This window comes from Camelina sativa, chromosome 11, assembly GCF_000633955.1.
Source record: "Camelina sativa cultivar DH55 chromosome 11, Cs, whole genome shotgun sequence".
NCBI classification, from domain to species: domain Eukaryota; kingdom Viridiplantae; phylum Streptophyta; class Magnoliopsida; order Brassicales; family Brassicaceae; genus Camelina; species Camelina sativa.
This window is the reverse complement of record NC_025695.1, coordinates 25,879,819-25,951,907: the sequence shown is the minus strand read 5'-3', so window position 1 is coordinate 25,951,907 and position 72,089 is coordinate 25,879,819. Positions and strand designations below refer to the sequence as shown.

The window sequence follows — 72,089 nt, the reverse complement described above, 5'->3', positions numbered from 1 at the left end:
ATGTGCGTGTTGGATTGGGGTGGCCATTGGGCAAATCACCTAAACCTGGTAGAGTTTGCTTACAACAACAGTTATCAGGCGAGTATTGGGATGGCTCCTTATGAGGCTTTGTATGGGAGGCCATGTCGTACACCGTTATGCTGAACTCAGGTGGGGGAAAGGAGCATGTATGGTGCTAGTTTCGTTCAGGAGACCTTAGAGAAGATTCAGGTTCTCAAGCTGAATATGAAGGAAGCTCAGGATCGATAGAGGAGTTATGTCGATAGGAGGAGGAGAGATCTTGAGTTTTAGGTGGGAGACAGAGTGTACCTCAAGATGGCCATGTTGCGGGGTCCAAACAGGTCATTGTCGGAGACTAAGTTGAGTCCGAGATATATGGATCTGTTCAGAGTGTTGGAGCGGGTGGGACCGGTAGCATATAGGCTGGAGTTGCCTGAGGTTATGCGTGTGTTCCACAAGGTTTCCATGTGTCTATGTTGAGGAAATGTCTCCGTGAGGATGATCAGTTGTTGGCTAAGATTATTAAGGATCTTCAGCCTAACATGACTTTGGAGGCGAGACCAGTGAGGGTTCTCGAGAGGAGGATCAAGGAACTTCGGAAGAAGAAGATTCTGTTGATGAGAGTCCTATGGGATTGTGATGATGTTAAGGAGCAGACTTGGGAGCCAGAGGCGAGGATGAAGGCAAGGTTCAAGAAGTGGCTCGAAAAGCAGGTCGTGACTTGAACTTGCCTAGCCTAGTCCTAGTCGTAGTCCGTGGCTGGAGCGGGAATGGAGTATTCCAACCCATCTCTCTTGTTTACCTTGTCGCTTAGGGGTGGTTGGTTGTGCGACTAAGTAACAAGATGAGGTGGTGTTCAGAGTACGAAATTTCCGTGAGGCGGTGGTTTGAGGGAAAGTTTCCTAGAATAGAAGTTTCTAAAAGAGGAAAGTTTCCAAAAGTGGAAATTTCTAAAAATGGAAAGTTTTATGTGAGTTTTTATGAGACTTGTGTGGCCTTTGTGGCGGAATTTTGAGTCATTGTGCCCATGTGTAGCGGTCTTTTGAGTCATTATGTGACCTTTGTGATAGGCTGTTTAGCCATTGTGTGGCCTTTGTGGCAGGATGTTTAGCCATTGTGTGGCCTTTGTGGCAGGCTGTTTAGCCATTGTGTGGTCTTTGTGGTGGGCTGTTTAGCCAATTGTGTGGCCTTTGTGGCAGGCTGTTTAGCCAATGTGCCTGTTTAGGCGGTCCATCGAGATGTGTGGTCTTCGTGACGGTCCTTCGGAGCGTGTGGCCTGTTGAGGCAATCCTTCGGGATGAGTGGTCTTTGTGACGGTCCTTCGGGACAAGTGGTCTTTGTGGCGGTCCTTCGGGACGAGTGGTCTTCGTGACGGTCCTGTTTAGGACATTTGTTTGGCCTTGGTGGCGGTCTGTTTAGGACATTTGTCTGGCCTTGGTGGCGGTCCTATTTTGGACATTTGCTTAGCCTTGGTGGCGGTCCTGTTTAGGACATTTGTTTGGCCTTTGTGGCGGCCCATGTGGCATGTATATGATCCTTGTGTGGTCATGAGGTATTCCAGTGAGGGGATATGTGGTTGGTAGGACATGGTCATGTTTTACGCGAGCCACAGAAAGGAAACCTGGTTAGGGATATGACTCAGATGTGTTCAGAATTGTTTGCTCGTGACTCTTGGGGGACTTTAGTTCTCCTAGTACTGCCATATTCTGAGACTTTGTGTCTTGAGAGTATGGTTAGTATATCGACTTCGGATGACGATCCGGGACGCGCTGTAGGGTGGCAACCCGAGAGACGAATATTGGATTTTTCCTTATATATTATGGCATGCGGGCTTAGGCCCGATGATGAGCCAACATTATGGCATGCATGTTTAGGCCTGATGAGAAGCAAAAAAAAAAACTCAAGGTCAAGACCTATGAGTAAAGGAAAGTCCAAAAGTCGAGAGCAAATGATGCCTGGAGCGTGAGTTTATCGCCTAGAGAGGACCTTTCATAAATTGGTCGGAGGAGTGTGGGCCGTGGAGATTGTTGCACGGGAGTCCTTGACTGATGGTTGTTCGAGATTCGAGGACGAATCTATGTTGGTGGGGGAGAATTGTAACATCCGCAAACTGGAATCTCGGTTTAGGGGGTACATCGGTCGATGCACCATGTGCATCGATCGATGCAAGGCCGGTTTTGTGTGGACGAGTTTAAGTTAAACGCTGCGTTTTGGGTGAAGGAAAAACCCTTAACTCGAGTTTCTGTCTCATTAATCGTGTTTAGCCGCTTTTGAGAGAAATAAAAGAGAGAAAAGGTGTTCTTAAGTGTTCTTGAGTGTTCTTGAGGATTTTGGGAGATTAGAAGCTGTTCCTATAGAGATTTGTATCTGGGATCGTTGTAGGAGCTTCCTGGAAGTGTTTTCTTGCTTGTTTGAGGTTCAGAATCGTCTTGGCAAAGGTAAGTGAATGACCATGGCTTATCTAAGCTGGAGATTTCTTTGATCTGCCTATTTATGTGTTGTTTGGTTTGTTAGAATGTTATTTGGGACGTAGGGAAGCTTTCTTGTGGCTTGGGATCGAGTTTTGTGGTTGTAGGAACGAAGATCCGGCGAGAAGCTTTGGGGAAAAACGATGCTCGGCATGTGCATTGCAAATGTGAGGAAGGCGCGTTAACCCTAGGATTTTTGTGCTATGTCGAGCATGCGTCGGTCGATGCAGTGTGTGTGTCGGTCGATGCAAGTGTAACATGCATCAGTCGATGCAAGCTTGTGTCGGTCGATGCAACCCCAGTTGGTGTCGGTTGATGCATGGTTGGTGTCGGTCGATGCAGAGTCCTGGTTTGTTATTGTTGGTTGATGGTTAGGGATGTTTCCATTGCTTTTGTGTATAGCCAAGTAGATGGAAGGATTGCCGTACTGAGTGTTTATAAAATACTCATGCATTGCAATTTGTGTTTGTGGTGCAGGTAAAGGCAAAGTGTGATCGTGGAATCAAGACAATGAAGAGGAGGATGTTCTAGTGGGTCGCTTGGTTTTTTGGTTTCTGTTAGGTTGCTAGAGTTGAGTCCTAGAATGTTGTTAAGGATTGCTGGTTCTCTGGTTTATGTTGATTGGATCATTAATTTATGATTAGAATTAATACTAGATAGTTATTATTGGTTATTTATTGGTATTGTTATTTCCGTTGTTTGGTGTGGTTGTGGTTATGTGGCTAGTGGGTATTGGAGCAGCTAGCGGGAGGCTAGTGGGATCCGCGGGACGGGTTGTCATATAAAAATTTGGGACCACTAGTTGTAGAGTATTTATTACTATTATTATTATTATGATTAATATTTATTATTTATTAATAAAAAAGGGTCGGGTCGTTTCAACTTAGACATAATCAGTGAAAAGAATATCATCTTCTCAATAATTTGTATACGAAAGAGAATAAAGAAATAAGGAGTTTGGAATCTCTATCAACAAAGGTGAGTTATGACTTGTCTCTCCCAAAGCTCTCTGGATCCCTCTCTCAAAAATTTGCAGCAAAATAAAGCATCCAAGGTCTCTAAAATCCAAAAATTCTATATATATGTCTAAAACATGCAACAGACGATGTTGCAATTAAGGAAAAATTTGGGGCAACTTTGTAAATCTTCAGAACTTGAGAAACTTGGAGTTCGTCTTGTGTTGCAACGGGTGTCGACCGATGTCAATGTAGCGTCAGTCGATGCTCTCTTCTAAAATCGTCTCCAAGGTTCATAGCTTCAGCCTTAATGCTTGAAAGTGCTACAAATCATCATATTTCGCTACATTACGTTCTCATCCGTGCCAATTGGTACCTAATCCTACAAAGACTCAAAATGACCCTAAAAATAAATCAAAAGACTTTAAAAACACACTTATATCATGGTTAGAAACTGTAAAAACTATAATATATCATAAGACAAAAAAACAAGTGGTTATGGAACAAGTGGTTCTGAGCAGCTATATCATTGTTACGGAAAACATATGTCACCAACGTTCTCCCGTTTAATTTGATCATGCGATCACCCATTGAAAGTGTCTTTAGTGGAGTAACTTGGTATGAACACATATTTTTCCCCTTTCCATGATACGATGTCTTCCCCCTCATTTCGGTTTTGCCTTTTCAAATCTAGAGTCTCTTCCATAAAGTTTAGCATATCAGCTTTCCTGCCTTCCCTGATAACGGCCACAAGCCGTCGCACAAAATCTAAGGCCAAAAGCCCAACAAATTTAAGTCCTATTTAGTAGGAGAACCCAAAACAAACGGCCATGAACGGTCACACAGAATATAAGAGCCAAAAGCCAAACAAATTTTGGGCCAAATTAGTATGTGATCCCAAAAAAAGAAAAAACTACCACTGATACTGATTGAACTCCTAACCTCAAAATCACTTTTAAAAGTATTTTACCACAAGAGAAAAGAGAATTTTTGAAATTTGAGGGTCGAGAAAATATATATTATTTGAGTGCCACAAGCACATGCATGGGCATGTAGCATGTGCATGTGCATAGGGATTGCCCCTCTTTCTCCTAAAGTTTCTGTCAGTTGGTCCATAGTATAACACACATCATACCAGAACGATGTATGATTGCCATTATTCACTTTAATCTTACAAAACGGTCTAGCCATATCCTTGAATTTGATAAGTTTTTCCACATCCAAGATCTAAGGCTTGTGGTTGTTTTGATTGACCAAAATGTTTCTTGCTTTAGCAAGTACGTATATATCCATTTAACCCATAATGAATTTCCATGGGGGACTATTTTCCAGATTAGCTTCAAGACAACACATACCTGATCATTTGCCTTCTTCAAAGATCACAAATCAAACCCCACCTTCCCTTTTTAGGTTTGCAAACTTCCCAAGAGACCTTTTCTTTATTCTCACTCAGTTTCGGTCCGGACCAGAGGAAAGCCGAGCACAATTTATCAGTATCCTGCAGTATACATTCTCGGAGGAGCCTAAAAGCTCCATAGAGCCGAACTTATCAAATGTAGTCCAAGAACCAATTGTCTTATTATGCAACTCGAGTAGTGGAAGAAAACGTGTAGTCTGTGGATGTTAGGCATTTAGTTACTACGGGCGGCCTCAATTACCTCACAATGAGATGATAAATTGTGGATGTTAGGTTTCAAACCGATTTACTATTCTAAACCGATCGGCAGAATTTAAAGTTGATTTCGGTTTCCGGATTTTTTGGTTTGGTACAGCAAAACCGATCGGATATTTTTGTTTAGGGAGACGCCTTATAAAAACCCAAAAGTCCTAGATCTATTCTTTTAGTTTTTTTTTGTTTTTCTAATCTCTTCTCCTAACACACCTTTGTTTTCTCCTCTTCTCCAACCCTTTTCTCTTCTTTGACCTTCTTATTCTTGTTCATTCTTCTCCAACTTTTTGTTCGTCGGTATTTTATTTTTGGTCAAGCCGCCACGATATTATTTCTCTTCTCGAGATCAACTTCAGCGGCTATGGTGTTTATGTTTCTCTATACATCTCTTCTCCTTACCGCGCCGCACAGATCCATCTTCTCTGTTTTGTCGTTCTCACTAAAAGATTTTTTTTTCACTTCGTTCATTATTGCTGTCACTTATGTACAATGTATTTATACTATGTACAAGTTCTAACCACCTAAGAGCATGTCCAATGGGGTTGCTAATGGGGTTGTTTTTTATGGCCCAAAAATAAATAAATAAAACTCAAATTTAAGTCCAATAATCAGTGAATCTATGTTGAAAGAAGCGGAAGGAACCAATAAGACACAGTACATGTCAATATGTAGTTGGCTCCTGAGTAAATATAAAACATAAACTGTTTTTTCCCATTTTTCTTCTTTCTTTTTTGAACCTCTCTCTCTTCTCTTTCGATGGCACCGGTTAACTTCAAATCCGTGAATTGATTGTTTTTACTGGCTTAAGATTAGAGGATAGAGAGTTTCAAATAAATAGAAATCAATCGCTTGCCGATTGTACCAACATCGTCTCCAGATCTTCTTGACAACACCTATCTTCTTCACTCAAATTCGTGAATCCTAGTCTAACTACTTCTCTCAAGAGGTTATTATTACTTTAGAGACTAATTTGGTTCTATTATATCGAAATATTTACATAATACTAATTTGGTTTTAGTTTCTGGGTTTTGGAGGTTTCACGAATCGCTACATTTATGCTTGAATTCATCATGTTTTATTGGATTATAGCCATGTTAAGTGAATTGCAAATTTAGTATTAAGCTAGGCTTCATTGTCTGTTGATTTTCAATTGATTATTCTGCTAAATTGGTTTTGGATACTCAATTTAGTATTAAGCTCTACCTATATACTTTTCAGAAGTGTGATAGCTCTGTGTTGCTCAAAGTAGCCTTACTTTTGATCTACGATTTTTGGGCTATGAGCAAACTGTATATTTGTGCATTATATGATTCAACATTGATCGATTACAATTTTCTTCTATCATCATTATATATTAGTGCTACACATAGTTCGAAGATGGATGCCTAGTCTTTCAGTTTCAGTCATAAACAATCCTAAACAATATTCTAACGACTCAACTCTAGCAACCCAACAGAAGCCACACAACAACCAATCGAGCCACTAAAACATCATACTCTTCATTGCCTTGATTCCACGATCACACTTTGCCTTTACCTGCACCACAAACACAAATTGAGATGCATGAGTGTTGAGAATTGAAGAATCCTATTCACCTTTGTAGTGAATCGCCTACGGCGACTCTGCCCCTACTCCTCGTGTACTTCACATATCTGTTTGCATAACATTACCATAATACAGAGATTTAACGAGTTCCCCTCATGTAGAGGGTACATATCGTGTGGGAACCTTCTCCCACAAACATCCACTATCAATCCCTCAAGGTTTACACAGTTTTACATATACAAAGCTAAGAGAACAACTACAAAGAAACCTGAAGAACAAAACATAGAGTATCTAGCTTTTCTTCTTCCTGTCTCTCTATCTCTGGTTCACCCCTCCCCTCCATGTATAACTCTGAAACACCTCCAGAACCCCAAAGAAGCAGCACCACCTTTGTCTCTCATAAGAATGTCCTGAAGACACCTTAAACCTAGACAAGATTATGTCTGGCTCTCAGCCTTTTGAACCCAGCCGAGCTTCTGCTCCTCTATCATGGTTATGCGCACAAATTCAAGCTCCATGTACGACGCCCTGCGCAAGCTTTTTGCACTGTGTCCTACATGTGACACCCTGGTTTCAGAGACTTGTGGAGAGGTTTAAAAAGAATTGATCTAGCCACCTATATCACCAAAGTTCACTTATCTTTTCAGTCAAAGGTCCTGAGAGAACTTCAGAATTAAGCGTGCTTGAGCTGGAGTAGTCTCAGGATTGGTGACCTTCCGGGAAGTGACTGTCGGAACTGTGGGAGTGAGGAAAAAACACAGGGAAAGATCATGTGGTGATTTGTAGGGATGGTAACAAGTCTTCAAATCTCCCGGACGTAGTAAACCAGCCTTCGGATAAGGATGGGCTCACGGGCCTAGTGAGAGGACGTGAGGCCCATTAAGGAAGGTGGGCCCATGGACTGGGATTAGACATAGGGCCCACTGAGAGGTGGCGTTCGGGGCGTTACAAGTGGTATCAGAGCCAAACCCAGACGAGTGTGAAATTGAGTGGGCTCACACCGTCGGGGGTGACGGTCTTGGTGCGAAACAAGGACGTTGCGATCTATTAGTGGGGGTGAATTGTGACACCCTGGTTTCAGAGACTTGCGGAGAGGTTTAAAAAGAATTGATTTGGCCACCTATATCACCAAAGTTCACTTATCTTTTAGGTCAAGGGTCCTGAGAAAACTCCAGAGTTAAGCTTGCTTGAGCTGGAGCAGTCTCAGGATGGGTGACCTCCGGGAAGTGACTGTCGGAACTGTGGGAGTGAGGACAAAACACATGAAAAGATTATGTGGTGATTTGTAGGGATGATAACAAGTCTTTAAAATCTCCCGGACGTAGCAAACCGGCTGTCGGATATTGATGGGCTCACGGGCCTAGTGAGAGGACGTGAGGCCCATTAAGAAAGGTGAGCCAATGGACTGGGATTGGACATGGGGTCCACTGAGAGGTGGCGGTCGGGCCGTTACACTGCATCTCTGTATCTCCCTTGCGCAAGCTCTCTGCACTACGCCCTACATCTCTGTATCTGCCCTGCACATCGCCCTGCAGCTGCTGCCAGAGTACAACCATCTTCTTTAGTGCGTACTCTTCGGCTTTCTATAATATGTCTCTTTCTTCAACCCTAGCTCCCCTTATATAGTGAATCCCTAGAGATTATGTCGGTTAACTACTGCAGATCACACAACTCGGATCTTGTATGGCTACACATTAATATAGGGCCCAGTTCATGGTTCAGACGAAATAAGCCCATCTGAAGCAAACATTTACAACAATGAGTATTTAAAAACACTCAGTGAGGCAATCCTCTCATCTACTGGGCTATACACACAAGCAACTGATATTCCAATGTCAAACAATCAACAAACAAACACACAAACCAGGAAAAACAACTATCATCTGCTCGCTGGAAAGGAGGTGTCGACCAACATAGGCTATTGGTGTCGACCAACACTACCCCACAGTGTCGATCGATACTGCTCCATGGTGTCGACCGACACCACCAGGTGTCGACCGACACCACCAGGTGTCGACCGACACCACCAGGTGTCGATCGACACTAACTCCACAGACGCGATCTACTCAAAGCCGAGAGTTGAATCTCAATTCTCATCACCTCCAATCCGTCCAAAACTTGATCAAAAGCCATATGAAACCGTAGGAACCCTTTAACAACCATAATAAGCAAGAAAAACACCACAACAATACAAAACAAGCAAGACAAAAGGAAATCTCAGGCTTAGATCAGCCATGGTCATGCACTCACTTCTTTTGCAGGAACTTCTTACCCAAAACCACCAATCCAATCCTTTAGAAGGCTCCTCCTTTGTTCCTAGCACAAGATCTCATCTCCACAGAAACAAATCTCCCAAAACAAGCCAAGAATCTCTCCAAAAGCCTCTAACCTCTCAAGAATACTCTTCTCCTTCTGTTTCTCTCTAAAATTGCGAATAAATCCTTCTCCCACAACCTAGGTCGATTTTTCCTTTAAATAACCCGGTCATTAGGTTTCACTTAAACCAAACCGACACAAATCGACAATTTAAAACAACCTGGTCTAACCAGAAATTGCTGGTGTCGACCACAGCCCCTTGGTGTCGATCCACACCCATCCTCAAAACCCATAATTTGGTTTGCGGATGTTACACTATTAAACCATTTACTTAAGTAGAAGATGTGGGTTTCAGAGTTTTGATCTTTATGAAGTGGTTCCTAATGGCTCTTATATTGTTCCTTCTGATACTACACAAAATATGAGTGTTGGATATTACAACGGTCCTCCAGATAATACAGCTTATGATGCGGTGAATTACATGCCTATTCATTGTCCATATTGCATTCATTGCCATCATTATGGACACACAATGCACAAGTCTTATAAGCTTAATGAGTATCCATCAGGTCATAAGTTTGGACCAAGGGCTCATGCTCAACAGTATTCTCGTCCACATTGCCAGACCACTTTAGGATAACATCCACAGTTTCCTCAAGAGTCTCAATTTCAACAATCTCAGTATGCAAGACCTGGTTTAATGGCTAATGTAGTGACAAGTCTTCTTCCTTTATACAATGCAATAACATCTGATCCTCTCTATATGCCATCGCCATCAATGAATGCTACTAATCTTGATTTCTCCCAGCTAAGTGATGATCAGATTCATTCCTTAATCCATCAACTAAACACTCATGTCAAGCTTCTTGAGCAGTCATCTCCTCATCTAACAGCAACGATTACTGAGAATGGAGCCATGGCACCTAATTCGACCTCTCGTATTATTTCTTTTGAATTTCTTCTTCTAGTCTCAGATATGAAAACCATTCTTTCACCTTTTAACATCATTCTCTTACTTCTTTATATTATGTTCTTCCTAATGGTGCTTGGATAATAGATGCTAGAGCCACTAGTCATGTTTGTTATGACTTAGCTTTATTTAGTGAAGTTTTTCCTGTTTCATGGGTCACAGTCTCACTCTCTAATGGTCCTAGAGTGCCTATAACTCATACATGAACCATTCATATTACAAAAATAATCTAGTTTTGCACGATGTATTGCATGTTTCAACTTTTATATTCAATTTTTTGAGCGTTAGTTCTTTTACTTAAAAACAATCAATGTTCTGCACATTTTCACTTTTTCTTCAGAACTTTTCTCAAGACTTGACAATTAGTAGAGGCTTCTTAATTCACAGTCTTTATATCTTTGAAACTGAAGTCCTATCTGCAAAGTTATGTGGATCATTGCTTGTAGATGAATACCTTTGGCATTAATGTTGGGGGCATCCATCTCTTGCCAAGTTACAACATATTTTGGATACGTTACCTATGTTTAAGTCAAGTTCTTTACATTGTCAATTTTGTCCATTAGCAAAACAAAGAAAATTACATTTTGTGTCTAATAATCATCTATCTTCATCACCATTTGATCTAGTTCAATTAGATATCTGGGGTCCTTTTTCAATTGATTCTGTAGAGGGACATAGATATTTCCTTACTACAGTTGATGATTGTACAAGGGTTACATGGCTTTATATGCTAAGAAATAAAAGTGATGTTTCTATTGTTTTCCATGATTTCATTAATCATGTTCAAATACAACATAAAACTGATATATATTAAAGCAATTTGAGTGACAATGCTTCAGAGTTAGCTTTTACACAGCTTTTTAAGACTCATGGAATGATTCACCAGTTCTCATGTGCATATAATCCCAAACAAAATTCTATAGTTGAATGCAAACACCATTATTTGCTTCATGTTGCACATGCATTATTGTTTTAATCAAATGTTTCTTTGATGCATTGGTCAGATTATGTGCTTACAATAGTCTTTCTTATAAACCGTACTCCTACTCTTTTATTAGATAATATTTCTCCATATGAAAAAATTATACAAGAAACAACCAGATTATACTTTATTGCGTGCTTTTGGTTGTCTTTGTTACGTGTCTACTCTTGTCAAAGATGTAAATAAATTCACACCTAGAGATGTACCATGTGTTTTTCTAGGCTATAATTCAGGCTACAAGAGTTACAAAGTTCTGAATCTTGATAATAATGTAGTTTCTGTTTCTAGAAATATAGTTTTCCATGAAAAGGTATTTCCCTTCAAAACTAAAAAATGAAATCTTTCTTGACATGATTTGTTTAGCAAAAATATATTTCCTATGCCTACACCTGCTATTCTTTATTAATTGCATCTTGCATCTTATCATGTATATGATGGTAATCCTTTGGAACAATCTACTGCTGCATATGCATCATCTTCACCATCTACATCACTCGAGTTCCACTCCTTCCGTGTTACCATCAAAGACTGTGACGACTAATGCAGGACAAGCTCCACTGATCATTACCAAGTCAAAGCGATAGGTGAAGGCTCCAAGTTACTTCTCTGATTACCATTGCAATCTCATTCAGACTTCTTCTTCTTATCACAAATTTCTGATTCTTCTTTGACTTCTCTTTCTTCTGATTCATCTCCTCTTTTCCACATTCCTTATGTTCTTAAATATACAAAAATTAAGCCTTTCTATCAGGCATTTTTTTCTTTCTTGTTCGATTGAAACAGAACCACACAATTTCCATCAGGCCATGGCACTCATTTGCTGAAAGTTATGGACGTGAAGATCAGAGCTCTGGAACAGCTTCGAACATGGACTGTTGAATCTTTACCTCTAGTAAGACTGTGATTGGGTGTAAATTGGTTTACACTATCAAATATAACATGGATGGTTCGATTGATAGATATAAAGCCAAATTGGTGGCTAAAGGTTACACACAACAGGGAGGTATCAACTATATTGAGATTTTTTCTCTTGTAGCCAAGCTTGCTTGTGTCAAGCTTATTCTTGGTCTTGCCTCGAAGTTGGGCTGGACACTTACACTGATGGATGTCACCAATGCTTTCTTACATGGTACTCTGGATGAAGAGATCTACATGAGCCTGCCTCAAGTTTACACTCCTGCTAATGGTGCTCTATTACCTCCAAATGCAGTGTGAAGGCTACATAATCCCTATATGGTCTCAAATAGGCGTTCATACAGTGGTTCTCAATGAAGGTTTTGAGCAATCACCTGGTGACAATACTTAAGAAAATTGGGGATTCATTCATTGCATTATTTGCCTATGTCGATGACATTATAATTGCATCCACTAATGACTATGACCTACATGTCTTCATAAAGCTTTTAAAATCAAGAAATGGGAGCAAGTACTCCTTGGACTGGAGATAGCAAGAAATGCTTCAGGAATTTCACTCTGCCAACGCAAATATACTTAGTATATTCTAGTCGCAACATGTATGCTTGCTTGCAAACCTGAAACTGTACCTATGGATCCGACCGTGCATTTAAGTAGGGAATCATGCACACTATTAGAAGATGGAACTTATTGTAGGGAATTGATTGGGAGATTGTTATATCTTACCATCACAAGGCCCGATATTATTTTTGCTGTTAGCAATCTTAGTCAGTTCTTGTCATGCCCTATTGATGTCCACTATGTAGCTGCTATCCGTGTTCTTTGCTAGATTAAGAACAATCATGTCCTGTTACTAGAAGATCTGTCATTGGTTTCTGCATTTATCTTGGCAGTTCTTTGATTAATTGGAATTCGAAGAAACAAGCCACAATGAGTTAAAACAACATTGAAGCAGTATAGGAGTATGGCTTTGGCAACTTGTGAACTTCTTTGGTTAACACAGTTGCTGAAAGACTTAAAAGTGAAGATACATACTCTTGCAAAACTCTTTTGTGACAATAAATCTGCAGATCACATTGCATCTAACCCAAAAGCAAAAAGATATGCTATCGTAAATCCCTAAATCGCGAAATCTAACTCTTAAAGAAGCAGAAGAAAAAGTGAATTCAACGTGCGCAGCGTGCACAGTGTGCTCCCATTCTCTTTGTTATCTAGTTCTCTTCAACTCGCTCTGTCTTCTCCCGACGACTTCAAATCTTCTCCCGGCCGACTGGACTCTTTTGCCAATTTTATTCATATTCTTGGTAAGAACATTAGCGTCCCTTCATCTTTTTTTTTTTAATTTGTTTGTGGATATTTTAATTCCATTCGCGTCCCTTCATCTCTATTGGGGATCCCATTAGTTAGATTTTATTTAACAAATTCTTATTTAATCGTTTGGTTGGTCTTGTTCGGTCTCAGCAATGCTATTGTCCAAGATTGTGGTAGAATTTATGACTCAACAAAAGATCCAACAAATGCACCTATCACAGATGTTACCGAATCCATTGTTGATCATGTGATAGACCCCACAGAAGCAATTCTGATAGAATACTAGAAACAACAGAAGGTCCTCCCATAGATGTGGAAGCTCCCACAGAACGATCATAAGCAACAGAATCTCAAGATGGAGAAGTAGCACCTCCCACTGATGGTCCATAAGCAACATCTCCTGCAGAAGATAAAAACTTAAATGAATGTGAAGCAGAGGAAGTGGAGAAATCAGAATCCAATGCTCAGGTAAAAACATTAGTTTGAGCAATGGTAGTTCTGAACAATTAGTATAACTTTAGAAGAAATGATGGTTATAGTTCCAAATAGTAGAAGTAAGTACAAAGTACTGGAATAGCTAAGAATATTTAAGTAAGTCCGTCCTAAAATTGAATTTGCAGGATAGAAGTGATGATGATGATGCTGCTGAAAATGATGATGATGATAGTGCCGAGTATAATGATAAAGATGCTGAGGATAATGATGATGATGATGATGTTGAGGATAATGATAATGATGATGATGCGGTTGATGATGATATTGACTCAGATGCTGAGGAAGGTGAATCCCAAGCACCGCCGCCACAATAAATGTTCTTTAAGGAAACTGAATACAATAAGGGTTGTAAGATAGGAAGTAGGTATCTTTTGACCTTGACAGTGGAATACATAGAGATACTTGAAGAAGACGTCGGTTGGTTCAGGAAGCATTCTTAATTTAAGCTTATTTTCCACATGCCTAAGGAGCCAAACCACATGGTGCAAGACATGTGGGAACTTATGCTTCATACAACATGTACGGACATGGATAAAGAGTGTTGGTTTGTAGTGAATGGAGTGCCTATTAGGTATTCTTTGAAAGTTAACCGGGTTTGACTGCCATGAGTAAGCAGCGAACTATAAAAAAAACATAGGGGGCTGGGAGTTTGCAAAAATGATGTTTAAAAGGACTGAAAAAAATAAAATTAAAGATGTTGAAGCGAAACTGAAGAAAATGAAGAAGATCTCAATAGATAGAGTGAAGATGACTATCTTGTACTTCCTATGCAAGGTAGTAAAAGCTAATTCTAAGGGTAATGGAAACATAGAGTATTTCCTTCTACGTGTTGTTGATGACTTAGAAGCTGTAGTGAAATTTTCTTAGGGACATTATCCATTTGATGAGTGCATGAAAGGGATCTAGAGGGTGAGGAAGAACATGAAAGGGTCGGTGAAAGAAAAAACACAAACTAGCTTTTGTAGATTCATTCTTCCTCTAGAGGTAAGTTTCTGTGATTGTTTGTATGTATTTTGTATTTTTTTAACACTCACCCATTGTAAATTTAACATTATGGGTAGATTCTGGCATTTGTGTGTATTCCACATTTGAGAAACAAATTTAGAGAAGTTGTATCCGTAGAGAAGGATTGTCCAAGGATGTGCAAACACAAGTTCACCAAAAGTTGCATGAAAGGTTTTACATTGGAAGAAATTAATGCAGCGGTTGGAAAGGAAAAGGTTAGCGTTTGTGAACATAATTAGCATCTGTTATGAGTTGATAGTTTGTGAACTTAAAATATTTGTATTTGCAGGGTATTATTAGCATCTTGGAACCAAAATTTGATGAGAAACCTCTTTTGACGCGCATAATAGACGATGGTTTTGATGATGAGATAGGGGTAATTGATCCATTTGTTGATAGTTGGAGAGACCGTCTAACTGTACAAAAGAAGAAGATATGGTGGAAAGGGCAGTACAAATTGGACTTGGCTGGTAGAAGTCTTATTGAAGCCCTTGAGACTGCAAATGAAATCCCTGAAATTGCATCTATTAGCTCAGTAAAGGAAGCGATGGAGAAAGGGTTTGCGGAAATGACGAAGAAGCTTTCTGACTTGAATGATAGAAAGGAGGCTGTAGAAATCTATGTATCATCGCTAATACAGAAAGAAGCTCAGAAAACGAATTTTGATCAAGGGACGCCAAAGAAATTTTGGTTTTGTTCAGGGAACGTCAACTAACCTGGATATTCATCAGGGGAAGCCAATGAATTTTGGTTTTGCTCAGGGAACGTAACCTGACCTGGATATTCAACAAGGGACATGAACAATGAATTTTGGCCATGGGACGCCAAATGACTCCGTATCTGCAAATGTTGAGGGTATAAGTGAGTAACTTGGTTAATTTTTGTGGAGTTATGAATTTTGGATTTATTTGTTGTTTTTAATGGTAGTTTGTTAAAAATTATGCAGTTGATCAGGAGAAGGATAAAAAGAAGGAGAAGGTGAAAGATAAGAAAAAGGATAAAGAGAAGAATGACAATGTGTGTTTAATAGAGACTGGAAAAAGGAGAAGAAGGGAACCATCCAATATGCTAAAGACACCATACACACGAGGGCAGAAGCAACATCGAAAGTAGGGTGTTACTCTTTTGTCAATCTTGTGTGTGTTTTGGTATTTTGGTATTATTTAGGTACAACTGAATTTTAAGTACAGCTATGTTTTAGTTAGTTGAGATACTGGCATAATTTGGTCCAACTATGCACACATTTGTTATTTGTTATTTTGGTACAACTGAATTTTAAAGTACAACTATGTTTTAGTTAGGTGAGACAACTGTCATAATTTGGTACAACTATGTTTTGGACATAAAAAGTCTTTGAAAGTTTTACAACAACGAAGATAGAAATCCTCCATGGATAACATTCATAGTTCTTACATAGATGTTATTCTTAATCAAGCCACACAAACTACCACTTAGCAAGTAACTCCTTCAGCTTACCAATATCACATTCTTTCTGGGCTAAGCGGTCCTTCAGATCACCAACCTCAATACGCATAACACCGACTGACTCACGAAATGACTCCACAACTGCACCACCTCCAAAACGGTACAATTTTGCAATAAGATCATTCTCCTCCTTAACACTAGCAATGTCAATATGCATGAGACATATTGACTCAGAAAGTGCCTCCATAGTAGGATATTGCTGATTCTACTCCTAAATGGAATCAAGTTCAAGACGAATACGACGCATTGACTCACAAATTAAATCCATTGCAGGATTAGCACCACACTGCTTCCTAATTTTGTACCACAACCTAAGAAACTTTTCATAAAGCATCATCCCACAACTTTGATAGGTGTTAGCCACCATCCTATACTCATGTTTTTCAAAAACGAAACACAACATTACTATCCTACTAACAAGATTTGCAATATACCCATATTTTTTTCAAAATTGAAACAAAACATCACTATACTAACATAAAATTGGAATACAAAATAACGTTACCTCACTCTTTGGGTACTTGTAGAATTTTCTGCCTTGATTCTGCCCCAGAAGCACACACTTTCCATTTCATATGTTCACCACAAAACATTTGGTTGAAACAACATAATTACCGTCCACTCTTGCACAGCCACTGTTGTAGCTTGGTTCAGTTTCGGAACTCTCAATGTAGCTGATTGGCATTGTGAATTATCGAACCCTGAAATTGTTGCAACTTTCTACTTCTCTTCTCTTCTTTGAAACCCTAGATCTACTTTTAAAATTGGGAAAGAAGGACAAAAAAGTGAGAAATAGGGGAGCGGGTTATATAATAAATATATTTTAGACAACACTTTTCTATCTTCAGAAATGGCGACGGAATAATATTAAAATATAGATATTTTTACTCACAGTTATACTAAGTGTTCAGTTGTTCCTATACTAACATAGTTGTACTATTCAGGTTTTCATGTTTTTGTAGTTGGACTTTAATTAAACTTTAGGGATTAAAGTTGGCCACATTTCGTTTTATGATAATTCATCACTTAAGAGGTTCTTGTAGTAAAATTTTAACGATATCATAATTTTCCCGTCTTTTGTGTAAAATGAGGTGAGAAAAACAAAGAGTTTCATATACTTTGAAGAGTGATTCATATGAAACAATAGCTTGTACTAAGAGAAACTGAAAACAAATTCACTATACTTTTTTGATGTTATGGACTCCTTCTCACCTCTAATTTATCTTCATTTCATCAAAACACACATTTGCGATAAAAGACATTGATACACAACAAATAAAATGGTCTTAGTTGTTCCAGTTGAACCGATTAGTTGTTCCAGTTGAACCTCTAAGTTGTTCTAGTTGAACCTTGTTTTGCGATAAACTCTTTAGCATATGGTATATTGTCCGTGATCATGCTAGTCCGAACAAGTATGAGCCGTCCGTACGACTAGGTTGAGGTCGTTCGTACAACTATGCAATAAGGTCGAGTCATCTATGAGTGTATGGAATAGTGAGGAGGCCTGGCCGCATCAAGCCCATGAGAAGGTTCGAGATTCTCCTTGTAGCCATTAGAGAAGTAGAAAGAGAGGAGTCACGGGTTTTGCTTCTCTTAAGGAAACAAGGAAGGGTCGCTTTCACTCTTGGGAATAGCCTTTCCTCTCTCCTAGTCCCTATCACTTAGGCGATCGGTTGTAAAAGGGTGTAGCCCTAGTTGTCTTTAGTATAAATAGTCTTATGTAACATTTGTAAACATATACTTATAGAATCTTATATTTTGTTATTCTCATTGCCGACTTCTCTCTACTTTTCATCAACCTCTTCCGCTTAAAACCCAACATGGTATCAGAGCATGTTTTCGAACTTTGATTCTCTAAACCTACTCTTATCCTTACTTATACTCTCGTTTCTTTAATCTTCTCTCGATTCTCATTATACTCTCGTTTTATTCTCCCTACTCGATATTCTCAGTTCTTTTATATCTCTCTCACAAATCCTACTCATGGACACTACCAAACCCATTGTTACTCCAGTGGTCTTAAAAGGGGCCAACTATTTGTTGTGGAAAAGAACCACAAAGACCGCGTTAAGTGATCCACGTTGAGACACACCAACTCCCCAAGAAAGCCGCCAAGAACAACGGTAAAGAAGAAGAAGAAAACAAGAAGGCTGAACTCGAGAAGGAAGTAAAATGGTTCCAAGAAGATCAGACCGTGCTTGCCATTCTTCAGAATTCGCTTGATGCACCAATCCTTGAGGCATACTTGTACTGTGAGACGGCCAAGGAGCTGTGGGAGACACTTGCGAACGTGTACGGAAATGTGACCAACTTGACCCGAGTGTTTGAAGTTAAGAAGGCCATCAACTGTCTCCACCAAGAAGACTTGGAGTTCACAAAGCACTTCGGCAAGTTTAGGTATCTTGGGCAACCGGCAATTCTAAATGAAAGAAAGGAACAAGACAAGGTCTTTGGCCTTCTGCTCACTCTGAATCCGGCTTTCAACGACCTTATCAAGCACATCCTCCGTGGTGACAAGCTTCCTACCCTTGAGGATGTATGTTCTCAAGTTCAAAAAGAACAAGGGTCGCTAGGCTTGTTTAGCGGTAGGGAGGACTTGGCTACGGCTAACAAGGGAGTGTACAAGCATGAGGACCGAAAAACGATGGTATGCGACCATTGCAAGAAGAGGGGCCACCTGAAAGACAAATGCTGGATCCTTCACCCACACCTCAAGCCGACAAAGTTCAAGGCTAATCTATCGCAAGGAGGATCAAGCGGTCAAGGCACCGGAGCAGCAAACCAAGGAGATACAACAGCCACAGCCATGGCAGCCTCTCTTGGAGACTTGGTGAGAAAGTCGGACCTAGAGGCCCTCATCAAGTCCATTGCCGCACTAAAGGAATCCGGTACCACTTTCTTTGCTTCAAAACCTAGTTCATCTCTTGTTGTTAACTCGGGTGCTTCTCACCATATGATTAGTAATCCTAGTATTATACCCAACATAAAACCGGCTCTAGGTAATGTTATTATTGCTAATGGGGACCGAGTACAGGTTAAAGGAATAGGAGAACTAAAACTGTTTGATAAAAGTTCTGAAGCCTTCTTTATGCCCTCATTTACCTCTAACCTCTTATCGGTGAAGAAAGCTACTACATATTTGAATTGTTATGCTATTTTTGGACCTAACAGTGTACATTTTCAGGATATTGAAAGTGGAAAGGTTCTGGGAGAAGGAGATGCTAGAGGAGATCTCTATGTCCTAGAGAAAGCTTCAAGTCCTCCTAAATCGTTTTCTTTTATTTCAAATCTTAATAGTAGTTTAAGTGATGTTTGGCATGCTAGATTAGGCCACCCTCACTCTCGTGCATTTGAACTAATGTTGCCTAATGTCTCTTTTGATAACTCAACTTGTGAGTCTTGTATTCTTGGTAAACATTGCAAGTCTATTTTTCCTAAATCAAGTACTATTTATGAACATTGCTTTGATTTAGTACATTCTGATGTGTGGACATCTCCTTGCCTATCTAGGGATAATAACAAGTATTTTGTGACATTTATTGATGAAAAGATAGAGTTTATGATGCCTTTGTAAATTTTCATAATTATGTTACTAATCAATTCAATGCTAAAATAAAGGTACTAAGATCGGATAATGGAGGTGAATATACAAGCCACAAACTTAAAGAGCACATAGCTAAGCATGGAATCCTTCAACAGACCAGTTGCCCATACACGCCTCAACAAAATGGAGTGGCCGAGAGGAAAAATTGACATTTAATGGAGGTGGCTCGATCGATGATGTTTCATTCGAATGTCACCAAGAGGTTTTGGGGAGATGCGGTCATGACGGCGTGTTACTTGATCAATCGGACACCAACAAAAGTCTTAAATGACATATCACCTTATGAGGTACTAAACAAAATTAAACCCTCTCTTGATCACTTATGTGTATTTGGGTGTGTTTGTTTTGTTCTAGTACCTGGAAAACAAAGGAATAAACTTGAGGCTAAGAGCACTAGAAGCATGTTCATCGGCTACTCAACAAGTCAAAAAGGGTACAAGTGTTACGATCCAATCACCGGCCGCACTCTCGTCTCAAGAGATGTAAAGTTTCTCGAACAACAAGGTTATTACGACAAGAAGGAATGGGAAGGCTTAAAAGACTTATCTCAGACCAATTCTGACCGGGCAGCCAACGTGCGGTTCCTCTTTGACCATCTGGGCATCACCAAACCAAGACTACTTGGCGAGCAGGATACCACAAGTGTTGATCCATTACCCTCTTCACCAAGTCAACCGGATGACGAACATGCTGAAAGTTCACCGTCTGATCAAGTACCTTAGCCCATAGTACCGCCAACAACGGCGGCACCTACCGGACCAACAACCTTGACACAAGACGACTTAACAAGTAGCAAGGATAGGACAGATTCTCCTGATCAATCAGACCAGCCTACTACCCAGCCACTACCTAGACAAAGTAACCGTATTAAGTCTCATCCGTCTACATGGAAAGATAAGAGGGTATACTATAACAATCAGGTTGTCGCCCACCCTATTCAGGCCGTGTGTTCGCTTGACCTTATTTCCTCGGATCACACTGCCTTCCTCGGTAAGCTTGATGAGCACTTTGTTCCTCAAACCTACGAGGAAGCTAAGCAATATAAAGAATGGCTTGATGCGGTGGACGATGAAACGGAGGCTATGATCAGGAACCGGACTTGGGACGAGGCCGATCTCCCTAAAGGTAAAAAGGCTGTCAGCTCCAAGTGGGTTTTCACTATTAAATATCTTAGCAATGGAGAAGTAGAGCGCTACAAAGCCCGCTTGGTGGCACGTGGCTTTACTCAAACCTATGGGCTTGACTATACGGATACCTTTGCTCCGGTTGCCAAACTCCACACAGTCCGGGTAGTCTTGTCCTTGGCCACTAATCTCTCTTAGGATCTCTGTCAAATGGACGTCAAGAACGCATTTCTTCAGGGGGAGCTGACCGAGGAAGTTTACATGCATCGTCCACCGGGTTTAGAGCACATTGTTACTCCGGGTAAAGTTCTCCGGCTCCATAAGGCGATCTATGGCCTCAAACAATCTCCGAGGGCGTGGTACCTCAAGCTCAGTTCTACACTGTGCACGAATGGCTTCAACCGCTCTGAGGCTGACCACACACTGTTCACCCTCTGCACCAACGGTGGTCGGGTTGTAGTTCTCATATATGTCGACGACATCATTATTACCGGTGATGATAAGGATGGTATCCGTGCCACTATGCCACTAATACTTTTGATATTAAAGATTTGGGAGATAGAAATCTCTCGCTCTCCGGAGGGATTATTTCTCTCTCAAAGGAAGTATACACTTGCCCTTTTACATGAGACAGGTAAGATGGGAGCCAAACCGGTGTCGACGCCACTTGAGGAAGGTTACCATGTCAAGCGAAAGGGGGAGAAGCCAACACCCGGTGCTCCAGTTCACAAGCCGCTTGAACCATATGAAGATGTGGGACGCTATCGTAGGTTGGTGGGCAAGCTTATCTATCTCACGATCACGAGGCCGGACATATGCTATGCGGTGAACCAAGTCAGCCAACATATGAAGGCTCCAACGAACTTTGACTGGCAAACGCTCGAGCGGATCCTATGTTATCTTAAGGGTAGTCCGGGGCGAGGCATCTGGATGGGCAAGAACAATAACACCAAACCTGTCGGATACTGTGACGCGGACTACGCCGGTGATACATTTGTTGGAGGGAACTTAGTAACCTGGAAGTCAAAGAAACAGAAAGTAGTATCGTGTTCAAGTGCCAAGTCGGAGTATCGGGCTATGAAGAAGCTAACCAATGATCTTACATGGCTTAAATCGCTTCTTAAGGACCTTGGAGTGGAATCTGACCAACCAATCACCATGCATTGTGACAATGAGGCGGCAATTCACATAGCAACAAACTCAGTCTTCCATGAAAGGACGAAGCACATTGAGATGGACTGTCATAAAGTGCAAGAGAAGATTGAAGAAGGTGTAGTCCTGCCATGCCACACTCAGAATAAAGATCAGTTGGCGGACATCTTCACCAAGGCTACTAGTTCTCAAGTTTGCGAATACATCTACAGCAAGCTTGGACTAGTAGATCCCACTCATCCGTGAGAAACTCCTCTTATCCGTGGAGATCACACTCTTTTCCTTAACATAGTTTTGTCCCATGCGGTTTTCTATGTTAAGGTTTTTAATGAGGTGATCCTTCACGGGTTCCAAGCTTAGCTGTTTCACTTGGCTAAGCTTGAGGGGGAGTATTGTCCGTGATCATGCTAGTTCGAACAAGTATGGGCCGTCCGTACGACTAGGTTGAGGCCGTTCGTAAAACTATGCAATAAGGCCGAGTCATCTATGAGTGTATGGAATAGTGAGGAAGCCTGGCCGCATCAAGCCCATGAGAAGGTTCGAGATTCTCCTTGTAGCCGTTAGAGAAGTAGAAAGAGAGGAGTCACGGGTTTTGCTTCTCTTAAGGAAACAAGGAAGGGTCGCTTTCACTCTTGGGAATAGCCTTTCCTCTCTCCTAGTCCCTATCACTTAGGCGATCGGTTGTAAAAGGGTGTAGCCCTAGTTGTCTTTAGTATAAATAGTCTTATGTAACATTTGTAAACATATACTTATGGAATCTTATCTTTTGTTATTCTCATTGTCGACTTCTCTCTACTTTTCATCAATCTCTTCCGCTTAAAACCCAACATGGTATTCTTAGTTGTCCCTAGATAAACCTGGTTGTGCGAATTACCAACACAAAACACATACATAAAACACAGATACATAATACAGGTACACAAAATGAAGACCTTATTGTCAAAAGTTACACTTGGTTCGACGATAAACAACACAAAACAAAGATACATAAAATGAAATTAGGTGTCCCCAGTTTGTTCAGCATGATTTGGAGTCTGCAACCACTTATCCAAATTTATGCCAGGCTTAAACTTCATTTGTCTCCTCCTCTTATGACGACGTTCTCCAGTAGATGGGAACCTATTTTCTTGAGTTCTTCCACTACTAGTTCTAGTGTATTCTGCAGTTTAGCGATTAATTGTCGAATTGCAGCAGGAACATTTCAGTCAGACTCATGCGACACAACATAAATTCTTCTGTGATATGTTAATACCCACGTCTCAATCAAGTAATATATTGAGCAGAGATCACGCATTTTGATATGCACTGTTCATCCTTATCTCCTCATGAGGTTTCTGACTTTGGCCATGGCATGGACACATGGGTACTTGTCAATGTCAAAACATTTGCAAGAACAACTTTTCATTTTCAAGTCCACCGAATAAGTTTTCCCATCCAGACCTATAACGTTGTAGTTGTTTAACTCAGTCACTGTTAAACGACTTGCCTCTACACAATGCTCATGCAATTCATTCTCCACATAAGGCACCAGCTTCCTTTTATCTGATGCACCATCAGAATCTTTCCTATGTTTGTTCGTATTTTTAGAGTCTTTTGAGTCTTTATAGGATTTAGCATGGATGGGAGCTTAATGGAGCTAAATAGGAAGATTTGGAGCTTAATCAAGCATTGAGGCTAAGCTGTGAAGTTGGAGACAAGTTCAGAGACTTGCATCGGTCGATGCAAGTGATGGTGTCGATCGATGCATCATCCAACAGAAGAATCGGAAGTTTTCTCACAAGTTTTGAAGATTTGCAAAGTTGGCACAAAATCTTCCATATTTGCATCATTAGTCCCTGGACGTTTTTAGGAATATATATAAGATTTTTATGGTCATTGTTTAGACCTAAGCTTTATTTTTCCTGCAATATTTTGAGAGAGAAATCCCTGAGAGATTTAGAGAGATTTTGGAGATAAGAATCAAGACTCTTTCCAGAGAAGATTCAGAACTCCTTTTCTACTTCTTTTAATCTCTTAATGCTATCTATTTTATTCATGATTTGTGTTCTTGCAATTATGTTTGTGTTATTAGGTTGTTCTTCATATTAATTCTTGATTGATCAGCTAGAATTAATACCTAGGAAAATAAATTGATATGAGAATATAATTGATTTTCCTGATAAAACCTTTTGATTAGCAAAATTACTTTCTGCAAAAGGATTTGATTTAGTGATTTTGTGAACAATCTAAACTTGTTTTTAAAGATGATTTATTATCTAGAATTTTGCAAAGAAATTTGGATTTTCTGGTTTTAAATTTAGATAATATTTGCAGTGGGAACTGATTTATTTTACAAAAGAGTTTAGATTTCTAAATCTGATCTTAATTGCTTGAATCCTAATTTATTGATTGATTTAATATTTCATAAATTCTTTAGAAATTCCCTAGGCCTAGCGTTTTTAATTCCTTAATTTACAACACTTTTCAATTCTGTTTTTGTATTGCTTTTAAATTAATATTTTGATTTAGCATAATTAAAAGATTAATAAGTCTATTGTGTGATCTAGAGTCTCTGTGGATTCGACCCCTAGAGTAGTATAACTGCAAGGTTGTTAGTACCATTAGGGTATTACAATTTGAGCATATCAAATTTTGGCGTCGTTGTCGGGGACATAGTCAAGCTAATGACTGAAAACAAGCGCTTAGTGGGAGGCAACCCACTTTTAGGTTTTTCTTTTCCACTTTGAGTCATTTTTATTTTTGCTTTAAGTCAGTTTGAATTTGTATTGAATTATGAACTTCTATCTATCATGTTGCGTTTAATCTTGTGTTTGAGTGATTCTTAGCAGTGCTATTATCCAAGGAATGAGAAAAACACAAATTAGTCGCAGCTAACTCAGGACTAATGTTCGAATTCTCTACATCTGCAGAGTGCATCGACCGACACATCATCAGCATCGGTCGAACAGAACATCCAGTTTGGTAACACAATTTTGTTCACAATTTCAATACTTATTCGTTTTTGTTTATTTTTCTTCGCCAATCTCTTACTTGATAACACTGGGGACAGTTTTGTTTAAGTCTGGGGGAGACAGTTACTAACTACGTTTTTTTTTTTTGAGAGTCAGTCGAAAAAAAAATGTTTTATTGAGTCAATATTTTTGTTGGGAACAATGATTTTTATTTTTAGTGTACTGCCTTGGTTGATTAATGCTGCAGATTGAATCCACATCCAACCAATGAAAAATCCAATGGCTGACCAGTAAACCAGAGACATCCGAATTTCCAACAGAATCCATAAAAACCTGAGGTAATTTATTTACTTTTCTTTTTACCTCATCAAGGAGATTGATGTTCATAGAGCTTGACTCCTTGTTCATACCTGACAAGTAAGATTTCAGAAGAAAATGGTACTCCTCTCCCTTATTAAAGTTTGATATATTTTTCCTGAGAGCTTTGTTTAGAAAAAAAAAAGAGAATAAAAGATGAGATGATTTTGATCAGTTTAGAGAGGTAGGTAAATTACCTGTGACCTCATTATTCTACTCTTGAGTCAAATGATCACATAAAGCTTGGAAGCGAGGGGTAGGTAAATTACCGATGACCCCATTATTCGCCTACAACTTTGAAAAAAAAAAAGAATAGTAAAAAAAAACAAAGCAAAGCTCTAAAGAAGATTAAAAAGAATAAGTCTGGGGGAGAGAAAGAGTACCACATGTGTTAAAGTTATATCGTGCTTGTTATGGTATTGTAAGGGAATGAGTCTAGAAGGTTCTTGACATTGATCAAATCGATGAGACCCACCGATGAAGGCTTAATGGAGGAAGTAGTGGAATTTGGTTTGAATTTGGGATGCTATGAAAGTCAACGGAGAAGTACATGGTGGTTCGATTTGGATTTATCTGCTAAGCATATGGATTATGGTTTGGATGATCATGGCATTACTTTAAAAAGAAAATGAGTTCCTGCGTTTTCAAACCTCTTTCACAGGTCTAATTTTATGTTTTGCTTGAGGGCAAGCAAAGTCTAAGTCTGGGGGAGTTGATATATCATGGTTTTTAGGTGTTTTTAGTCATGATATAAGTCTTATCTATAGAGTCTTTTTCGTATTTTTAGAGTCTTTTGAGTCTTTATAANTTTTTAGTGTACTGCCTTGGTTGATTAATGCTGCAGATTGAATCCACATCCAACCAATGAAAAATCCAATGGCTGACCAGTAAACCAGAGACATCCGAATTTCCAACAGAATCCATAAAAACCTGAGGTAATTTATTTACTTTTCTTTTTACCTCATCAAGGAGATTGATGTTCATAGAGCTTGACTCCTTGTTCATACCTGACAAGTAAGATTTCAGAAGAAAATGGTACTCCTCTCCCTTATTAAAGTTTGATATATTTTTCCTGAGAGCTTTGTTTAGAAAAAAAAAAGAGAATAAAAGATGAGATGATTTTGATCAGTTTAGAGAGGTAGGTAAATTACCGATGACCCCATTATTCGCCTACAACTTTGAAAAAAAAAAAGAATAGTAAAAAAAAACAAAGCAAAGCTCTAAAGAAGATTAAAAAGAATAAGTCTGGGGGAGAGAAAGAGTACCACATGTGTTAAAGTTATATCGTGCTTGTTATGGTATTGTAAGGGAATGAGTCTAGAAGGTTCTTGACATTGATCAAATCGATGAGACCCACCGATGAAGGCTTAATGGAGGAAGTAGTGGAATTTGGTTTGAATTTGGGATGCTATGAAAGTCAACGGAGAAGTACATGGTGGTTCGATTTGGATTTATCTGCTAAGCATATGGATTATGGTTTGGATGATCATGGCATTACTTTAAAAAGAAAATGAGTTCCTGCGTTTTCAAACCTCTTTCACAGGTCTAATTTTATGTTTTGCTTGAGGGCAAGCAAAGTCTAAGTCTGGGGGAGTTGATATATCATGGTTTTTAGGTGTTTTTAGTCATGATATAAGTCTTATCTATAGAGTCTTTTTCGTATTTTTAGAGTCTTTTGAGTCTTTATAAGATTTAGCATGGATGGGAGCTTAATGGAGCTAAATAGGAAGATTTGGAGCTTAATCAAGCATTGAGGCTAAGCTGTGAAGTTGGGAGACAAGTTCAGAGACTTGCATCGGTCGATGCAAGTGATGGTGTCGATCGATGCATCATCCAACAGAAGAATCGGAAGTTTTCTCACAAGTTTTGAAGATTTACAAAGTTGGCACAAAATCTTCCATATTTGCATCATTAGTCCCTGGACGTTTTTAGGAATATATATAAGATTTTTATGGTCATTGTTTAGACCTAAGCTTTGTTTTTCCTGCAACCTTTTGAGAGAGAAATCCCTGAGAGATTTAGAGAGATTTTGGAGAGAAGAATCAAGACTCCTTCCAGAGAAGATTCAGAACTTCTTTTCTATNAAGATTAAAAAGAATAAGTCTGGGGGAGAGAAAGAGTACCACATGTGTTAAAGTTATATCGTGCTTGTTATGGTATTGTAAGGGAATGAGTCTAGAAGGTTCTTGACATTGATCAAATCGATGAGACCCACCGATGAAGGCTTAATGGAGGAAGTAGTGGAATTTGGTTTGAATTTGGGATGCTATGAAAGTCAACGGAGAAGTACATGGTGGTTCGATTTGGATTTATCTGCTAAGCATATGGATTATGGTTTGGATGATCATGGCATTACTTTAAAAAGAAAATGAGTTCCTGCGTTTTCAAACCTCTTTCACAGGTCTAATTTTATGTTTTGCTTGAGGGCAAGCAAAGTCTAAGTCTGGGGGAGTTGATATATCATGGTTTTTAGGTGTTTTTAGTCATGATATAAGTCTTATCTATAGAGTCTTTTTCGTATTTTTAGAGTCTTTTGAGTCTTTATAAGATTTAGCATGGATGGGAGCTTAATGGAGCTAAATAGGAAGATTTGGAGCTTAATCAAGCATTGAGGCTAAGCTGTGAAGTTGGGAGACAAGTTCAGAGACTTGCATCGGTCGATGCAAGTGATGGTGTCGATCGATGCATCATCCAACAGAAGAATCGGAAGTTTTCTCACAAGTTTTGAAGATTTACAAAGTTGGCACAAAATCTTCCATATTTGCATCATTAGTCCCTGGACGTTTTTAGGAATATATATAAGATTTTTATGGTCATTGTTTAGACCTAAGCTTTGTTTTTCCTGCAACCTTTTGAGAGAGAAATCCCTGAGAGATTTAGAGAGATTTTGGAGAGAAGAATCAAGACTCCTTCCAGAGAAGATTCAGAACTTCTTTTCTATTTCTTTTAATCTCTTAATGCTATCTATTTTATTCATGATTTGTGTTCTTGCAATTATATTTGAGTAGATCTCTTGTTAGGTTCAGGATTTTTCATAGGATTTTTATGATTTATTAGATCTGTTATTTTTAGGATTTTTTATCTTTCTAGATCTTCATCTTAGGTTGTTCTTCATATTAATTCTTTATTGATCACCTAGAATTAATACATAGGAAAATAAATTGATATGAGAATATAATTGATTTTCCTGATAAAACTTTTTGATGAGCAAAATTACTTTCTGCAAAGAGATTTGATTTAGTGTTTTGTGAACAATCTAAACTTGTTTTTAAAGCTGATTTTGTACCTAGAATTTTGCAAACAGATTTATATTTTCTGGTTTTAAGTGCAGTGAGAACTGATTTATTTTACAAAAGAGTTTAGAGTTCTAGTCTGATCTTAATTGCTTGAATCCTAATTTATTGATTGATTTAATATTTCATAAATTCCTGAGAAATTCCCTAGGCCTATCGTTTTTAATTCCTGAATTTACAACACTTTTGAATTCTGTTTTTGCATTGTTTTTAAATTAATATTTTGATTTAGCATAATTAAAAGATTAATAAGTCTATTGTGTGATCTAGAGTCTCTGTAGATTCGACCCCTAGAATATTATAATTGCAAGGCTGTTAGTACCATTAGGGTATTACAATTTGAGCATATCAGTACTTATCTCCTTCAAAATGGCATCTTGCCCATTTATCCAACCCAATCTTATCTAGATAATTTGTGGCCTTAGGAAACCTTCTTCTGAAATCCATATTATACTCTATGTCGAAATCATTCTTAGAATAAATATGAGCGCATTCCTTGAATTTATCCAGAGCTATATCCTTGTCAATCTTTACATGATCTTTGAGGTTTTGAGACAAATGATATATACATTACGCATGCTTTACAATTGGGTACACCTCCGAGACGGCATATATCATGCTTTTATTTCTGTCACTTACAAAAACCAATTCAGGATCATCCGGACGATGATTGTCAGCTTGTTGAAAAACTATGGCGAACTAACATGATTCTCACTATCAATCACACCAAATTCAATGGTGTAATGGTGATGATTAGGATCCTGAGCTATCGTGAAAACCAGCATACCACCATACACAGTCTTAAGAAATGTTGCATCAGCAACTATTACCTTTCTCATTGCCCTAAATCCTTCAACGCTAGCCCCTAAAGCAATGAATAGGAACCTTAACCTTTTTCTTCGTCCAATTTGACACTTGTTATTGTTCCAGGATTGACCTTTCGTAACATGTGTAGATAATATTCCAAATTCTTGTAGGTTGTTTCAGTACTCCCCCAAACATCTTTAACATGTTGTTTTTCCCTCTCAAGGCAGTAGAGTAGGAACAATGCAAACCAAGTCTACCTCGAACTATACTCATGATGTTTTTAGGAGTCGGGGTATCAAATACCTGGATAGTCTTCATGCATAAGAGATGCTACTAGTTGTGGTGTGCCTTTTTGTTTTATATAGGTTGTATTGTCTTCTGAGCGAGAGCATGTATGCATGTTTCTATGTATTCTGACACTTCAAAAATTTGAATCCTTAATTTTTCCAAATCGTAAATACTATTCACAACCTTTCGAAGCTTGACTATATTCTACCATAAGTCGCTTTGTGTCAGACTTAAATTTCTTCACACCATAACAGTTCTTATTTGCATCTCTGTTAAGCAAATCCCATACTGCCTCTATAGAAGAAAATTCTTGAAATATATCAAGACCTGTACCATCATTCCATTCTTTAAATGAATGGCTTACTTCTACATGACCTAGAGTCTCAACCTATTAATGCCTAGCATCCTCAGCGTCATCCACATGGTTATCTATCGGGTTATCCAACCAGGCTACATTCTCACAATTTCCATTGACAACATATTCAATAATCTCCATTGTCTCACCATTCTCCATTGTCTCTTCTATAATCGTTTGATCAATAATCAGTTCTTCTTTAATAGGTTCTTCAATAATCGGCTCTTGTTGTAAGTTTCCCTCTCTTTAAAAATAGTAACGATTCTTGCATTGTCCACATCATGAACAGCCTCATAATTCACACCAATAGAACTTCCCCGCTCCGCACTTGACAGTTGCTCGACACCATTTAACAAATCCACATGCAAAACTGGTTTAAGTCCATCAGTATCCATCCACTGACGTTGAATATACATATATGTCATCATCATCTTCAATATTTGACTCTTTTCGGCCTTTAGATTGACGGTAACTCAATTTCAGCTTTCCTGCGGCTTCATTTATTGTGCTCTTCTTTCGAATCTTATCTACTAGCACTGAATACGTTATCTTCTCCAAAGATGACGTCTTAAACAATATAGTATATAATGGATTTTTGGAAATCCACTCATGCTCTGAATAGTGCCCTCCAATGTCATAATGTAAGCTTGTGTGGTTATTCCTCTTCATCGCCTCCTGGAAATATAACCATATAAAAGACGGTTACAAAGCCGAAGTTGTACTAGTTCTACCACTTGTTCTTCTATATCTCATTTGTACCATGTTTACCAGTTACCCCATAATCGTTATTTTATATTTGTCTGCAGATTTTGTCAAAACTCAGGGATGGGGATTCTCTTGATTCAACATGATTCAGGAACAATATACTATAACTACCAATGCAAAATACCTAATCGTCTCTTTAAATACGATTACTGATCCAATGTACATACTTAAACAACAAATTCTCCAGATCAAATCCCTAAGTTTTTAGAATGTACAATACCTAATTAATAACTCAATCACTTACATGAATTAAGCACCACAGATGAGAAGTGCAAGAAGGACGCGGTGTTGTTGCATCAAAGCCAGGAGTGCCGTTGAAATGAACGTTGAACAGCAGCCACAGAGCAGGGGACATGATCAAATGGAGAATATGGATCAGGGTTTTTTTTCCAGCTGCTGTTTTTTTTTTGTTAAAATTAAATAAATTCAACAATTTCATTAAGGGTAGTATAAGAATATCCCATATAGGTGATATGCAGACTCTAAAGTGGCACGCAAGATCAAAAAAAAATTTAGTGGCCTTCCAGCAATTGATTTTTAAAATGGCCTTTTACAGACATTCTCACCAAGCCACTCCATCTTGGTCCTTTACATTCTTTACTCTCTCGTATGTCTGTTTCAAGTCTTTTTCTCCCTGATTTGATTTCGGTTTCAGAGACTTGAAGAGAATATATTAAATGATATTTGTATATAAATACTTGTATAGATACAACATACTACACTTGTATAAATACAGTATATTGTATAGAGGTTGTTAGAGCATCTCCATTGGTAGACTACTATTTTGAGACTCTTATATTTTTTTAGTATTAGAAAATGTACTTCTACAAAATAAGAAGTTTTGGTTTGTTAATTAAAATTATACTCCTCCAATGGTGATCTCATAGGTTCTTATTTTTTTAAAAAAAATATTTTGAAAGTATAAATATGTTAACTAGAACAATTAGTTTAAATGTTTAAGCAATTAAAATTTTATTAAAATGAAAAATTATTGCATTTCATAAACTTTTAAAAATACAAAACAAAAAAAGAATATTAAGGAACCAAGAGCCTGTTACAAATATCTAAAAAAAAACAAAGTCCAAACTAAAACATAAGGATAGGCTTTACATTTTCTACATGGTCTAAAAAGGTGATGACTGTGTGACCCTGAAGCGCTTCCATTCCTCGTATTGCAGCTCTTCTCATCGTTTGTTTCTCGATATTGAAGTAGAAGACGTAGAAAGGCATACTTTGATAGCACGGCGACAACATAATTCCGTTTGAACGAGTCACTCCAACAAAAGTATAATCAGCAGTTCCAATAATATCCCGCCACCAAGTGGGCAATACGTATGTATGCTTAATACATTCCTGCTTTTCCACATCTCGTAGAACCCACAACTCAATGCTTTTAATTCTTCCAGTTACAAAGCAACTTTTTTTCAAAAATTATATATATCTATATATATATATATATATATATAAAAAAACTTTTTTTCAAAAAACAAGTGAAGCTAATTTACCATTGTAGGTGATCAGAGTTCCAGCAAGTGCTGCTTTACTGAAATCTTCTATGGTTGTAATAAATCTAAACTTCTCGGAGCTAACATCAAAGAAAACAATTATGTGACCCTCTGGATACAAACTGATACCTGGATAATACAGAACACCGTTGATGCATATCTCAGACAATCCAATAATATAAGGAGGCTTGGAACATTCAATCTTTCTCCATGACAATTCTCCAGTTCTGTTTGAGTTAGAACTAGATGCTCATCAATTCCATAAGACAACAATACCTTGAACTATTTCTCAATCGGTTCATACACGAAAAAGCTGCTTATATATCCACTCCGCGTCGTTGGTTTGGGCAATAAGAACAAGGAGGATGTACCTATTCATAATATCCACCAATAATAAACAAAGCATAACACAAGTATTTAGAGGGCAGGAGTCGTGATTTAAGAGGAGTCGTGATTTCAGGAGACTCTCCGCCCTTGATTGAACTGGGGCCCGACCTGAGATGATGACCAGATGCATAAGTGTTGTTCTTAAATCATAGGGTGTTGATGAGGCTCACCAATGTTCAAGTAGCTAACCTCAAAGCCTTGATGCTGTATTTCATCAATGTATTCCACCGTAAGAACCACAACATCATATCCACCTGTAATAAACAAAACATACGCATAAACAAAAGTCATGATTTAAGAGACAATGCAAAAGCAAACATGGGACACATACTTCAAGACACAATTAAAGGTGTTACCTTTGTAATGGGAGAACCTAGATGGCAATGAGCTCTATGGGATGTGCCTTCACCTAATCCTCATACAATCGAGTGGGATGAATATTAACAAACCAAAGAGTGAGTGATATGCATAAATTTTTGAGATATCAAGTAAAATAATCCAAGAGAATTCGCTTCAGGACATACAAGGGCGTGATGCAAATTATAACCAAGGGCGTGATGCAAATTATAACCAAGGGCGTGAGATTAAAAAACAAGTATAAGATCAATCATAACCAAGGGCGTGATGCAAATTATGAGATAAGATCAAATCATATACACAATCATAATAACATTGAGAAATACGAAGTGAGAGAGAGAGATAAAATTGAGAAAGAGAGAGAAGGATGATAACATTACATGATCGGAGGATCATCATCTACCATCAAGAACCCTAATTATCGAAAATCAAAAACCCTAATTTATAAACCGTTACTAAACAAGAATTCATACAAATAGAAACATGAAATTACCATGATATGGAGATTGGTTCACAATTGTTCTTAGTCTAAAAAAATTACAAGAATAAAACATATACACACACATTTGTTATTTAAAGTTTGTTTTCTACATTGTTTATAATCTGTATTGAAAATTTATTATTATAAAGGATACTAGATAGTTACCCATGCTGTACAGCAAGGAAAAATGTTTGTATACACTTTACTGTAATTTGTTACTTATAAAATAATAGTATAAATTTTATTTGATTTACTCTATATATTTTATAATCTTTTACATTTAATTTATTTACTTTCATACTCTAATTTCAATCTGGTACATGATACAACGTTCAAATCTATAAATTATATAAATTTGGTAAAATCCATAAAAAAAACAAAACACGTATTGCAGTGGTCGTGTTTATAAATCTCGATTTAATTTTTTGATTTTTTTAGTTGTATATATATAATAAAATCTAACATTATATTGATAAAAACTAACATTTGTGAATTTTTAGATTTTAATAAGATGTCATTGAGTCGATATATAGTACAAAAAATATTTAAATAATTAGATAAAACATTTTATTTTTGTAAAATATAAGCAATGTTGTATCTTAGCTTTAAAATATATTTGTCATTATTAAACGATTTAGGGATGCAAATATTAAATCTTAGTTTTATAAATAAATTTAAGTTATATAATTGTTCGAAATAGTTTGTTATTATTTCATAAAATTTCTGAAAGAATAAATGGAATCTGTTAAATAATTTTATTAAATAGTTTTGAAAATATTGTTTTATTATTTTATAAACTAATCTAAGTTTTTCTTTTATTGATTATTAAATTAATTAAAATACAATGATATTTTTGTAATATGCCACATGATAGTAAGGTTAAACTTTAACAACATTGCTTAAATAGTATATAGAAATTTTACAAGATATCATTTTCATTTCGTTTATATACTAAAGAAACCACAACCTAGAAAATATTAAAAAGACCACAAATGTTTTTTACACGGTTTATTATTTCTCATGGGAAAATACATTATTATAAATAGTATTCTTAGAGATCCATATATAGTTTTTTTTTCTTATATACCAAACTTGAAACAAATTGTAAAAGACCTCATAATCAAAACTCCAAAATAGATTTTATTATGCTTCGAAATAACTCTTAAGGTCACTATCATGTTTATTTTCATGCTAGGAAATAATAAAAGTAACAAATATGTAATGTTTTCCCAAATACTGTCAGAACTCATAGAATAAGAAAAAGGGAAAATAACTAGAATAACCTATATATTGGAATTAATTAATAACTAGAGTAACATATATTTTTTGAAAATAACTAGAGTGTTTTTTGTCCTTCTTAATCTATATAATACCATTTATAAGCTTTATCCCAAGAAAATTATTACTAAAATGCCATTAAAATATTAATGCCAGCGTGGCAAAAGTTGCTATTATTTAAAAAAAACCTGAATTTCCACAAATTTCAAATAAATCTGTAAGACAAATATGTGACATATTTTATTTCATAGTTATCGCAGATATGTTTTTTTTTTTGTCAACCATTGGGTCACAACTGGTCGGCCCATTAGCCAAATCCATACATTCGTAGGGAACAGGATCTCTGGTGTGATGGTGTCTTCTACAATTGGACTTACCTCCTGCCACTACACTAATGTCACTTCACCGTAGATATGTTTTTATGTAGATTTGTTTTTGATTTACAGATTTGTTCTATATATTTATTTATGCCGCAGATTTGTGACAGATTTGTTTTTGCCACAGATTTGTTATTACGTTGTCGCAGGTTTATAGGCTGTCGCAGACTTTTTATCTACCATTGACATATCTTACAGAATTTTATGACAATACCACATATTTTCTTTGTCTGACAGATTTGTTTTTGTAGACTTGTTTTGTGCTACAGATTTATTTTCTAACCACAAACTTAATGTACAGACTTTTTATGTTATGTAGCTATTCAGTTATTTATAGTAACTACAGACTTCTAATAAGTCTGCAAATGGCTGCAGAGTTGTATTGAGAAAAGATAATTGCTAGATTGAATCGTAATGATCACAGTTTTATCCAAGGTTACACCAAACTTATTTTTGTCACAGACTTATTTTTAGTGACCCCTGATTTGTTTGATATAATGGTCGCATATTTAATCCTACTAAGCTAACTTTTTAGTGGTGGCAGACTTACTCCTACAGACTTGTTCAGATGCAGATTTTTTGTTACAGACTTATTCCTAGTAACTGCAGATTTATATTCTGAAAATAGTGATGGCAGATTTGTTTATACAGATTTATTATTTGTTATGTTGCAGATTTGTTGTCCAATATCTATGATTGTGGAATCTGAGCATTCCAATTTAGGTTTGACCCCTTAATCGTAATCATCGAACTTACGTTGTATTGTTGTATTTGAAAAATGATGTTGTAATAAGTTTATGTTGTATTGTTGTATTTGGAAACTTATGTTGACTAAAGAGTCTAAACTTATGTTGTATTGTTGTATCTCGAAACTTATGTTGTACTATACTTATGTTGTATTGTTGTATTTGGAAACTTTATGCGGAATTGTTGTATTTTGTAAACTTATGTTGTATTAACAGTCAGTCTATAAACAAGCCTGCAGTAACATAAATGTAAGTCTGCAGTAACATCTTTATTAACATAACATAAATACAAGTCTGCAGTAACAAAAAAAAAATAAAAATATACATGAAGTAAACATAATAGAAAAACAAGTCTGCAGTAATATAAATATTTCTGTAGTAACATAAAAATAAGTCTGTGAGACATAATCCAAAAAGTAAGTCTGCAATAACATAATTGGAAAATAAGTATGTGATCATTAGCCGGCAACGTTAATAAGTCTGAGCTCTTCAATCTTCTTCACACAGTCTTGTGCTTTGTTGACTTGAATTACATTTCCATAAGTATTTGTTACGCTCTCATATGTGTGTTTCCATAACCTGTAAATTGTTTACAAAATTGAGCTAATTATCTAACAAACCATGTAACTTAGAACAAAAAATCTGCAATTTATCAAACCTAAACCTTCAAATTCATTAACTAAACAAATCTCCGATGAGCAACAAATAAATCTGCTGAGACTAACAAATAAATCTGTAGTAACATTATACTCAGAAAAAACAAGTCTGCAGTAACATAATACTCTGAATATTAAGTCTGCAGTAACATATACTCCAAAAAATAAGTCTGCAGTAACATAATACTCTGAAAAATAAGTTTGTGGTTAGCAAATCTTCCACTTACAAAGATTGGGGTTTACACCATTGTCACTGCCGCCACCTTCTTTTCCAACCTCTAAGCATCAAAACCATAGCAAAGATGATTATATATAGTAGCCACTCTCTTTCACAAAAGCAACTTATCAAACCTAAATCTGCAAATTCATTAACCAAACAAATCTGCGATGAATAACAATAAATCTACAAACAGTAGTAAACAAATCTGCCACAAACAGAAATTAGAGTTTTAAAAAGTTTTACATCATTGTCACAGCCGCCACCTTCTTCTCCATCCTCTGAACATCAAAACCAGAGCAACGATGATTAAGTAAATGGTCACTCTGTTTCACAAATAAAAAGATGGTTATAAAGAGTGGGAAAGAGCGACGAAAGGTGGCCGGAAGCATTGTATCACCGTCACTTGGAAGAAGAATCATCTCGTCGTCGTCTTCGTCGTCGCCTGAAAAGGTCGAGAAAGTGTCTCGCTGTTGCTTGAAAGAAGCAGCATCTCGTTATCGCTAAAGAGGATAGAGAATTGCCGGTCGTTGCGAATCGTCGTCGAGAGAGAATTGATGAAAGTGAGAAAATGTGAAATTTTTATCTTTAGGGTTGTGTTTTAGTTTTTGTCCACAAAAAACAAATTTAGCGATTTTGTTTTTCATTTTTTAATTAATAATTAAATTATAATGGCAATTTTGTAAATAAAAATAAAAACAGGTCAAAAGGTCATTTAGCAAAAGATATAGGTCATTCTAGCTATGCTATCCAAAAGAGAGTTATTCTAGTTATTTCAATAAAGATATGGGTTATTCTGGGTAATTTTCGCTAAGAAAAATATACACAGAATTGGTGTGATTCTTTCTTTATTATTTTTCCTATGGTAAGTCCATTATCAGTCTTCTCTCTATCTCTCTGAACATGCTGCATACTTGACTTAGCTTTCTATATAAACACACCCTCCTAGTCTCAACCACATTCCATAACCATCTCTCTCTTTCTCACTCTATCTCTCTGTGGTCTGTTTCAAAACAGAGTAAAGAACATAGAAAGAAACAAGAAAAGAGAGTGAGATGGGAACTGTGATGGTGATGATGGGTCTACTTGTTATCCTCGTCTCGCTCTGCTCTGCTCTTCTCCGATGGAATCAGATGCGATATACCAAGAATGGTCTTCCTCCTGGAACCATGGGATGGCCAATTTTTGGGGAAACCACCGAGTTCCTCAAACAAGGCCCCAACTTCATGAGAAACCAAAGACTCCGGTAAAAAAAAAACATTCAAATAACCAAATCAAGATTTTGTTTCTCCTCTTATAACTAACTTAGAATCAACAGATATGGGAGTTTCTTCAAATCTCATCTTCTTGGTTGTCCAACATTAATCTCGATGGACTCAGAAGTGAACAGATACATTTTAAAGAACGAATCAAAAGGTTTGGTTCCTGGTTACCCACAATCTATGCTTGATATACTCGGGACTTGCAACATGGCTGCGGTTCATGGTTCGAACCACCGGCTAATGAGAGGCTCGCTTCTCTCTCTTATAAGCTCGAACATGATGAGAGATCACATCTTGCCTAAAGTCGATCACTTCATGAGAAGCTATCTTGGTCAGTGGAATGAGCTTAAGGATATTGATATCCAGGACAAGACCAAACATGTATGTTTTTTTACCTTTCTCTCTCGCTTTTTACTTTTTGTTCTTCCTTCTCTGTTTCTTCAGGTATCAGTATATACCTTATAAGAGAAGGTTAAAAAAAGTATTAATAAATTTTACAGTTTTCTTAATTGATTCTACTGTACCCATATGGTTTACAATTTCTGATAGAGACTGATAAACAAACTGATAATATTACATGGATGGGTACAATAGTAAATTATTGAGAATGTTTGTCTTTGATTGTATCCGAGAATATTTGTCAGAATTTATATTTTATTTTTATGTATCTTTTGTATATTTTTAAAATATAGTTTTTGGGTGGGTTTTTTGCAGATGGCATTTTTATCTTCACTGACACAAATCGCTGAGAATTTAAGAAAACCATTCGTTGAAGAATTCAAAACTGCGTTCTTCAAGCTTGTTGTTGGAACTTTATCGGTTCCAATCGATCTTCCCGGCACGAATTATCGTTGCGGAATCCAAGTAAAATACTCGATCTCGACCTTGATTACAGAATATAAATGAGAAAAATAAGATAAACTGAACTTTTTTCGGTTTCTTTTCAGGCAAGAAAGAACATTGATAGGTTGCTAAGAGAGCTGATGCAAGAACGTAGAGATTCTGGAGAAACATTCACAGACATGTTAGGTTACTTGATGAAGAAGGAAGATAACCGATACCTGTTAACCGATGAAGAGATAAGAGACCAAGTCGTCACGATTTTGTATTCGGGTTACGAAACTGTATCTACGACTTCTATGATGGCTCTTAAGTACCTTCATGATCACCCTAAAGCTCTTCAAGAACTCAGAGTATGTCCCTAAGAAAAGAACATAACCGGTTGTTACTATTCTATGGTTCAATTATTTGATTTCGGATTGTGATGGAATTGCAGACAGAGCATTTGGCTATAAGGGAAAGAAAACGACCAGACGAACCACTCGGTCTGGAGGATGTGAAGTCAATGAAGTTCACTCGAGCTGTTAGTATCGAACATTAATGTTATACTAACAATAACTAAGCATTACACGTTAGCGTTTAATTAATCATTACTAATTATTTATTACAGGTTATCTTTGAGACATCAAGATTGGCAACGATCGTTAATGGGGTCCTAAGGAAAACTACTCGTGACTTGGAAATTAACGGTACCTCTATATATATTTATATGTATTTTTTAATTACAATTCCTTTGTCGGGTTTAATATAAATTTATAGTTTTTATATTTATGAAAAAGGGAGAGAAATAATGTGAGCATGTGGTGGACCTTAAGTATATCAATGATTTAGAGTGTATTATGAATACCAACCAAATCCAGCTATGAAAGCATCCTCTTTAGTGTGAGCCATCTTTGTGAATTTCACTTCCAATAATTTTGACAGATTATAGAAAACATTTTTTCTGAGTGTGTGTTCTTTAATTAATTTTTGTATCCTGATCATGAATCTTTAATAATTGCAGGTTATTTAATCCCAAAAGGATGGAGAATTTATGTTTACACGAGGGAAATTAACTACGATGCAAATCTTTATGAAGACCCATTGATCTTTAATCCATGGAGATGGATGGTAAGTTTTGTATGTCAAAAATTTAATATAAAACAAATCGCATTAGAGTTTTAGTTTTATATGATTATCAATGCAATATTTAAAATGATCTTATATTAGTAAAGTGTAAAAAAATGTGAATATTCTTTTACATAAGTGTGAAATGTTTTAAACAACATTAAATTTAGAATACGAGGACTAGTAATGTGGTTCTCGTTTCCTATGTTTTTCCTTTGTCTGAAAACGTTTGATTGAAAATGAGGGTTATATTGGTTTTTTTGAATGCAGAAGAAGAGCTTGGAGTCACAAAACTCATGCTTTGTGTTTGGCGGTGGAACAAGGCTTTGTCCTGGTAAGGAACTAGGGATTGTTGAGATCTCGAGCTTCCTCCATTACTTTGTTACGAGATACAGGTGTGTTCTTGATGATGATCTAATTTTGTTTTGTTTGAAGCTATTGTGGTTTTATTTGAAAAGTTTGTGTTATAATCTAACTCTTTCTTACGAATTAATTATAATGGCAGATGGGAGGAAGTAGGAGGGGATAAATTAATGGTATTTCCAAGAGTTTTTGCACCAAAGGGCTTCCACCTTAGGATTTCTCCCTACTAATATATAACTTTTTATTTGTAAATAACCCCTAGAAAATCATTATAGAAGAAGCAATATATGAAGACATAAGAAGATATTCTATTTTTTTTTTGCTCTATTTGACCCATATTTTTTGCTGATTTTTTCAAATGAAAATTGAGGTAAAGTTGGAGTTTTTCGGCAATTTTGAAAGTTTAATATTTTTCACATTATTCCCAAAAAAAGATATACAAATAAAGGACATGTCTCAGTAACTCTCAATCTCCCAAATATTCATTGACAACTTCCCTTAACACTCCATAAGATCTAACCCCGGTCATATTACCCATTTTATGTTTAAAGACATAGTAGGTCGGAAAGCTGGTTATCTCATAGAGCCCTGCGAAATTTGTCTAGAATAGTGTCAAGGAAGTAAAACTCAAACCTATCGAAACCTCCGAGGCCAACAGGTCAATTATGTCGCATTGTTGTGTGTATGGGATGCACAACTGGTTCATAAACATAACAATTACTGGATTCAAGGCTTGACACATAAGTAATTCCCAATCCTCTTCTGAGATAGTCCGCACTACGTACTTAACCGTTAGCAATTGTTAGAGATATAAAATTATACATATTCATCAATGAAAGATGGGTTATTATAATGAGTATTGATAGAATAAAAGAAGAAATTTAAAATATTTAAAATTTGAGTATTATGAGTTCCTATGACATCGTACCAGATAGAGTCCAAACTTTATTCTCGTCTGAGATATCTTTCGAGAAATGCTTTTCAATGTATATGTTCCCGAAATCTATCCTTATATTCCTATGAAATTGAAAGTTATCATCTAATTATTGATTAATTTTTCTAAAAATGATAACATTAGAACACTAAAAAAATAAGAATAAGAATTTTTTTTTCCTACCAAAGAGAAAAGAAAGAAAAAGAGAGAGCTTGTACTTCTCTTTTACTAATATAGGGATTATTACATTTTTTAAAAAGACATATATCTTTATAAATTTATATACATTTTTCACTGTTGTAAAGATATATTTCTATAAACATTAATTCATTTTTTAGATCATTAGTTTTTTCTTAAAATCCCCAAAAATAGTACTTGAAGAGTATATATTTCTAAAAACAATTAATTAATAGGTAACTAAATGAATTTTTTTTTCTAAAAAACCCAAAAATACTACTTGAAGAGAAGTTAGGAGAGAGAGATTATAACACTCTACTCTTACAATCTTGAAGGGGCTTGGGCCAGAAGCAATGGCCAGGAAGTGTTAAAGCCGAAAGAGATAGTGCACATTATCCACTTAAAAATCCAAAAATACAACACTATCTGAACTGGAAGTTTGAAATGGTTAAAAAAATTAAACTTGTTTACTCAAGTCTCAAAGAAATAAATAAATAAATTTAAAGGATGCATTTCAAATTTAACCTAATAACTTTTTTTTCAACTTTACATGTTTTTTTTTTGTCAACCAAATCCTACTATATTAATTGAGAAGTAAAATTATGAAACTAACTTTATAAAATGTTAAAAAATTACATTGTCATGCCATTGGTTTTAAATAGTTATTAGTTTTCAAAAAAAAATTCTCTCTCTAATTAATTACGGACAAAAATTACTAAATAATGTTTTCAAAAATATAAACTAATCAGAATTTCAAAAACTAAGATTTTATATTCAAGTAGACAATATGATTATTTTTAATAGCTAGATTTCGAAGATTTTGTTATAAAAAATTTATGATTCTTTTATCACCTTTTTTATTTTATTTACAAATTGTTTTGAATTATCATATAATACTTAGTTTAATAAATATGTAAAATATATTCTGCATATGTTATGATTTGAATTTTTAAAAATGAAGATATTTTACTCAATCTGTGAAAAATGTGTGTTTTAACTTTCCATACTAACGGGTTGGTAAAACTAAATTTATGTGGTTGATAAATTAATAAATTTTATTTTCTCACAATTACAATATTATAATTACTAGTTCAAAATATTTCACAAAATAATGATGCAAATACAACAAACAAATAATATAAAACTGTAATATACATCAAACAAATTAAAATACTTTAATATTCTAAAATAATTAGTATTCAAAAAGATATATAAATATTTACAGAATATTTGCAATATTAACAATAAATAATATCTCAAACGAAATAACTTTTTAAAAAAAATATAAAAATAATTTTTATTATTATATTATATTTTTTAGAAAATATTTTAGCATGGGATATTTCATAGTATATATTATAATAGAACTTTACATGATTCTATATGTGCTGGTTTCAATGATATTTCAAATGCACGAGTCGGAGAGTTGGGTCGCACAAATGTTAATGTAATTTTTTTGTTTGGTTAATTTTAAAGTAGCCTCGACTCAACTCAGATTATGTAAATCGAAATCGGTGTTGAAAAGTGGAAGAAATATTTATGTTTTCGAACGTTATTGAGAAAACGTTTCAAATTGTTTACGTACATATTTAAACCTATCGATGGTGAAGCCCTCCCTGAGCAACGGCTTAATGTATATGTGGTTCACCAACTAAGATTCCGTAGAAAGAAACATCACAACTAACTTTGAGGGTGTTTCATCACAAATAAAATGGACAAAACAATGACCAAACATCATGTTACGTTATTGATGAACGGATGGTACATGCACGATCCTTATACATACAAAGGTAGGGAAAAAAATGAAAGCAGTAACTAAAAGCACTATTTTTCATTTCACTATCCAATTTTTTTCTTTAGAGCCATGGTCACCTTAATTAGGATCCAACTGAAACACCCTTGCAAGGACATTCGGGTCTACTGGTGGTTTAGACCCAAACAAGGTGTTACCAATAATAATCCCACCAGGGTTTTGGCTACTTAGCCGGTAGTCTAAACAAACAAATCTCTCCTTGGGTTCAAATACAGTGAAATGCATATCTCTAAGGCCTTGATTGGAAAAGCATATGAAAAAGCTTTTTTAATTTTATCATCCAATCAACATTTATTAGGAGAGCATATAAGGGAGCATTCAGAAGCTACATATACTCTCATATGCTCTCTTCCTATATGCTCTCATTTGAAACATTTCCCAAGCATTTAGAAATAAAATTAAAAAATATATTAAATTAATTTTAAATAATTAATTTATTTTGTAAAAATAGAAAATTATGATTTTATAAAAGATAAATTTATTTGTTATAAGATAATATATATGAGAAACTACTTAATGTTATTATTAAAAATAATATAATAATTTATTTAATACATTAAAATATTAATGTGGATATAACGTTTATAATATATATTTTTGTTTTATTTTAGTTTAATGTGTTATATTATATATATTTTAAAAAGTTATTGAAATTAAAAATGTAAATATAGATATAAACTTTTATAAAAAATTATAATATATATTAATTATTTGTAATTAATGTGTAACATTATAAATATATATATAATTAAAAATTATTAAATTACACATATATATATATATATATATATATAACAATTTATAAAATTGATTAAATCTAAAAAATATTTTTTAAAAATCATATAGCAATGAGTGATAATTTTTTTTTTAATGAAACACATTTAAATTATATATTTTTAATTAATATCATATATTTAATATAAATATAATATTTAATACTCCACTGCTATACCAATCAAGTAAATGTGTTATATTAATCAGAGCATACAACTTATGCAGCTTAATGCTTATGCTGCGTAATGCTAATACTATAGTATATGTGGTTCCAATCAAGTCCTAGCCAATTTTTTATTATTTTTTTTTTTTTTGCTTCCTAACTATCAGTTGAAATTTTTTTTAACGACTATATATTTGAGTTTTTAGGTATGGCCACAGGATAAAATCAATATTTATTTAACTGATGAAATAAAAATGAGCAACTCATATAGAAATAGATTTCTATAATAATAAATAATGAAAAGTATATAATAATAAAAAATCTGCTAGAAGAATAAATTATAGAAAGTTATACGGATGTAGTCATGTCATCTGCAAACATATTAATAAAAGAAAATGTTAGATTTTCACTCACTACCGCTTTCGAAGTGGTCAACGAACCATAGAGACATGATAACATTAGTTCATGAAGAAACTTGAAGGTGTAGAGGCAATGGCCAACATTGTGACGTTACTCATGGTCCTTAATTAAACGAATACTTTATGATCAGAACTTGGCCTGTTGATTATATTTTCTCAACTTGTCATGAATTTATACGTGCTAATTTCATATTTTTCATTTGGTCATGCAGCTGAGTTGACTCGACCAAATGTCAATATGAAACTGTTGTTGGGTTTGATTGTTTCTTTAAGTTAGTAGGCACACGAATATATCAATATACATTATACATCTATATATACATTTTTAAGTACATTTTGAGTTCTACTCTTTTAATTTTGATTATTTAAAATTTAATCCCTACAAAATTACACTAAAAGCAATAAGTAAAATATAGTAAAGTGACAAAATCAATTTTTTTTTATAGAAACTAATTAATTCTACTTAAATTCCTTATTAATATCAAATTTCTTTTCTATATATGTCCCAAAATAAAATAAAAAATAGAAAAATCAATCATTAAACTGTATACACCGAAAAATAACAATCAGTTAAATTAAATAACTATATATCAAACAAAACAATAATAGTAAAATAAAAAATATTATTCTGATCAATTATACATTATACAAACAGTTATAATTCATAATTTTACTGTTTTATTCTGATAAAATTATAATAATTTAAGAATAATTGTATCACCGCTTAATATAAAAAATATTAAAATTAAAAATATATAGTTTTATTACTAAATTAAATACCGTTAAAATCAAATATCATTATAAATAAAATTAAATAATTGTCTCGTGATGTACCACGAGTTAAATCCAAGTATGTATGTAAATCAAAATCGATGAACCTAATTTAAATTAAAGAGATAAAGCCTCTTGCCGTGTATTTTTTGTTTTCTTAATGGGATATCAATCACCACAATGTAAATTAAATGTAATTGATACTCTTTGTAATTCTTTAGGAAACTAGATATATATACGCTTCTAGCTATATATTTTTGTAATCGTCATTGTGAAGAAGATCATCAGAAACTTCTTCTCTCGACTTGTTCATGGTATCAGAGCTCTGACAATTTTTTTTTCTTTTTTCTTTTATTCCTTGTAATAACCTGGTAAAAGCTATATGTTTGTAACTAAACTTTTCATACTAAGTGCAATTTCACATCCATTTCTAAAATAAAAAGTTTCTTGACAGCTTTTACATGCGATATGTTAAAAACTTTCTCTAGTATCTTGACGTAAGTCACCACATTAAAGGAAAAAGATGCTAACGTAAATCTATGTTCAGTGAAAACATGCGATATTTAATGTCTATTAAGTCTCATTTTGTGATAGTATTATTCATGACATTTTCTTTATTATTAGGACTTAAATACTTGTTTCGTGAAAGAAAAAGCATTGTTTATATAGAATCTGAACCAGACAAAAGCAAAGAAAGACATCATTGTCATGATACGATGAACGGAAATACAAGACCCTGATTCAGGCAGAAGTAAATAAAAATCAAAGCAATTCAAACCACGATGTTATTATTTCTTGAACTTGCCCTGTAGATCCACGACAATTCTAGGGTCCAACTGGAACGCCCTTGCAAGAATATTTGGGTTTATGGCTGGGTTAGACCCAAACACGGTGTTGGCAATAGTGATGACACCTGGGTTCTGGCTGCTTAGAGCGGCGAATGCAACCGCTGGTGAATGACCAATGTTTGCTTGGAAATGGATGAGTCCCTCTGGAAACACAAATACATCACCTGCGTTGAGTGTTTTGCTGATGAGGCGATTGTCTGGGTTTGATGTTACAAACCCAACTAGAAGTGTTCCTTCCCCGACAACCAAGATCTCGGTGGCACGTGGATGGGTGTGAGGTGGGTTCTGTCCGCCAATTCCATAATCGATACGGACAAGTGAGATTCCAAGGGTGTTTAACCCTGGAAGGTTGTTAACATTGACGGCTGTCACATTTGATCTGACTGCATTATTTACGGGTCTTGCATTGTGAAGCCCTGAGAAAGAGAAGTCATCCGCGGTCGCGAGCTTTGGGTCTTTGCAGAACTTTCCGTTAACAAAAACTGAACAGATTAGCCAAAGTAAATAAAGTGTGTAAGAAATGATAAATAATGTATAAGTGAAAGTAAAAATAATTAGGAAGTGATCATGTACATACCACCGTCTGCTGGGGTGTTGACACCAACGCAGAAGTCTTGAAGAGGGCTTGGATCAGAAGCAATGGATAATGGAAGTGTTATAGCCAACAGAGATAGAACTGCAAGAAATGAGAGACTCTTCATCGCCATATATTTTTTTGAAGGGCGGTAGGGTTTTTTTTTGTTTCTTGAATAAGTTTGTAGTGAAGAGGTAATAAACTATGAGACATATAAACCTCAATTTATAGATGAGTTTACGTGTTGAAATAGTCCATAGTCCATACACTTGCAAATCCAAGAAATTAAGTAATGAATTTGACATTTGAATTGATTAAATTATTTACATTTATTTTCCTGCACCACAGTATGTTTTGTGGTGGTAATATTTAAATTCCACAATACTAAGAAAATTCAAACTTTTAAAAATATTTATTAATTCTCCAACGAATTCATGATGCAATTGAAGTTTGAAATGGCAAGTGTTAGCAATAATATATAGTTGAACAAATTATAGGTTAGAGATTGAATTCGTTGAATGATTCTTCTTTCCTCAACTTGTCAATTTATTTTCACTGACTCGAACAACGGTCAATGTGAACGTGCTGGGGTTTGCTAAAATGTGTAATGAGTTCGGATAAAATATAATGAATTTTGATATAATAAAAAGAGAAAATTACTCAAACAACACATATAAGTTGATGGTTTACTCTAATAGCACATCTGACCAAACTTTTACTCAAATAACAAATAAAAGTTGAAAAATGACTTTAAAACTTTCTTATTATTCTGGCGATTTACAAGCCCTCGTCGTCATTGCCGCCGCCGGAGTGAGTTTCTTTTCCCTTCTAGTTTTATTTTGTATTTAATAAAACCTATCGTCTTTGTTTCTGGGTTTGTGGAGCCGCCGAGGTGTGGGTTGTCAATGGAGTCTCTCATCTTCGTATCTTGTTCCACATCCAGGCCATGCCACTGTCCAATTGGTTGGTAAGAATGTTTTATTGTAATTTTTGGTTCCTTAGTGTTAATGATAGCTAACATGTAGGAAAGAAATGATTTGATTCAAAACAAGTTTGTTGATTCCAAAGATCTAGTATTTTGTTTGAACTTTGGATCCAGATTATCATTAATTTAGGATTTGATCAAAAAGAGCATTATGGTTTTTATTTCTCACCACCAGACTATCATTTTCATGAGTCTTATGAATTTGTGTTGAATTTTTAGATGATTATGACTTATGAAAAAAACGTATTATGACTGTTCTGTGAACATTGTGGTTTTGACGAAGCCACCAAAATCAGTATAAAAATGCAGGAAAGTAACATCACTTCTCACGTTATATAGGATGTAGAATGAAGTGATATAGGATCTCATGATTTCTTTTAATATACAGAGCAAGCATAACACTCTAAAAAAATTAATGAAGAGTTCTGAATCGAACATAAGTGGCGACCATGTTCGGCTTTTATGTATCTATGAAAGGTAATTGATGTTTATGTCTCATAATATGCTTGATGTGTATGGCAATATGCGGTGCTTTTAGTGGAGCTCTTATTCTGTACTCAATCTTGTTTGGATGACTTACAGTTTGCGTTGTGTCTTAGGGGATTATTTTGCTCATATTATAAGAGCAAATTAAAGAGAAGAATCACTCCAAATATGCATGTAATCGGTGGTGGACCTTCCCAGAGTTGATGGTTTTTGGAGAAGATTTTAAGAGCTTCATTTTAGAACCGGAAGAATTTGATGCATCTCTTGGATGGATCTGAGATCGGCAGAAGAAAACTAACAGAAGGAGAGAAGTTCTCCATTGATCAAAGGATGAATCAATCAATCTAGGAACAAATCTCTAGTTTGGTTTGTTGGTTTTTTTTGTTCTTTTGTAATATTTATATTTTTCTGATGATAGATTCGATTAAAATGCCAATTTTAATGTTTAGGTTTGAACTGGTTTTGGGAGATTTTCGAATCATTTTAATTGTTAATATGTCCCAATTTGCATAATACAAAATGTCTTGGATAACACATGAATAAAAACATGATTCGTTGCAACAAACCATCACTGGATTCTTTGCAACATTAGGTGATATTCTTATGATTCGGAGGTTAGTTCGGCGATGGTGGCTGCGACGAGGAGGCGGAAGTTAGCCGCCGTGATTTAGTCAAAATCGTTAAAAAAATCAGAAAAGCTCCTATTACTAACTGCTAAGCTTTGAAACCATAGATTTGAAACACTTTTGAACAACCTATAACCACTGCACTACCTTATCTTACAATGTTATTATCAATTAAAATCATATATAAACCTAATATTAAATAAAAATACTGCAAATTTCGTAAAATATTTTGTTTTGACCTAAAACAGCAATAGTATAAATCTGTCAAACCAATTAACTTTATCACGTCTATATGTTTAACTCTATTTTACTTTTGTTATTTCAGTAACAAATATGTCTACCACTTCATTAACTTATAACTATATCGCTTTTAATTATGTCTATCAATATGGACATATCTACCATCGCGTATAACTATATATGTCATATAAATCTATCTCCGTCTATATGTCTGGCATAAAGACTACATAAATCTGTCAAACAAATCTGCCACCCGACATAAACCTATTATATATGTCACCATTGTACTAATATCTCTATAAAAAATTAATAATTCTATCATTATTACAATAAATCTATCCAATATATCTACTGATAACCATAACTCCGCCACCTATATTTATGTCTGCCATCGCTAATATATCTCTACCAATTTAATCTACTTAATTATCAAACTCTATCTAATAACTCTACCAATATTTACATAACTCTATTGGAAAAATATGTCTATCAATACATATATAATTTGAGCGGGAATTTCTCCCCCCCCCCCAATCTTTGAACAGTTGTGTTAGAAACACATACGTGGCATCGCTTTTTAATGGCATTCTAAGTCATTTTATAACTTTTCTAAGCCATTACAATAAAGTTCCCGAATAAAAATAAATAAAACTGAAAAATTTAACAATACAGGAAATATTTGCGGATATTACAATCCATAACAGAATAGATACACTATTCATTTTCATTTCACTATAGTTTGATCGATGTAACGCATGGATCCTATATCTACTCTCGGGCTTATTGGTCTACCTTCTTTAAACATATGTAACTTTATTAATTAAAAAGTTTATAGTTTGGTAAATTAGTCATGGATAATTAAATTTCAAATAACTAATATAATTATTCAAAATTAATGGTGGAATTAATTGACAAGTTTTTCGAAGAAGGTGATAAAGGTAAGATTTTAAGGTTGTTTTATACATGAACTCAACAGAAATACAAACCTTTATGGGTATCACAAGTCTTGCTTCAAAAACATTTGTGGGTACTTATTGGATAGTTAATTAGAATATTAAATTCATAATTTGAATATGTGATGATGTGCTTGGTTGGATGTGATTTTGTGGATGCACTTTTGTGGATATCTTACGCATGTGAAGTAAAATGAATGACTTATGGATTAGGGTTTAAGATTTAAGGTTTAAGATTTAGGTATTAGGGATTATGTAGATGATGTGAATACCACGGTCATGTGAAAACCAACAGAATTTGTGGTGCTAGTAATAATTTTAGGGCTTATATGGATTTAGTGTCAATATTTTGGGTTTAGGGGTTAGGGTTTAGAACTTAGAGTTAGGGTTTAGGCTACAACGACAACATCAAATCCATATTTAGATTTAAACTTTAATTTTTAGAGTTTTACAATTTTTGGATTTAGGTTTAGGGCTTATATGTATGGATTTAGTGTTAATATTTTAGGTTTAGGATTTAGGGATTAGAGTTTAGGGCTTAGATTTAGGGTTTACGGTACAACAAGAATATCAAATCCATATATATGTGGTTATGTGGATACCAATAGAATTTGCGGATACTAGTAACACATGTCATCCATGAGAACATTTTTTTGGTGGATGAGCAACCATAAACAATTGACACAACTGTATTTTCCCCTTTCTCATCATTTGAGAGATCTTTCAAATACTAACACCAAAAATGGTCATCCATATTTCTAAAAACATATCCAAATGGATAACTATTTATGGATGCAATATTTTGTTAATCCATTATGTATCTAAATTAAGCTTAAAGTATGTAGACAAACAATCAATTTCATATTGAAATGTTAGTTAAATAAATTAATTAATTTTAGTTGATTTGACTGTAAGCACTAATTCAATTGTATTTGAATTATCTTGGACTCATAAATTATTTTATTTAATTTGGAAAAACAATTTGAAATATGCAAACAATGTTTATCTACAAGTTACAGTTGAAATATATTATTTAAATAAAATGAAAAACAAATGTTGAAGAAAAATAACCAAAAGCAAAAGGAAAAGAGAAGAGAGAGAAATGAGAAGAAAAGAGAAAATATAATGATAAATGTTAGAGATGAGTTAGGGATGTAAATTAACATTTTACATGTTGAAAGTATAGTGATAGCACAATGTGGGTGTGTATGTGATTAAACTATGAAAAAATAGTTGTAAATGCAAATATCTCTTTTAAATATGGGTTTGTTGGAGAACATATGAACCATGTATTGAGCTCATGTTATAGATGAGTACAAATTGTGAACTAGTCCATTCCAAATTGTGAACATATACACCTGTAAATACAAAAAATATAAATGTATATCAATTATAGTCTGAATTATTCAAGAAATTGTTGTTCCCTCAACGCACCATGTTCATGGATCATGGTAATATTTCAATCGCACTAAATACGATAAGAAACTATAAGCAAAGTTTTAATTTCAAATGAAAATTATTAGTGTAGATAGAGTTATCTTTATATTTTAGCATTGATAGAGCTTATCTCTATATTGTTCTTATCATGTATAGATGTTGTAATTTCCAAGTATCTTTGGAATTCGATCCTAACAAACTCTTGTATAAATATGTGTTCACAAATAAGAATCATCAGTTATCACACTTTACATGGTATCAGAGCAATGGTATCAGAGCAACTGATTCAAATCTAATTTTTATTTTCAATGCCTCCTTCTTCTTCTTCCTTAACACAATCTCTTGTTTTTTTTTCTTTCTTTTTCTCTCTCTCTCAGTTCTCTTCTCTACCTCCTCTGAATCATCCCCTGTTTTTAATGTCGTTGAACCTCACAAAACGCTGATCTCTCTCAACATGAGAAACATCACTAAACTCTCGCCCAACAACTTCCTCACTTGGCGCGTCCAGATCCGCTCTTTACTCGAAGCACATGAGCTTCACTGCTTTATTGCTGATGAAGACAACATACCAACAGAAACGGTCACCACTGCTACTGTTGCAACTCAGTTTAATCCTAACTTTGCTGCCTGGAAGCGTCAAGACAAGCTCCTCTTCAGTTCCTTGCTTGGATTTCTCTCTTTTCCTGTCCAGTGCATTGTTGCTCGCGCCACAACCACCCGCAACATCTGGGAGATTCTCTCCAGCACTTATGGGAAGTCCTCACGTGGTCGCATCCATCAGATCAGAGATCAACTCAAGGAAAATATCAAGGGTAAAAAGTCCGTGAATGATTACGTGCGTGGTATTATTGACAAAAAAGATCAGATCGTATTTTTTGATGAACCTTTACCACATGAAGACATTCTTGAATACATCACCAACGGCCTCAACGAAGACTACACAGTTATTGTGGAAATGTTTCAAGGACATGACACACCAATTTCTATTGATGAGCTCCATGAAAAACTCATTGTGCAAGAAAACGCTTTAAAGGATGCAGGTGAAACCAACAACATTTCTGTTCATTCGACCAAATACGACACACCTCTCTCGTCAGACATATTGTGGTGGTTCTCACTCCTCTCGTGGTGGCTTTCGCCCCTCACGTTTGTACCTTGGCTGGTGTCAAATCTGTGGTGTTCAGGGCCATGGTGCTAAACATTTTCTGCAGTATCACCAGACCTCACCATAGTTCTCTTACCCTGCTCATCAATTCAAATCTTTCTGCGGGTCTGCTCCTTCATCGACAATTCATCTGCCTCTTCCAGCTACACAATGGCGTCCTCAGGCTCATCACACCACTGGTGGTTCCCAGCCTGACCTCACTCCTTATCTTCTTGATAGTGTTTCCTCTCATCACATTGCCAAACCTAACATGGTATCAGAGCCCAAGGTTCAAGTTCTGGTGGACCTAGAAAAAGTGACCTAGAAAATTGGATACGAACATGCCTTTTGTTAAACCAAGTAAGGGGGGCCCAAGAAGGGGTTTATTATCGGTCCAAGTGGGATTGGTTCGAGATGGAGTTATCATCTCAAGGAGGCGTGTTAAGTTCCACATCGGAAGTTTGAAGGAACTATCATTAATATATAATGGGTTAGGGTAAATCCACTAATTGCCTATTTGTTTTTGGTTGGAAGTGTAACATCCGCGAACCAGATATTGCATTTTTGATCTGAGTGTCGATCGACACCATGGGTGTATGGATCGACACCAACAATTCTGGATTCGACCGGTTTGTCTTGATTGCCATTGGTTCGGTTTGGTTCAACTAAAAATCCCTAAACCGACATATTTAAGAGGTGGGTCGACGAAAAGGGTTGGGAGAGGTTTTCTTTTTGTCGACGCTTAAGTGTTTTAGAGAGAAAAGGAGACTTGTGAGTGTTCTTGAGTTTTGGAGAGATTGTGGTGGTTTTTGGAGAGATCTGTTGCTGGGATTGCATCAGAAGCTTGCTAGGAGTGTGTGGTTGCGGATTTTGATTCAGATTCTCCTGCAAAAGAGGTGAGGGCATGACCATGGCTTATCTAAGCTTGAGAATTCTATGTTTTTGTTATTTTTGAGTTGTTTGAATGATTACTTGCTTGCTTGTGGCTGTTTTGGTGTTTCTACGTCCTTATGTGGCTTATGAATGAGTTTGGGATGGTTGAGAAGCGTTGGGAAGCGGAGATCTACAAGAGAGCGTCGAGGAAGACGATGCTCGACATCAGTGTCGATCGACACCATTGGTGTGTCGGTCGACACTTTTGCGAGGACAGCTCGGGAATCTTTGGGAGTGTCGATCGGCATGATGTGGAGGTGTCGGTCAACACAACTAGGGTTTTCCGGAGGTGTCGAGCAGGTGTCGGTCAACACCAGGTTATCTGTGTCGATCTGGTCGATGATTGCTTGTTTTCCGGGTTTGATTGTTATTGTTTGATGATTGCTTGACATTGGATTCTCAAATGCTTGTCTGTATAGCCCAGTAGATGGGAAGATTGTCTCACTAAGTATTTATGATAATACTTACGCATCTCAATTGTTGTTTGTGGTGTGCAAGTAAAGGTAAAGTGTGATCGTAGAATCAACGCGATGAGGAGAAGGATGTTCTAGAGGCTTGATTGATTGTGGTCTAGCTATTGTTAGGTTTCTAGTGTTGAGTTGATAGAACATTGTAGGATTTTGGAACTTGGTTATTTCATTGTTGGTTCTGGATTATTGCATTGTTGGTTATTGGATTGTTATTGTTGGAATTCTTATTGGTTTAATGGAATTGTTTTGTTATCCTCTGTTGTTGATTGTTACTAGGTTGTTAGTGGGTATGAGACCACTAGTGAATTAATATTATTATTAAAAAAACGGTAAAGGTTGTTTCATTTTGGTATCAGAGCCCTTACGGTTCTAGGTCTAGGGTTCACTGTTGCTTTTGCTGTTGGTGTTTAGGATTTCATGCTAGAGTTGATTGTATGAGTTGGTCAATTGCGTGTGGCATGAGGTCCTAGAACATCCACTTCGAGCCTGCTTTGTGATTCCACAGTGAGTTGTGTTCTTGTGATATTAGAATTATTTGTTTGCTTAGCCTTATGTTCTTGGTGATACAGATGGTTAGAGGTGAGAAAGCTGTTGGTCGTGGGCGTAGTCGTGGTCGTGGTCGGGGATGGGGTCAGGTTCCTCAGGCCAGTGAGAGTGTGACCCAGAGCATGGCCAGCGAGGAGGTGGCAGAGTCACAGGTTCATCCTAGTGTGTCTGCAGACCAGGCTGGTATGGGTAGCGGTAGGGTTGATGGGCCCGGTGTCGGTCATGGTGTTGCCCCGTGAGTGGGGGTTGCAGCGGATGGTGCTCCAGGTAGAGAGGATGTTTTGATGGGCTTTCTGGCTCAGGTTTTGGCGCGGCTTCCAGCAGCAGTGCCGCCAGAGGTTTGTGGGCAGGTTCCAGTGGTGCCGTCAGTGGTTGGTGGGCAGGTTCCAGGAGTGCAGCCTGTGGCGGGTTTGTAGGGAGGTGTGCAGCCGAGGGTCGAGGTAGTGGACGCTCAGTATGTGCAGATGATGGTGCAGCTGCAACGAGTGGGAGCAGGGTCATTCTCGGGAGGCACAGATCCGAGTGTAGTGGATGAGTGGAGAGAGCGGATGGAGGATATTTTCCAGTCGCTTCGGTGTCCCGACCAATATAGGGTGGACTTAGCAATGCATTATCTGACAGGAGATGCACGTGTGTGGTGGAGGTCAGTGACAACACGAAGGGTGTAGCAGGAGATGGGGTTCTTGGGTCACATTGTTTCTGCAGATGGAGTTTCAGTGGATCCCGAGAAGATTCAGGCCATTAGGGAGTGGCCGAGGCCGCAGAGTGCCACTAAGATCAGGAGTTTTCTGGGGTTAGCGGGTTACTACAGGAGGTTTGTTTTGGGTTTTGCGAGTATGGCACACCCGATGACTAAGCTTACGGAAAAGGAGGTTCCATTTGTGTGGTCACCGGAGTGTGAGGCGAGTTTTTCAAGCCTCAAGATGATGTTCACTACCACACCGGTGTTAGCACTGCCTGAGCAGAACGAGCCTTATGTTGTGTATACAGATGCTTCTGGAGTTGGTTTGGGTTGTGTGCTTATGCAGCAGAGGAAGGTTATAGCCTATGCTTCACGGCAGTTGCGGAAGCATAACGCTAATTATCCTACTCATGATTTGGAGATGGCAGCAGTAGTATTTGCTCTGAAGATTTGGAGGTCTTATCTGTATGGCGGGAAGGTACAAGTATTTACAGATCACAAGAGTTTGAAGTACATTTTTACTCAGCCTGAGCTGAATTTGAGGCTGAGGCGTTGGATGGAGTTAGTAGTGGATTATGATCTAGACATAGCTTACCATCTTTGTAAAGCTAACCTGGTTGCAAAGGTTTTGAGTCGGAAGCGAGCAGCTTCGGCTCATGAGCTGGATATGGAGGCGTTAGTGGGTGAGATTAATGCATTGAGGCTGTGTGCTATCTCGCAGGAGCCTTTGGGCTTGGAGGCAGCTGATCGTGCAAATTTGTTGAGCAGAGTTCGGTTAGCTCAGGAGAGTGATAAGGGGCTGGTGAATGCCTCTAAGGCTACGGGTTCGGAGTATCAGGTCTCTGCTAATGGGACTATCCTGGAGCATGGTCGGGTCTGCATGCCCAAGGGTGAGGATCTAAGGCAGGAGATACTGAGAGAGGCTCAGTCAAGCAAGTTCTCTATTCATCCAAGAGCGACCAAGATGTACCGTGACCTCAAGCGGTATTATCACTAGGTCGAGATGAAGAAGGACATAGCTGATTGGGTTGCGAAGTGTGACACCTGCCAGCTGGTGAAGGCTGAGCATCAGGTTCCTGGTGGTTTATTGCAGAGTTTACCCATTCCAGAGTGGAAATGGGATATGATCACTATGGATTTTGTGGTGGGATTGCCTGTGTCGAGGTCGTTTGATGCGATTTGGGTCATTGTGGACTGTTTGACTAAGTCTGCGCATTTTCTGTCCATCAAGAAAACTGATGAAGCAGCGGTTTTGGCCAAGAAGTACGTGAGGGAGATAGTTAGATTGCATAGTGTACCTGCTATTATTGTATCTGATAGAGATTCCAAGTTCACCTTGGTGTTCTGGACGGTGTTTCAAGCAGAGATGGGCACGAAGGTGCATATGAGTTCAACATATCATCCTTAGACGGACGGTCAGTCGGAGAGGACGATCCAGACTTTGGAGGATTTACTGAGGATGTGCGTGTTGGATTAGGATGATCATTTGAGCCTTGTTGAGTTTGCTTATAACAACAGCTACCAGGCGAGTATTGGGATGGCTCCTTATGAGGCATTGTATGGGAGGCCGTGCCGTACACCGTTATGTTGGACTCAGGTGGAGAAGAGGAGCATTTATGTTGCGGATTATGTTCAGGAGACTTCGGAGAAGATTTGGGTTCTGAGGCTGAACATGAAGGAGGCTCAGGATAGGCAGAAGAGCTATGCTGATTAGAGGAGGAAGGATCTTGAGTTTCAGGTTGGTGATAGAGTGACGGGGTCCGAACGGGTCATTGAGAGAGACTAAGTTGAGTCCGAGGTACATGGGTCCGTTCAGAGTAGTTGAGCGGGTGGGACCAATGGCATACCGACTGGAGTTTCCAAAGGTTATGCATTCGTTCCACAAGGTATTTCATGTGTCGATGCTGAGGAAGTGTCTTAACGAGGGTGATCAGTTGTTGGCTAAGATTCCTGAGGATCTTCAGCCCAACATGACCTTGAAGGCGAGACCGTTGAGGGTGCTCGAGAGGAGAGTCAAGGAACTTCGGAAGAAGAAGATTCCTTTGATGAGAGTCTTTTGGGATTGAGATGGAGTAGAGGAGCAGACTTGGGAGCCAGAGGTGAGGTTGAAGGCAAAGTTTAAGAAGTGGTTTCAGAAGCAGGCCACGACTTGAGCTTATCTAGCCGGGTCCTAGTTGTAGTCCATGGCTGGAGCGGGTATGGAGTATTCCAGCCCATCTCTCTTGATACTTGGCCGCTTTGGGGTGGTTGGTTGTGCGACTAAATACCAAGATGAGGTGGTGCTCGGGATGCGGGTTGATGGCGTGGATTGTTGTATCTTATTTTTTTTTTTTATGTATTTTCGTTGAGGTTGTAATGGTTATGACATTTTGAGATTAATAAGATGAGTATTTTTCTTTATGTTTGATTGTTTCTGTCATGGGAAAAAATAGAAATAGCTCGAGTTTCTATTTTTGGGAAGTCTCGATAAATAGAAAGTTTCCACAAAAGAGAGGTTTCCAGATTTAGAAAGTTTCTAAAAAGAGATAATTTTGTGGAAAGTGTTGAGGTAGATCTAGTCGGGAAATACTCGTGACATCAGAATTGTTTGCTCAAGGCCGTGTGGGCCCAAATCATGTGATACCGATAGCTCGATGGACTTTGTGGCTAGAGAGTGGGAGTGGTATGTTTGCTTCGGATGACGATCCGAGTGCGCGCTTTAGGGTGACGACCCAAGAGCGGGATTTTGAGACTCCCTGGATAACGTAGCTGTGAGCCGTGTCTCGGCAGTGAGCCGGTATGTCTCGAGGGTTGCGACTTGAGAGCGGGGGGAGTGTGTGTGAGTGACTTCCTGGATGCCGTAGCTTAGGGTGGTTAGCCTAAAAGTAGCACATCGAGTAGTACACGAAGTGATCAGAACCCTGAAGTAGCACAGCGAGTAGTACAAGAAGTGATTCAGAGAACATCAGTTGGGCCTAGATCGCATCCAGGTAAGTCTTATTCAATATTTTCGATCCTTGCAGGTCCCACCAACCCCAACAACGGCTAGAAGACTTGCTCATCAAGAGAGATCAAGTCTACTTTAGCATTTTCTTTTATTAGTTTATTTACTTTCCAAAAACAATGGTTTTCTGTTTGATTTTATTTGCTTTCCTTTGTTGCATTATTTTGCATTTATTTCGGCCTTAGGGCTAGCTGAAGGACTCTTATAAAGTCCCCATGCAGCAGTTGTACGATTTTTCACCTTTGATTATCAATAAAATACTGAATTTTCTTACTTTTTCTCTTTAAGTGTTCTTGAGAGAATAAGCTTGTTCTTTGTCTTGTGTGTGAGATTCCACAAGACTGAGTTTATGTACTGTATCAGAGACCAATCACATCTTTGTGGTGTACTTTAATCCGCCAGCACTTCCCCTTTTATCGATCCCACACGAGAGAAGCGACCGCTATCGTGTCAGATCTACATCATCGACCATCTTTCCTTCATAAGAGAGAAGCGACCGCCAGCTTGTGGAGCCATCATCTCTATCCCAGTATAAGACTCACCACCGAGTCTTGTATCATCTGGTATCAGAGCACAGTTCACGTTGTTCCCTTGCCAGGTTTATCTTTTCCATTTACTCTCATTTGATTTGTAGCTTTTGTTTTATTTTATTAAAATATATATATATTAAGAACCTTAGTTTGTTGCAGCCTTGTCTCTAGGTTGTTTAGTTTTATTTACAAATCAAAAAAAAAAAAATCACCGTTTGTTTCCGTTAGTCGTCTGTTTCACTGTTTCAGTCTCTGTATTAGTTGTTGCACTAGTTCATCTCGCATTTAAAAAAAAAATCCTTTTCAGCTTTTGTTGCATTGCTTTTATTGTCTAATACTGCTTTTCATTAGTAAAATTTCAAAAAAAATAAAAAGTTTCCTTTATTTTCTTTGATATTTCTTTTTTTCGACTTCTGTGGTACGTTGATCCTTTGTTGTTTTTGTCTAAGCGCAGATCCGTTCTAGACACTCACTATGGGAGAAAACGCAGATATACCCCAAGACGCCATGATGCAAATGATGAGAACCCTCACAGAGCAGTTAGAGGACTCGGCGATAGGATAGGCCGTTTGGAGCAACCTCAGGCGAGGGTTGACGTTGGACCAGATCCAGAACAAAGGAATGTCCGCGACGAAGAAGACGAATCCATTGACATGGATGATGATGATCCACCACTAGATCCATTAAGACGTCAACATCAGTGGAGAGAAGATCCTTTGATGTGGAACCGTGCTAGAGAGGTAGAACCACGAGAACACAATCGAGATGTTAAACTAATACCTCCTACTCTTGCAGGAAAGTCTAATCCGGAGGTTTACATGGACTGGGAGAGACGTATGGAATACATATTCCAATGTTATGGCTATGGATAAGCTCGAAAAGTAGCCCTTGCATCGGCGCAGCTCACCGACAATGCCTTGTCATATCTCCCCAACTGCTGATGGTAGCAAACCGCTGCAAAAACGTTATCAAAGAGACTAACAAAAACGTTTTAGAAAATTGTCTCAGGGAACAAGGACTGTGGATGAGTATTTTGAGGAGTTTGAGAAGCTCATGAACTCATTGGAGCTGGAAGAATCGAGTGAGTCCCTAATGGCTCAATTCATTGACGGCTTGCAAGAGCGTATAGCCCGAAAGGTGGAGACATCGAACTACAGCAGCCTACATGAACTACTTCACAAGGCTGTACAAGTAGAGCAGCAAATCCAGCGTAAGATTTCTTTAAGGAACCGTACTAGAAACAACACACCTTGGAATGCAAGCAAAAATTGGAGCATGGATAAAGGCAAAACTGTAGACAATGACTCAAGGTTCTAGAACAAGTCTAGTGAGGCACCTAAAACCTCTAAACCCAAACCAGGTAAGTTCCCTAACACTAGTCAATCCCGTACCCGTGACATTACTTGTTTTAAATGTCAAGGCAGGGGACACATGGCGAGAGAATGTCCGAACCAAAGGGTGATGATTGTCACACCTAGTGGAGACTATGAGTCTCAAGACGAGCAAGATGAGTACAGACTGATCCAGAGAATGACGTGGAGTATACAGACGTAGGAGAACTCCTTGTGATCCGGCGTATGCTGAGTGTACTTGTCGACCCCGAGGAGAAATTTCAAAGGGAAAATATATTCCACACTCGATGCACAATCAATAACAAGGAATGTAATTTAATTATTGATGGAGGTTCTTGTACTAATTTTGCTAGCAAGTATATGGTGGACAGGTTAGGTCTTCAGAAAACAAAGCACCCAAGGCAATACAAACTTAGGTGGCTTAACAATGACACCGAGCTGAAAATTGCTGAACAAGTTATTGTATCACTCAGCGTCGGGAAATATCAGGATCAAGTCATTTGTGATGTAGTTCCAATGAGAGCCGGACATCTTCTTCTTGGAAGACCTTGGCAGTTTGATCGAGCTACAACTCACAACCGTGCTACTAATGTTGTTCAAAGAATGTTTAAGTACAGGTACAAGTGAGCTTGAACTACCCGCTGAAGTACGAGCTGTACTAGATCAATACAAAGACGTGTTTCCGGAGGAGATACCACCAGGATTACCCCCTATTCGTGGAATTGAACATCAGATCGATCTTGTACCAGGTTCTACTCTACCTAACAAACCAGCTTACCGAATGAATCCAGAGGAGTCTAAGGAGTTAGAGAAGCAAGTGCATGATCTTATGGATAAAGGCTACATCAGAGAGAGCCTCAGCCCTTGTGCGGTACCAGTTCTCTTAGTTCCAAAGAAGGATGGTACATGGAGGATGTGTGTAGACTGTCGAGCAATCAACAATATCACCATCAAGTATCGACATCCCATTCCAAGACTAGACAACATGTTGGACGAGTTAAGTGGTGCAATCGTCTTCTCCAAAATTGACTTGAGGAGTGGCTATCACCAGGTCCGAATGAGGGAAGGAGACGACTGGAAAACCGCGTTTAAAACCAAGCAAGGTCTCTATGAGTAGCTTGTCATGCCATTTAGGTTAACCAACGCCCCAAGCACCTTCATGCGACTAATGAACCAGGTTCTAAGGTCATTTATTGGTAAATTTGTTGTTGTTTATTTTGATGACATACTTATTTACAGTAAGTGCCATTATGATCACATTAAACATCTAGGGTTAATTTTGAAAACTCTTCGGAAGGAAGTCCTTTATGCTAACCTAAAGAAGTGCTCCTTTTGTACTGATAAGTGTGTGTTCTTAGGTTTTGTAGTGAGTAAACAGGGCCTACAGGTGGAAGAGGAGAAGATTAAGGCAATAAAAGAATGGCCTACTCCAACTTCGATTGGACACGTTTGCAGCTTTCATGGTCTCGCAAACTTTTACAGGAGGTTCGTCAGGGATTTTAGTACAGTGGCTGCACCAGTGACTGCCGTGATCAAGAAAAACGTGCCTTTCTCATGGGGAGAAGCTCAAGAACATTCCTTCAACACATTGAAAGAGAGGCTCACACAAGCACCGGTCTTAACCCTCCCAGATTTTGAAGTAATGTTCGAAGTAGAGTGTGATGCATCAGGCTTGGGAATTGGAGCTGTACTACATCAGAGAAAAAGACCTGTGGCTTTCTTCAGTGAGAAGTTAAATGATACAGTAACTTGAAGGGGCGTGATGGATTATATAAAGATTAATGATTAGAAATATTATTATCTCAAAGGAATATATAGAGAAAAATCGTACATTAGATAAATATAAAAAACTTAAATAATATATAAAAGGTTAAAACCTCTGCATTTATTGCCGATTGATTTTGAGTTGGAATGCATATAAACTCTGGAGTTAACATTTGAAATGGGAAGCATACTATTTTTCGTTCGATGATTATATTTTCTCAACTTGTCATGAATTTATACGTGCTAATAATTCATATTTTATTTCCTCATGCAGCTGAGTAGGCACACGAATATATATATCAACTTACATATGTATGTAAAATCAAAATCGATGAACATAATTTAAATTAAAGAGATAATGCCTCTTGCGTGTATTTTTTTCTTGTTTTATTAGGAAGGCCTCTAGTGATATTACGTAATATTTAACTTTGTCACATTCACATAAATTCAACCCATCGATTGTGAATCTGTCGTTGAATATGTGCGTTCACGCGTAATACGATAGCTAGGCATGACTCTTCTGATCATCAAAGTTTTGATTTCTCCAAATTAGTTTAACACTTATAATTTCAGAATGAGAGCAAGTTAAGTTACGTGAGTTACTTGGCAGGGTACCTTAAACCTGGTAAAACCGATATGTTTGTAACAAAACGTTTCATACTAAGTGAAATTTCACATACTAAAATAAATAAATCAAAAGTTTCTTGACAGCTTTCACAGGGAACAATTATAAACATTACAGAATCGAAATTAGGGTTCTCGTGTAGATGCTTGAGTGACCATTTGCTCCTCTTTTATCTTGACGTAAGTCACCATATTGAAGGAAAAGGAATACTAATGTAAATCTATGTACAGTGATTTTTTTTTCCACAAATGAAATTTTGATTATATCAAGAGTCAATACAAAATAGAATGTCCTAGCCATTCTGGTAAAGCAACAGAATCAGAATAGAAGTTATTATCTAGACAACCATATTTAGCTAAGCTGTGAGCAGCACTGTTACTTTCTTCTTAGTAAATATAAAAGAAGATGAAAATGACGTAAGTCTCATTTTGTGATCGTATTTTTCTTGAAATTTTGTTTTTTATTAGAAAGACTTAATTACTTGTTTTGTGAAAGAAAAAGCATTTTTTATTTAGAATCTGAACCAGACAAAAGCAAAGAAAGACATCATTGTCATGATACGATGAACGGAAATACAAGATCCATATTCAGGCAGAAGTAAATAAAAATCAAAGCAATTCAAACCACGACGTTATTATTTCTTGAACTTGCCCTGTAGATCCACGACAATTCTAGGGTCCAACTGGAACGCCCTTGCAAGAATATTTGGGTTTATGGCTGGGTTAGACCCAAACACGGTGTTGGCAATAGTGATGACACCTGGGTTCTGGCTGCTTAGAGCGGCGAATGCAACCGCTGGTGAATGACCAATGTTTGCTTGGAAATGGATGAGTCCCTCTGGAAACACAAATACATCACCTGCGTTGAGTGTTTTGCTGATGAGGCGATTGTCTGGGTTTGATGTTACAAACCCAACTAGAAGTGTTCCTTCCCCGACAACCAAGATCTCGGTGGCACGTGGATGGGTGTGAGGTGGGTTCTGTCCGCCAATTCCATAATCGATACGGACAAGTGAGATTCCAAGGGTGTTTAACCCTGGAAGTTTGTTAACATTGACGGCTGTCACATTTGATCTGACTGCATTATTTACGGGTCTTGCATTGTGAAGCCCTGAGAAAGAGAAGTCATCCGCGGTCGCGAGCTTTGGGTCTTTGCAGAACTTTCCGTTAACAAAAACTGAACAGATTAGCCAAAGTAAAAAAAAAGAGTGTAAGAAATGAGAAATAATGTATAAGTGAAAGTAAAAATAATTAGGAAGTGATCATGTACATACCACGGTCTGCTGTTGGATAATTCCAACTTGTGTTAGAAGTTATCTCTTTAGGAAGGTGCTCAAGGAGATAAGAGATAAGGATGCACAAACAAGATTTAGATAAGGAAAAGAGCTTATTTAGATAAGGTTTTGTGTTGTAATCCTATTAGAATTAGGAGTTGTTTAATTCATTATAAATAGAGAGGTCAATAGAGAGATGTTCTATGTATCAACATGGCGGACGAATCTAATCCGCCACTACGAACAAAGGACCTTGGAGCACCATCGATCCAATGTCCACTACTCACGACAACAAATTACCCGGTTTGGTCGATGAGAATGAAGATCATACTTCGAGTCAGCGAAGTACGGGATGTTACCGAACCTGGATCCACAGATGAAAAGAAGAATGATATTGCGACTGCCCTTCTGTTTCAGTCTGTTCCAAAGTCACTTATCTTGCAAATAGGAGAGCAAGATTCAGCCAAATCACTTTTGGTGTGCCATTCGATCACGTCACCAAGGAGCGGAACGTGTAAAGGAGGCAAGACTTCAAACTTTGTTAGCAGAACTAGAACGTTTGAAGATGAGTGAATCAGATTCGGTAGCTGACTTTGCAGGGAAGATCTCAGGGATTGCATCACAATCAGCTTCTTTGGGAGAGACCATTGAAGAACCGAAACTTGTAAAGAAGTTTCTCACAGGATTGCCTAGAACAAAGTTTATCCATATGGTAGCTTCTCAAGAACAAGTCCTTGATTTAAACACAACAACATTTGTGGATATTGTGGGAAGACTAAAAGCTTATGAGGAACGAATTGGTGAAGTAAGTCCAGTCGAAGATCAAGGGAAGTTGATTTTTACTAATACCTCTAATAATCGTGGAGGATATGGCGGTTTTAGAGGAGGATCCAGAGGTAGAGGCAACTATGGTAGAGGAAGCTACGGTAGAGGCAATTTTGGCAGAGGTGGTTTTGGTAGAGGCAGGGGTCGAGGGAGATTCAACGACCAAAACCAAGGAGGAGAAACCACAGAAGAGAACCAAAAACAACCGAAGAAGGATCTATCCAAAGTAATTTGTTGGAGATGCGACAAACCTGGACATTATGCAACGACTTGCACCAACAAACCGATACAGAGTAATAACCAGAACCAAGAATCAAATCTCAACGAGACACATGAAGCAGATGGACTCTATATGCATGAAGTTTTTTTCCTCAATGAAGACAAGGTGATTCCGGAAAATTATGATATCAACAAAGGTAATGCAAGTGTTTGGTATTTAGATAATANAAGCAAAGAAAGACATCATTGTCATGATACGATGAACGGAAATACAAGATCCATATTCAGGCAGAAGTAAATAAAAATCAAAGCAATTCAAACCACGACGTTATTATTTCTTGAACTTGCCCTGTAGATCCACGACAATTCTAGGGTCCAACTGGAACGCCCTTGCAAGAATATTTGGGTTTATGGCTGGGTTAGACCCAAACACGGTGTTGGCAATAGTGATGACACCTGGGTTCTGGCTGCTTAGAGCGGCGAATGCAACCGCTGGTGAATGACCAATGTTTGCTTGGAAATGGATGAGTCCCTCTGGAAACACAAATACATCACCTGCGTTGAGTGTTTTGCTGATGAGGCGATTGTCTGGGTTTGATGTTACAAACCCAACTAGAAGTGTTCCTTCCCCGACAACCAAGATCTCGGTGGCACGTGGATGGGTGTGAGGTGGGTTCTGTCCGCCAATTCCATAATCGATACGGACAAGTGAGATTCCAAGGGTGTTTAACCCTGGAAGTTTGTTAACATTGACGGCTGTCACATTTGATCTGACTGCATTATTTACGGGTCTTGCATTGTGAAGCCCTGAGAAAGAGAAGTCATCCGCGGTCGCGAGCTTTGGGTCTTTGCAGAACTTTCCGTTAACAAAAACTGAACAGATTAGCCAAAGTAAAAAAAAAGAGTGTAAGAAATGAGAAATAATGTATAAGTGAAAGTAAAAATAATTAGGAAGTGATCATGTACATACCACGGTCTGCTGTTGGATAATTCCAACTTGTGTTAGAAGTTATCTCTTTAGGAAGGTGCTCAAGGAGATAAGAGATAAGGATGCACAAACAAGATTTAGATAAGGAAAAGAGCTTATTTAGATAAGGTTTTGTGTTGTAATCCTATTAGAATTAGGAGTTGTTTAATTCATTATAAATAGAGAGGTCAATAGAGAGATGTTCTATGTATCAACATGGCGGACGAATCTAATCCGCCACTACGAACAAAGGACCTTGGAGCACCATCGATCCAATGTCCACTACTCACGACAACAAATTACCCGGTTTGGTCGATGAGAATGAAGATCATACTTCGAGTCAGCGAAGTACGGGATGTTACCGAACCTGGATCCACAGATGAAAAGAAGAATGATATTGCGACTGCCCTTCTGTTTCAGTCTGTTCCAAAGTCACTTATCTTGCAAATAGGAGAGCAAGATTCAGCCAAATCACTTTTGGTGTGCCATTCGATCACGTCACCAAGGAGCGGAACGTGTAAAGGAGGCAAGACTTCAAACTTTGTTAGCAGAACTAGAACGTTTGAAGATGAGTGAATCAGATTCGGTAGCTGACTTTGCAGGGAAGATCTCAGGGATTGCATCACAATCAGCTTCTTTGGGAGAGACCATTGAAGAACCGAAACTTGTAAAGAAGTTTCTCACAGGATTGCCTAGAACAAAGTTTATCCATATGGTAGCTTCTCAAGAACAAGTCCTTGATTTAAACACAACAACATTTGTGGATATTGTGGGAAGACTAAAAGCTTATGAGGAACGAATTGGTGAAGTAAGTCCAGTCGAAGATCAAGGGAAGTTGATGTTTACTAATACCTCTAATAATCGTGGAGGATATGGCGGTTTTAGAGGAGGATCCAGAGGTAGAGGCAACTATGGTAGAGGAAGCTACGGTAGAGGCAATTTTGGCAGAGGTGGTTTTGGTAGAGGCAGGGGTCGAGGGAGATTCAACGACCAAAACCAAGGAGGAGAAACCACAGAAGAGAACCAAAAACAACCGAAGAAGGATCTATCCAAAGTAATTTGTTGGAGATGCGACAAACCTGGACATTATGCAACGACTTGCACCAACAAACCGATACAGAGTAATAACCAGAACCAAGAATCAAATCTCAACGAGACACATGAAGCAGATGGACTCTATATGCATGAAGTTTTTTTCCTCAATGAAGACAAGGTGATTCCGGAAAATTATGATATCAACAAAGGTAATGCAAGTGTTTGGTATTTAGATAATAGAGCAAGTAATCACATGTCAGGAAACAGAGAATTCTTTTGCAGTTTGGATGAGAGGATTAAGGGAAAAGTGAGGTTTGGTGATGGCTCATATGTTGATATTGTTGGGAAGGGAACTATTAACTTTGTTTGCAAAACAGGCGAAATAAGAGCACTCAAAGAAATCTACTATATACCCGAACTTAAGCACAACATATTGAGTTTAGGACAAGCAACATAAGGAGGGTGTGAGGTGAACATGAAAAAGGATTTTCTAACACTTCCAGACCCATGTGGAAGGCTGCTTGTAAGAGTTCCAGGTCATCAAACCGTTTGTACAAGACTCCGATGGAGATTAGTTTACCAATGTATCTGCAGATCGATAGTGATGAGGCTACATGGCGTTGGCATGCTCGGCTGGGGCATGTAAGTTTTACTGTCATGAATAATATGGTTCAACAGGATATGGTTGTAGGAATGCTACACATGATTCATGAGAAGGATATGTGTGATGTGTGTCTAGCAGGGAAGCAAACAAGAGGTTCTTTCCCGGTTAAAACTAGTTTTCGTGCATCACAACCATTGGAGTTGGTTCACGGAGACTTGTGTGGTCTTATTTCACCACAAACACCGGCCAACAACTGCTATTTTTTGTGCTAATTGACGATTTCTCTAGGTACATGTGGACGATGTTGCTGAGGGAAAAGAGTGAAGCTTTTGAACGTTTTAAACGATTTAAAGACTTTGTTGAAAAACAGAGTGGGTTGGCAATTAAGACTTTTCGAACCGATAGAGGAGGAGAGTTCACTTCAGGTGAGTTCAATCGGTTCTGCGAGGAGAATGGCATTACTAGACACTTGACTGCACCATATACACCACAGCAAAACAGTGTGGTAGAGAGAAGAAACCGCAATTTGATGGAGATGACAAGAAGTTTGATGAAGGGGATGTTGATCCTGAATGATATGTGGATAGAAGTTGTATGTCATTCGACTTACCTCATCAATCGAGTGCCCACAAAAGCACTGAATGGTCAGAATCCATATGAGTGTTTTATGTCCAAGAAACCGAACATTGAACACTTGAGAGTGTTCGGTTGTGTTGCGTATGCAAAGGTCAATGGACCACAATTGAAAAAGCTAGATGATAAATCAAGGAAAGTGATAAATCTCGGCACAAAACCTGGTTCTAAGACTTATAGACTCTATGATCCGATTGCCAAGAGAGTAGTGGTTAGTAGAGATGTGATTTTCGATGAAAATAAGGCTTGGGACTGGTCATCTATGGCAGTTGAGTCAGAAGGTGAACCAGGAGCATTTAAACTCTTCCAAGAAGGTTTTATAGAAGATGGTGGTGGACACGAAAATGATCAAGACAATGATCAGCAAAATGCAGACCAAGAAGCTATAAACCATGATAACGATGAAGAGAAAAAAAATGGAGAAGACAATGAGGGTGATGAGATTGCCGAGAACCAAGATCAAGGCCAACAAGTCGCAGTACAACCCTTGGTAACTAGGTCTGGTCGTGTGGTAACAAAACCACGTTATCTCAATGACTATGTCCTATTTGCAGAAGCAAAGAGTTGCAGTTTGTTCCTAACAATAGATGGAGAACCAGAAAACTACTTTGAAGCTGGAAAGATAAAATAATGGATTGATGCTATGAAGGCTGAAATAGATTCGATCATAAGGAACAACACATGGGAACTTGTAGACTAACCAGTCGGAGTTAAACCTATAGCAGTTAGGTGGATCTATAAACTCAAAAGAAAGGCTGATGGTTCGGTGAATAAGTATAAGGCGAGGTTAGTTGCAAAAGGATATGTGCAACAACAAGGCATAGACTTCAACGAGGTGTTTGCTCCGGCAGCAAGAGTCGAAACTATAAGGCTATTGATAGCACTTGCAGCAACGAGAGGTTGGAGATTCACCACTTAGATGTGAAGACAAACTTTCTCAATGGTGAGCTAAAGGAATTGGTCTATGTTACTCAACCTGAGGGGTTCGAGAAGAAGGGAGAAGAGGATCGAGTGTATAAGCTTCATAAAGCCTTGTACGGACTTCGTCAAGCTCTTAGAGCGTGGAATTTAAAGCTTGATCAAGTTCTTAAGGAAATGAACTTCAAGAAGTGTGTGAAGGAACCAACAGTTTATCGCAAGAAAGAGGAGAAGGAGTTCTTGATTGTAGCAATCTATGTTGATGATCTGTTCATTACATGAACCTCACTCAGTATCATTAGACGGTTCAAGGAGGATATGTCAAGAGGATTTGAGATGTCGGATCTAGGAAAATTAACATATTATCTTGGCATAGAAGTCATTCAAGGAGCGGATGGAATAAGGATAAAACAAGAGGGATACGCTCAAGGAATCCTTACTAACGCAGGGATGGGCTCCTGCAACTCGACTCATGAACCAATGGAGCCGAGACTGAGTTTGTCAAAAGCAGAGAAAGAGAAAGAGATCGATGCAACTAGATACAGAAGAACTATAGGATGTTTGCGATATCTTCTTCATACAAGACCAGATTTGTCTTTCGCAGTTGGAGTTCTTAGTCGCTATATGCAGAGTCCGAGAGTGTCACATGGGCAAGCAATCAAGCATGTTCTGAGGTATTTGAAAGGAACTATGAGTTTTGGTTTGTTCTTTAGAAGGGGTGGATCAAGGAAGGTCACAGGGTACTGTGACAGTAGTCACAACATTGACATTGACGATGGGAGGAGCACCACAGGTCATGTTTTCTACTATGATTCATCGCCTATTACTTGGACAACGCAGAAACAGCCGACTGTAGCGTTGTCGTCGTGCGAAGCAGAGTTCATGGCCGCTACGGAAGCTGCCAAACAGGCTATATGGCTCAAAGAACTGTTGAGCGAGATACTAAGCGTGAAAGGAGAGAAGATTCTGCTTAGAATCGATAATGAATCAGCTACAGCTCTAACCAAGAATCCAGTATTTCAAGGGAGAACGAAGCATATGCTTGCTAAGTACCACTTCATTCGAGAGTGTGTAGAGAATGAGCAAATTGAGGTCGAACATGTGCCAGGAGAGGAGCAGAAAGCCAACATACTTACAAAACCTTTAGGTCGGATTAAGTTCAAAGAAATGAGGAGTTTGATCGGAGTTGAGGAGATCAAGCTTCCCGGAGTTCATGTTGGAATTACGGAGGAGAATGTTGGATAGTTCCAACTTGTGTTAGAAGTTATCTCTTTAGGAAGGTGCTCAAGAAGATAAGAGATAAGGATGCACAAACAAGATTTAGATAAGGAAGAGCTTATTTAGATAAGACTTTGTGTTGTAATCGTATTAGAATTAGGAGTTGTCTAATTCATTATAAATAGAGAGGTCAATAGAGAGATGTTCTATGTGTGACTTAAGAGAGATTTAGTTTTGAGAAGTTTCTAAATCAATAAGAAAAGGTGTTCTTACTTTCAAGCTTTCAAATCTTATATCTGCTGGGGTGTTGACACCAACACAAAAGTCTTGAAGAGGGCTTGGATCAGAAGCAATGGCTAATGGAAGTGTTATAGCCAAGAGAGATAGAACTGCAAGAAATGAGAGACTCTTCATCGCCATATATTTTTTTGAAGGGCGGTAGGGTTTTTTTTGTTTCTTGAATAAGTTTGTAGTGAAGAGGTAATAAACTATGAGACATATAAACCTCAATTTATAGATGAGTTTACGTGTTGAAATAGTCCATAGTTCATACACTTGCAAATCCAAGATATTAACTAATGAATTTGACATTTGAATTGGTTAAATTATTTACATTTTCTTTCCTCGACCACAGTATGTGTTGTGGTGGTAATATTTAAATTCCACAATACTAGAAAATTCAAACTTTAAAAAAAAATATATATATATATATATATATATATATTCTCCAACGAATTCATGATGCATTTGAAGGTTGAAATGGCAAGTGTTGGCGATAATATATAATTCAACAAATTATAGGTTAAAGACTGAATTCGTTGAATGATTCTTCTTTCCTCAATTTGTCAATTTCTTTTCACTGACTCGAACAAAGGTCAATGTGAACGTGCTGGGGTTTGTTAAAATGTTGATAAGACACGACAGCATCAACCAATATAATTGTATGTACTATGGATTCTAAGAGTAGTACAGAGATAAGAAGACCGAGCTATTTTGAAGAATATGTTACTCTTCCCACATACTATATTGCTTATGTGATATGGTGTAAAACCGAGTTGTATTTCCTTTTTTTTTTACTCTTTGACTTTCTTCTTCGTTGACTATAAATTTGTAAACGAGATAAAATCATAAAAGGGTCTTTTAAACCTAAGCCACTTAATTAGCACAAATTAGGTAAAAAAAAATCTGAAATTGTTATGAGATCATGCATGACAATATACTCATGACATCTGTCGGGTCGCTAGCTGTATTTCCATGCATCTCCTTAACATGTCACACCTGTTTTTCGCCTTAGCTCTCAGGTTTATTGCTTCCTTCGCCGCAAATGTCTTCGGCCTTTGTTTTACCCTCTTCGGATTAGTTTCAAACTTCGAAAAATCTCAAAGTGTTTTTAGTGTTTGGTCATGTGAGATGCAGGTGCTATTATAGCTTTTTGCGGATGTGAAGTTGCTAGGCTCTGTGCTACTGACTCCAAAAGGGACCTAGGATGGACTTAGTAGAGTGAGTAAGCATTGCCTTCCTCATTAAGCTTGGTTGTTTCGCAGTCACTTGCTTGTCTCGGGCTACCATTGAATGGACTGCTTCCTTGCTACTCGATCAAACAATTTGTTTTTTTTTGTTATATTTTTCATTGTTGTTTTGATTTCTAGGCTCTCTTTAGGGATTCCTTTTTATCTTGCATCAATCTGTCTTCTACCATTATCATTATGCAAATGGTTTGAATTTGATGATTTGGTGCAAGAATGTGGTATGCTTTCATGTATTTTATCTTTATTTTGG

At 37.2% G+C, this 72,089-nt stretch overlaps 4 protein-coding genes and 2 long non-coding RNA genes across 8 annotated transcripts; 2 read left to right on the top strand and 4 right to left on the bottom strand.

The window, feature by feature from the left end:
- LOC104724262 lies at nucleotides 36,285-37,415 on the bottom strand. 2 transcript variants are annotated; one of them, XR_757601.1, is made up of 4 exons: nucleotides 37,218-37,415; nucleotides 37,064-37,143; nucleotides 36,828-36,957; nucleotides 36,285-36,523 (listed from the first exon to the last, which is right to left on the bottom strand). It is a non-coding gene; the product is annotated as an uncharacterized LOC104724262 (long non-coding RNA). The 2 variants fall into 2 exon arrangements; XR_757600.1 differs by having other exon boundaries at nucleotides 37,064-37,415.
- LOC104724260 (cytochrome P450 85A1-like) lies at nucleotides 37,701-40,738 on the top strand. 2 transcript variants are annotated; one of them, XM_010442724.2, is made up of 9 exons: nucleotides 37,722-38,063; nucleotides 38,136-38,460; nucleotides 38,794-38,943; nucleotides 39,027-39,272; nucleotides 39,356-39,442; nucleotides 39,530-39,608; nucleotides 39,923-40,029; nucleotides 40,297-40,421; nucleotides 40,532-40,738. In XM_010442724.2, exons 1-9 carry the CDS (start codon nucleotides 37,873-37,875, stop codon nucleotides 40,617-40,619), a joined length of 1,398 nt encoding a protein of 465 aa, XP_010441026.1. In that variant the 5' UTR covers nucleotides 37,722-37,872; the 3' UTR covers nucleotides 40,620-40,738. The 2 variants fall into 2 exon arrangements, with proteins under 2 accessions (XP_010441027.1, XP_010441026.1); XM_010442725.2 differs by lacking the exon at nucleotides 40,532-40,738 and having other exon boundaries at nucleotides 37,701-38,063; nucleotides 39,923-40,042; nucleotides 40,305-40,372.
- LOC104724259 (germin-like protein subfamily 1 member 11) lies at nucleotides 46,035-47,043 on the bottom strand. Its single transcript, XM_010442723.1, has 2 exons — nucleotides 46,866-47,043; nucleotides 46,035-46,770 (listed from the first exon to the last, which is right to left on the bottom strand). Exons 1-2 carry the CDS (start codon nucleotides 46,993-46,995, stop codon nucleotides 46,229-46,231), a joined length of 672 nt encoding a protein of 223 aa, XP_010441025.1. The 5' UTR covers nucleotides 46,996-47,043; the 3' UTR covers nucleotides 46,035-46,228.
- Nucleotides 47,594-48,816, top strand: LOC104724258. Its single transcript, XR_757599.2, has 3 exons — nucleotides 47,594-47,829; nucleotides 48,236-48,324; nucleotides 48,447-48,816. It is a non-coding gene; the product is annotated as an uncharacterized LOC104724258 (long non-coding RNA).
- On the bottom strand, nucleotides 63,183-64,156 carry LOC104728340 (germin-like protein subfamily 1 member 11). The gene is made up of 3 exons (XM_010447332.1): nucleotides 64,133-64,156; nucleotides 63,892-64,033; nucleotides 63,183-63,794 (listed from the first exon to the last, which is right to left on the bottom strand). Exons 1-3 carry the CDS (start codon nucleotides 64,154-64,156, stop codon nucleotides 63,253-63,255), a joined length of 708 nt encoding a protein of 235 aa, XP_010445634.1. The 3' UTR covers nucleotides 63,183-63,252.
- Nucleotides 65,210-66,170, bottom strand: LOC104728339 (germin-like protein subfamily 1 member 11). Its single transcript, XM_010447331.1, has 3 exons — nucleotides 66,147-66,170; nucleotides 65,906-66,047; nucleotides 65,210-65,808 (listed from the first exon to the last, which is right to left on the bottom strand). Exons 1-3 carry the CDS (start codon nucleotides 66,168-66,170, stop codon nucleotides 65,267-65,269), a joined length of 708 nt encoding a protein of 235 aa, XP_010445633.1. The 3' UTR covers nucleotides 65,210-65,266.

Coding starts and splice junctions, on each gene's coding strand:
- LOC104728339 (XM_010447331.1), bottom strand. CDS start 66,170: ATGGTGCTCCAAGGTCCTTTGTTC. Junction 66,048..66,146: donor TGCTCCAAGGTCCTTTGTTC/GTAGTGGCGGAT, acceptor TAATTCTAATAG/GATTACAACACAAAACCTTA. Junction 65,809..65,905: donor TTATCCAACAGCAGACCGTG/GTATGTACATGA, acceptor TAATCTGTTCAG/TTTTTGTTAACGGAAAGTTC.
- LOC104728340 (XM_010447332.1), bottom strand. CDS start 64,156: ATGGTGCTCCAAGGTCCTTTGTTC. Junction 64,034..64,132: donor TGCTCCAAGGTCCTTTGTTC/GTAGTGGCGGAT, acceptor TAATTCTAATAG/GATTACAACACAAAACCTTA. Junction 63,795..63,891: donor TTATCCAACAGCAGACCGTG/GTATGTACATGA, acceptor TAATCTGTTCAG/TTTTTGTTAACGGAAAGTTC.
- LOC104724260 (XM_010442724.2), top strand. CDS start 37,873: ATGGGAACTGTGATGGTGATGATGGGTCTACTTGTTATCCTCGTCTCG. Junction 38,064..38,135: donor ATGAGAAACCAAAGACTCCG/GTAAAAAAAAAA, acceptor TAGAATCAACAG/ATATGGGAGTTTCTTCAAAT. Junction 39,443..39,529: donor CAATGAAGTTCACTCGAGCT/GTTAGTATCGAA, acceptor TATTTATTACAG/GTTATCTTTGAGACATCAAG.
- LOC104724259 (XM_010442723.1), bottom strand. CDS start 46,995: ATGGCGATGAAGAGTCTCTCATTTCTTGCAGTTCTATCTCTGTTGGCT. Junction 46,771..46,865: donor CAACACCCCAGCAGACGGTG/GTATGTACATGA, acceptor TAATCTGTTCAG/TTTTTGTTAACGGAAAGTTC.